Here is a 72,089-nt window from a genome sequence, read left to right as displayed (position 1 = left end):
TCAAAAATTATTTTACCAGGAACCATCAGGATTTTGGGATTTCTCAATGAATTTTATTGCCCTCTTTACAGAAGCTTCTATGTCCCTTTGCCGATACGTTGGAAATGAATACTTGAAAAGCACAAGAGCTTGAACAATAGATGAAGTGCACTCGACATACCTGAAAGTGAAAACCATCACAAAGAGTTGTAGATTATGTGAGCAGTAGACATCATAAGAACCACTCAGAAAAAGAGTCATGTAATAAATAAGTTAGATGGTCCTTACTCGTATTCAACCATAGCATTCTCAAATAACTGTGTTGGATTGAAAAACTAAGCCAAACATCAAGGACGAAGCATTAGAAAAGAATTAGATAAATGCTACGTAAGTATGCATAACTGTTGTGCATGTTGGAAATTAATGAGAAAAATTGTTATGCTTTATCCACTTAGGCGTTACCTTCTTTGAAGGTTTTAGCAGTGGCGGAGCCACGTTCACCCAAAATTGCACCCCCTCAATTTTTTAGAAACTTTAAAATAGTCTATACAAGTTTTAAAAATTTTAGTATTGCCCTATTCTTGTCCCCCGTACATTTTGATAGTATTTTATCTAACCCCGTAATTGCCCCTCAAAAGTATTAAAATTTTTTATAATTGTCCTCACCATTTCCACACAATGCGGAACCTCGAACTTAAACACATTATATGAAGCTATATTTTTCCCCTTCCTATTACATGTTATTTACTTTTTTTTTATTAAAGCAAATGTTATTTACTTAACATTGAACATTTCTTACATGTCCATTTTATATGAATTAAAAGCCAACCAAACATATTATTAGAGTTTATATCTTGTATTCCTAGGCATAATTTTAATTACTATGCAATTAGATAGCTTGGAAAATAATAATAAATCTCATGCTGTGGACAATTTTTAAATTTTTTTATAATTTTGAATAAATTGATTTACTATAACAAATATCTAGTTAGTCCAGAATCTATAAACTAACACCTTGTAAATCTAGACTACTATTATTACACTTTCTAACTAAAAGTCCTGGCTTTGCCACTGTATTTCAGGTGATCATAGGCTCTTGTCACTTTGTAGCACGGCACATTGTTTTGCGCAATCAAGTAAAAAAATAGAAAATTGTTAATCCTATGCCACATTCTCTCTATTTTCTTTTCAATAAAGTAGTTAAATAAACAGATTTTATTTACTAAGAAAAACTTTTCTACTTAAATATGAAATGGCTAGTTGTATGTGTGTGTGCACATTAAGTGGCTGATAAAATGACATCAAACATCTCAGGCGGAGTTCATTTACTTTTCAAGCTGGTATAGTATATCTAAAAGGATTCTCATTAGAATAACAACTTGTGAGCATAGTTCCTTTTCGTATTACGTACTTTTTATGGAGGATTGATTGTGATCGAACGTCCACCCGATTGAAGTGTTCAATAGAGTAAATTATTTACCTCAAACCATTTTGGCAAAGTTGATGGTTCCCAAATGGCAAAACCTCCATTTTTGCTCTGTAAGAAGGCCATACATAAAGGCAAAGAAGACCACACAAAACTAAAATTAGCCACAAAATTTCAGTCTAAATATGAGTATTTCTTTTTAATTAATGTCAGTACGAGAAACATTTTAAATGTTAAGCTTCAAAACCTGCAAATTTAGAATAAAATCAACCGCTTCATATAGCCGTTTGACGTCAATCTTTTCTCCTACAACATCTGTTGGCATTTCTGAAAGCAGGAGCAATGCCTGAATTACGAAAGAAAGCATTGAATTATTTGCAACAGGGAGATCCATATAATTACAGGACAAACAAACATTTTTCTATCGGGATTTTTGTGTACAACAATAAAGAACCTTTAGTGCCTCGGCAGTACAGTCAGAAACTTGCCAACCGTGATCTCTATCTGCTAGCATCCAAGCTCCTTTACATGGGTGACGGTACATGCTACGGAAGTCCCCCGATGGATTTTCTTGTATCTTTAGGTAAGACATACAATTCAAATAAATTTATTAATTCATTAAGAAAGCAAAAAATAGAAAATATATATAGATATAATAAACAGAAGAAACAGAAGTTTATACCTAAAACATGTTCATTTTTGTGGTTTTCCAAGTTAAGGAAGTGAAATTTATCTCCTATTAATTGTATACTGATAACAAAAAAACACAGCATTTTGTTTACATGAGTATTTTTCACAATCATACAGAAAGTTATGTGGTAAATGTGTCAACAACGGTCATGTAAATAGTACATTAAAACAATTTGAAATTAAGGTTTGAGGAGTAAAAACTAACACTACCTGGGTTTCTTTGATGAAATAATGCGCTCTTTTCAAAGTTGTCCCAAATTCGTCTTCAAGATCACTTGCAATAATTGCTTGAGTGGTGAAAACAGTATCCCATAGTTGACTTCCCATACTCTGCAACCAAGTAAGGTATTATTCATTTTAAACATCTTTTAACTTTAAAGAATGATCTCACAAACCAACATCAGTTGGATGAACTGCTTGAACATTTTTTGTTTTTACTCTTTTTCTCATTTTGTTGTTTGAAGATTAAAGAGAAACTACAAATCTTATAAAAGATAAGAGCAAAGATGACTTAATAATCGAATCAAAAATCTCATGATCACTTAATTTTTGTACCAACCGAACTTTGTCCTCAAACAAATAATAGGGTAAAGTTTAACCAAAGTCTAATTTTCCCTTGAAAGGAAAGCAACTAAACCTGCATTTTCATGCCATCTTCAGCAATCCACAAGTAATCGGGAACTCGGGCAAGATGACACTTGAAAGAAATTGAGTTTGGGTTGGGATCTTCTGCCCAGCAGGCCATCATGTGGAATACCTATATTATAAATGAATTAGATAATTTGTCTTATATTGTTTATTTACGCTTCTCCATCATTTGTGGTTATCAAGATATTCAATTCGCCTCTTTAGACATTTCAAAATGCTATACTGTGAAAATAAATGTCTAAATGTGCAATAAAGATAACCAATATGTTATAAGTTCTTTTTTTCACTTAAGTTTTTTTTTTTTCAGACGCACAGGAGTAGATATCTAAAACAATCTACAGCATCTCACAACATTGGAAAGAGGGGATGATACTTGGGGTAGAAAATTATGTGCAAAAGGCTTTTGAATCCTAGAAGTCATTGAAGGTGTTGTGATATTGATCAATGTCTTTGACGACTTTTTCAGATTTGCAACTTTTCAGTATCTAAACTTGAAAGAGCAAGACACTACAGCAAACTTATCTGTTTTACAAAAACGCAAAGAGCTTGAAAAGTGGCAATTGAGAAATCCGAGTGATTCAAAACATATTTTTTTTAAAGAAAATGAAGGGTTACATTAATAAGTTACGTTAATAAGGCGATTTTTAATTAGTTTTTGCCCAGAATATAATTCATTAAACACGAAAATCATTGTTCAGATAGTGTAGTTGTTGTTTTTGGTATTTACATTTTATAGAATGACAAAGTCACGGATAAAACAATAGAAAAGCCTACAGTCCCATTAGATCATTAGATCACCAACTGTTGATTTAATTACCTGTTATGCTTTCATGCCTCTTTACTATCTATAACATTTAAAACGGAACTAAAAATTTACCACAACAGAAGAGTAAACTAAGCACATACATGTGAAGGTAAAAAACCAAAAAAAAAAAAAAAATAGAAGTAAAAAATAAAGAGACAAAGTTTCTCGAATTTACCTTCTGAACACATGCTATATTCACATATCTGCTGTTTTCACCTTCATAATGGATGTGCGTGATTATTTTTTGCAAGGCATTTTCTCTGAACTTGGAGAAGGGCCAGAGCTTTAGAAGTGGCTCCACAATGTGATGGAGGATATCCCAGATTGCATCTTGCATAAAAGGATGAGGGCTGGTGAGATCATCCTGTATCCTTTGAATTGTTACATTGGTTTGATTGTTGCTCAAGTACGTGTAAAAGATGGAAGAACCACTTTGTAACTTTAGTATTATCAAAGCATGAAGATACAGCGCTGGGATACTGGCATTGCAATATTTTTTCTGATGGAATTGACTAGTTTGCTGGGCCGAAAAATAAAAAAACGAATGGTAAAAACATATATAACAAAGGAAAAATCGTTCAAAACATCATTCACATTTTTGCCAAATGAATTTTTTTATTTTTAACTTTTAAAATGTTAACTTTGCATTCCTTACAAATTCAAGTTAATAAATTCTGGTTCCAACCTAAACTTTTTACCATTTTTTAACTTGAAATTAGCAAGTAACCCACATACAGTCATTTTTTATGTGCACAAAGTCAAATTTACTTTTTAGTGTCAAAAATGAATATGAATTGGATCTGATCCCACTTTTTTAGAAAAATAAATATAGTTCATGTCATATCCTACTTTTTAGCGACAAAAATAGATACAGATCAGCTCATTTATTTATAATGGGATCTAACCTTTTTTGCCTTTAAAACAATGACTATATGTAGATCACATGATGACTTTATGGTAAAAAGTAGTAAAAAAAACCTAGGTTGGGACCAAATTGTACTGATTTAATTTTATAAGAAACATAAAGTTATCATTTTAAAATTAAAAGATGAAAAAATTCATTTGATCAAATGCGAACAACGTTTTGAACAATTTTCTCTAGCAAATGATGGAATTTGAGGGAGTCAATGTTAGAAAACACAATGATAAAGTTTCGGTGATGAAAGTTCAAGGGAGGGTCAATCCTTAAAAACACAAATATATATATATATATATAATGCTTCCAAAAATTGCTGGCCCTTATCAAGAGAACAGAAAATGGCCACTAACCTTTAGGCAAAAATGTCGCGTTGCATTCCAGTTGATTGTATCATAAGGATCATTGTAAAGTTCCTTTCTCAATAACAAAATCAGATCGGATATTGGCCCAACATATTTCCTCCCATACAAATATGCAAGGGGCATATACGTTTCCCGTAAATAGCACCATAATTTTCCTATTTCGAAAGAAGAAACAAGATTTTGAAATGTTAGACAGGATACAATTTGTAGTTTATCATATGTACGAGAGAATTGGAGGGAGATGGGTGGAATAGTTCGGGAAAGGGAGTATAAGTGACAAGTTTCGAATTCGAATCCTCCCACCTACACTAAAAAAAATATACAAGTGAATTACCAGGAAAATAAGAATTTGAGTACTTTAAAGCATCACTCAGTCACTTAATAATAATTAAAAAAAAAAAGCTGTTAATTGAGCGTCTATGTAAGGTAATAAATCTTCACTTTCTCAATAGATAGATTTTAAGTTAAATTCCCTTAATCCAAATCTAGATCCACACATGGGATCTAACTTTGAATCTGAATTTGAACCTAGATCATAGAAAATCAAAATCTACTGAAATTTATGATTTTTTAAAAGGATTTGAGTTTGAATAGGATCTGAGTTAGATCTATGTAATATCTGATCCATTGATATGCCTACAGATGAGGAGTATAATGTTACATACCTCCTCTGAATAATATGACAAATATAGCTAGACGACATGTGGTTTCATTAATTACAGTAGCCTCCTTATTTCTACTATTTGTGTACAAATTAAACCCAAAATATAAGATCAGCCAAAAGATCGATCAATCATCCTAAAATACCGTTTTGCATTTTCCAAATTGATTTCTTCCCAAGGATTCCCTTTTCTGTCTCTTACAGGTTACCACCAACCCATTTAAACTTCAAAGCTAAACTTATACACGCTGTTATGTTCTTTCACAATCAATACCATCCCACGCCCACGCTGCAACAAGCCTGCAAGCGCTTGCTTTTAGGGATGGCAACGGATCAGGTAAACCGTGGGTAATCCGTTAAGGTTTAAAAAACCTGACACCCCAATATATATATATATATATATATAATATACTATATAATATATTATAATATTATACTATATTACATATATGCCCCTTCCCAAATTTAAAATTCAACGCGGGGTGTTGATTTAATATGATGTGTATTGATTTAGTTTGACAAAAACTAATTCTCGTTTTTTGAATTATTCAAGTTAACGGGTAAAGGGTACTCGATAAATAATTTGAACTCGAAACTAGAGGGTTTGATAATGAGAATTAAAACCTGCAGCGTTACCTGATAGGATTTAGTAAAAGATTTAGATATGCGGATTAGGGTTTGATAAGAGAGATTTTTGAGGATACCCGATCCTCGCTACCATCTCTACTTGTTTTCTCATTTATTGTGCTTTTATATATGGAGATGGTGATTGAAGACTGAATACAATTTTGTAAATTCCCATGACAACACTTTCAAAAACAAAATAAAGGCTGCTAGCCTTAAATGTAAATATAATGAATGGCTTAAGGGATAAAGTCATTAAACAAGAAATAGTATGGATAATCAAATAGTTAGAATTGGACTGAGGTCATTTAAAAATCTAAGAAACGATTGGGAAGGGGAGAAGATTTACCAAGAGGTTCTTTTCTTCCTTTTTCTCTTTCATTTTTTCCCCAATGAAAGTTTTGCTTTTGCTTATACAGAGGCTACTCTAGTCATTTCCTTTGGTGAAGGTAGCTACGTGTAATTACTCAAACTACAAGGGAATCTGGCCAAAATTGTCAGACGAGGTAAGTGGAATTATCCCTAAAATGCATTACCAAATAATGTTTCTTTGGAAATTGATGCTGGCTATATATATATATGTGTGTGTGTATTGTGTAAGATTCGGTCCAAACAAATGAAATTCATTGAAGTGTGTCTTTAATAAATTAATGATAAGTAAAACTAGAACATATTGCACCAGTTACAAGCATCAATTAATTAGTACCTGCATGCATAGGTAGATATGAAGGTAGAAGAAATAACTCTGGAGGAACAGGATTGCAGCCCGACCATTCATACAGCCCGATCAGCTAAGTAAGAAAATAAAATTCAGTTTAAAAAAATTACCTAATAAAAGAGAATGAGGAAAATGACATAGCCAAGAAAAATTCATTGGATATTTTGTGTACGGATATTTTGTCTCACCCATTTAAGACAATCAAGAAGTGATAACAGTTGTAACTATTTTTACTAACAAATGTGGAAAACTGGCCAAACTCTTTTACTTTAAAAATTTTTTTTTAAAAATGTCCATACTTAACTAAGAAGTTTTTCCCGTTTTACCATCAAAATAAAATTTTACCAATAAGTGTTCGGCAGGCTTAATACTTCATTATCATCATCATCTAATGTCTTCAAGACCTAACTTAACTGATAAGAACCATTAATCTAATGCCAGTAACATTCTTGGTTCAATTTTTGGGTCATAATGATTTTTTGGAGTTACAGAACAGGGGGTGCTAAGCTTATTTCCAAATTTACCCTTTGACCAACAGACCAATGGTGCCGAAATAAAGTTTTTGGAGGACAACCAATCAAAAGACTATATTGACACAGAAATTAAAGTTTTAGGACCAAATAGATGAAAAAAAAAATGTTATGGACTAAATCTGTTTTAATGAGAAAGTTGAAGGATTAATTTCGGCATTTGGCTTCGGAGCAACCAACAAAGTGAATTTACCGAAAAGCTCATCTTTCCCCAGGACGGTATCATCACTAGGCCGCCGTGATCTAATATCCAATTCCGGGCTTTTGAAAGAGCTTCACCATTGGGGCCATCAGCATTTTCCCCAAGCAAACGCAAAGCAACGTAGTTATTTGCTGTCCCAAACATGGTGCTATGATCTTCTATATGGAATCCCCATCCGCCATCTTTGTTCTACACAATTGACAGCAAGGATCCACGGATCATGGTGAATATCATACAAAGATGGCAAACATTTTACTAGGCATATGAGAATATCCATGGTGGTGTGGTGTGAAATTACGCATGTTGGCTAGCTATAATTAAAGTTAACAATTCTTACTGGTCAACAAGGTTTTGGTCTAATAATTAAGGTTGAAATTCCTAAATGTAAATCTTCTGAATTCTAATCCCTATGTCTATTCGCCATTTCGTAAATTCCACCATTTCCCTGCTAGGAAAAAAAAAAATTTAAAGTCCATAATTCTTACTGATTCATAGCATTTATCAATTGTAATAAAAGGATTTGATATTGGCATCTAGCCTTCACTAAATTTTTTTGCTCTCTAAGGTCATTTTTTTAACCCTTTTTTTTCCATTTTGAGATACGATCACCAGAAACAACACTGGTGGCAGTAAAGTAATACAAACAAATTACAGATTAATAATATATATATATATATATATACATGCTAACCCACAAATTAATTGTGAGATGAATACTAAAGTACACGTAAAAGAAATTCATATATAGTGAGATTTGACTTCAAGACTTGTAATTCCTGTGACATGAAAATTGACCACATACAAAAGAAATTAATGGCTTAACTTAAGCTAATCCCCAAGGTATCGATCATTTTAGTCATAATGCGAAGACGATTGCTGGTTTAGTTGCGTCTGAATTGAGGGTGCTATCTAGAAATTAATTTCCATCCAAAAAAATTACAGAACTAGATCGGTTCTTCCACGAATCAATTCTTAATGTTTGGTTCAATAAAAACTGTCATGCTGTTTTTTCCATTAGTAGATAAAACAATAAAATTACAGAAGTAAAAGAATCAGTTCTTGCTAAAATTTATGGAACCTAATTTATCCATTTCGAAACAAATATCTGAGGTCAAATATGGTACTTTACAATAGTTGCATAATACCTGGTGATTGTAGATATAGCGCATTATCTCCTTCTTATGTTCTGATGACAAAACCACATTTGTAGTTCCACTCATGTACAAAAGCATGATCTGCATGGACAATAAATATCAACGTCCTAAGAGGTAAACTAAGAACTGCACAGAGTTTGACGTAGGGAATCCTGTTTGGATTTTTTCCCTCAAAATTAGTATAAAAGTGTACACTTACCAGGTGAGGAACATAGAACAATGGTCCAGACATCTCAGATGGCCAATGGCCATCATGAGCTTGGACAGCAGAGGTGAATCTCAAGGCTTTCCTTAGGGCAGTTGTTACTGTTTGACGATTCAGTTCTTCCATTCTTCCAATCCGTACATTTGGCAAGCTTAGATCTGCCTGGTTTTCTTTGATAAGCTGGTCACATAAATAGCAAAAACATAAGTTTAGGGCTCAGCACTGAAATAGTGCAAGTTGCTTTCACCACTAAAGTGGAGCAATTAAGAGCCTATTTATATTGCGGTGCTTTTGCTATAAAAAAAGTACTTTTTGATGATAAAAATACTTTAAAATTGTTTGGTAAACAATGTTCCATAAATTTAGGAGTAGAATTTATGGTGTCAAAAACACTTTAAATGAAAGTTCAAATTTATTGCTTTTAGAATGATTTTAGCGTTTTAAAAAATAAAAAATCAAATTTGATCATTAATTATGAACTAAATAAAAGCTAAATATATTTTAAAAAATTTAAAATCACACATTATGCAACACAATAAGCACTAATTCAAGTATGTATCCGAACAACACAGTTAAGTACTTAATAAGTGTTTTAATTGGAAGTTTTACTATGTGAAGTACCTTTTAATAAATCATTGCAACTCCAAATAGACTAAATGATTTAAGAAAGAGTTAGATCTTGTCGAAAAACACCCTAATTCGCAGGGATGTCAATGAAGTGATTATAAAATTCTTAATTCGACTTTCAAACTCTCATCTTTTTCTATCCCAAGGTTTAAAGTTTCCGTTATATAAAAAGAGAAAGAGAGCCAAATATTTCCACTTAAGTTTGATGAGAATTCTTTTTCCCCCCGAAACTAAGGACCTCAAAAATGAGGGGAGAGCAGTAATTAGATTAACCTCAAAACCTAGGCCTGTAACAATTTTCCAACTCATGACCTAGACGTAAAACTCATTGATCCTGTAAAAAAACAAAAGGAAATTAGAGAAGCAAGCTACGTCAATAATTTTCACCTGCATTTGCTTCAGAACATCGCCGGAGGGTTTTGCTCGAAACTGATTTTTCGTGTAATCCCTTCGAGCTTCTTCAACTTGTTCTCTTTCTTGTGGAGTGCCGTAGTCGGGATCAAACTCCCATGTTCGTCTACCCAGAAAGTTGTTGGTACTAAACAACCACGGTCCATGGCCTTCAGCAACCTTTAGCTTCCACATTACTGAGCTCTTTATCTTGTTTATCTTAAGCCGAAACCTTCAAGACAATGTAGGCCAGTCTTGACTGGTGTCGGGTTTTTGTGTGTGTGTGTGTGTATGAATTGTAAGGTCAACCAAATCTGTATTAGAGGAGATTTTGTCCAGCATAAACGGAAAAAAGAATTGAAAAAACAAGAGACGGATAGAGAGGGGGAGACGGAATGAAAAGATTAGAAACGAAAGACGCGCCACGAGAGCTGTGGAGAGATTATAGATTCTGATATTAATGGACATTGCTGTAACCATGATCGAGATTCGAATTTATTATAGTTCAAAGTGTCCACAAAGTAAAATAAATGTTGGAGATAGTCAATGATGTTCCATTTTTTGAAATCATATAATATAAAGATACCAGTTAGTATATCATTCCGGTTACCCGTTGGACGCCTGTTAAGATGTATTTTTAAGTGTTACATTTTTGTGTTAGATTCTTTAAGAGATAAAATTAATTAGGGAATGTGTATAAATGCAAGAGAGCAAATATAGTAATGGTTAGTATGTATATACATGATAAGTTGAATGATATTTAGGCGTCGACACCCAAATTTAAGTCAAAATTTAAGTTTGGGTTAGCTAACGTAACATCTATATTTAAGATTCTAGATGCAAAAGATATTTTTATTTGTAAAGTATATTCAGGATGTACTATATTTATTGATAAGGTACTAAGTAGATTTGAAATATTTTCCATAAAATTTTTCAAGAGAATAGAGTGCAAATCATATCAAGACTAACAATTTTTTATTAACAAAAGAAATGGGTCCAACACGCTTCCATACACTAAATCTGATTTTTAACCGATAAAACTCCTGATAGTAAGAAATCCTCAAGTAAGATACTTGGGTGTTGCAGCCTCCAACTATCAGGGTGACTTCCTTTAAGGACCATTTCAGAGTCTTGCAGCAAAATTTAGTTTCGTTTCCTACCTCTAAGTGTACTCAGATGTAAATATGAAAGTTGTGAAGAAACTTGTTTCTTTTATTAATAAAGCAAGTTTAGTACAAGATATAGGCTTAGCACATAAAAGAAATGGGTCCAACACGCTTCTATACCTTAAATCTGATTTTTGACCGACAAAACTCCGGCTACCTCGCTGAGGATTTCTTACTTGGGTGTTGCGGCCTCCAACTACTAGGGTGACTTCCTTTAAGGGCCATTTCAGAGTCTTGCAGCACAATTTAGTTTCGTTACCTACCTCTAAGTGTACTCAAATGTAAATATGAAAAGTTGTGAAGAAACTTGTTTCTTTTATTAATGAAGAAAGTTTAGTACAAGATATAGACTTAGCACACTACTCTCTCTCTCTCTCTCTCTCTCTCTCTCTCTCTCCTTATTTACTAAACATGAGAGAAAATTTTCAAGACAATCGGTAAGATTGAGTTGCCAAAGTTGAACTCTTGATTCCTCCCAATTGCCCTCTTCAAATGGCGTCTACCTATTTATATAGGTGTTTGGCGCACTTCAATGCAGGATTTGCACTCAGATGTAAATATGGAAAGTTGTAAAGAAACTTGCTTTTTTTATTAATGAAGAAAGTTTAGTACAAGATATAGGCTTAGCACACCACACACACACACACACACACTCTCTCTCTCCTTATTTACTAAACATGAGAGAAAATTTTCAAGACAATCGGTAAGATTGAGTTGACAAAGTTGAACTCTTGATTCCTCTCAATTGCCTTCTTCATATGGCGCCCACCTATTTATATAAGTGTTTGGCAAACTTCAATGCTGGATTTGCACTCAGATGTAAATATGGAAAGTTGTGAAGAAACTTGCTTCTTTTATTAATGAAGAAAGTTTAGTACAAGATATAGGCTTAGCACACCACACACACACACACACACACTCTCTCTCTCTCTCCTTATTTACTAAACATGAGAGAAAATTTTCAAGACAGTCGGTAAGATTGAGTTGCCAAAGTTGAACTCTTGATTCCTCCCAATTGCCCTCTTCAAATGGCGTCTACCTATTTATATAGGTGTTTGGCGCACTTCAATGCTGGATTTGCACTCAGATGTAAATATGGAAAAGTTGTAAAGAAACTTGCTTCTTTTATTAATGAAGAAAGTTTAGTACAAGATATAGGCTTAGCACACCACACACACACACACACACACTCTCTCTCTCCTTATTTACTAAACATGAGAGAAAATTTTCAAGACAGTCGGTAAGATTGAGTTGCCAAAGTTGAACTCTTGATTCCTCCCAATTGCCCTCTTCAAATGGCGTCTACCTATTTATATAGGTGTTTGGCGCACTTCAATGCTGGATTTGCACTCAGATGTAAATATGGAAAGTTGTGAAGAAACTTGCTTCTTTTATTAATGAAGAAAGTTTAGTACAAGATATAGGCTTAGCACACCACACACACACACACACACACTCTCTCTCTCTCCTTATTTACTAAACATGAGAGAAAATTTTCAAGACAGTCGGTAAGATTGAGTTGCCAAAGTTGAACTCTTGATTCCTCCCAATTGCCCTCTTCAAATGGCGTCTACCTATTTATATAGGTGTTTGGCGCACTTCAATGCTGGATTTGCACTCAGATGTAAATATGGAAAGTTGTGAAGAAACTTGCTTCTTTTATTAATGAAGAAAGTTTAGTACAAGATATAGGCTTAGCACACCACACACACACACACACACACACTCTCTCTCTCTCCTTATTTACTAAACATGAGAGAAAATTTTCAAGACAGTCGGTAAGATTGAATTGCCAAAGTTGAACTCTTGATTCCTCCCAATTGCCCTCTTCATATGGCGTCTACCTATTTATATAGGTGTTTGGCGGACTTCAATGCTAGATCTTGGCGGACTTCAATAAAAATTTTTAAGAAAGGATAGAATTGAAAATTATAATCCTTGCTCTAAAGGGCTCGTTTTGAGCTGGCGACAACAAATTATGATTGCCATATATGTGATACTTAAACCCCCTGCGGATTGATTAATCATACGTACGTCCACCTAGTAATTAGTAATGGGTGCATGGAGAAAGACTGTCGGTCACAATTTTCACCTCCATTTGGGCAGTATAGAATGACCAGTAAGAAAAAATATGAACTACTAGAAGAAATTGATAGAGGGAAGAAAATTAAGAAGAAAAAAAGGGTAGGAAAAAGAATAAAAAAGTTGTAAAGCCTATTCCTAAATTTTAGTTACCAAACATAAAAGTTTGAACAAAAAACTACTACCATTAACTAGTTAATGCTAGTGATAATAACAATAGTGACGGATGAACTTTTAGCCGAGGGCTCTTAAAGTAGTTTGTTTACTAGTTTCATTGTAAACCTCACGTAACATGAAACAAATTATTTACCGCATGTAACATATCACCACCCGGGGACCAATAAAAAAAACCCAATAGAAAGCCATAATATAAGCAATATAAATTTCAAATTTCATGAACTTGAAGAATAAGGATATGCTCAACGTACAACTTTTTAAATTAATTTTCTTCCTTTCTTCCTCGTTTGGGGTCAAGGGGTCATTAATAAGGATTCACTTTTAGTTTGTTTACTGGTTTCATTGCATCCCTAATTTCTCCATTAATTGCTGCTAAAAAGGAGAAAAAAAAAAGAACTAAATAAGCAATATGTTCAAATTGAGATAAATTTTATTGGAAACAACTTTGAACATTCAAAAAATAAAATCAACTCCAACGCTTTTGGGAAACAAACAGATTTCCAGCCATAGGCAGAAAGTCACTCGCCTCAGCTTAACTGGATCAAGTAATTTGGTTTCACTGTTGTGAGTAAATAAATTTAAAGTTCAAAGTTTAACTTTTATTCTTCTTCTTCTTTTTTTTTTAAATTTAAGTGCTTATAGTAGCATCATAAAAATTATCAAAACATTTCAGATATTCAATTATTCATGGGGTAAAGTCATTTCCATATTCCTATTCCTTCCAATGCTTAAATTTGTCCCCTCGAACCTCCAAAAAAAAAAAAAATTTGTCCCCTCAAAGTGCAAGTTCCGGTGCATGGTGTTGAGGAACCCTTTTTTTTTTTTTTTTTTTTTTTTTTTTTTTTTTGAAAAGCTTCAGGAACCCTAATTCTACATTGTCAAATTATTATTGCCTTCTGATCTAAAGTAAATTTATACAGGCAACTTTGGTAGAAAGCAAACCCATATTCTACAACATTGAATTAATTTTTTTTTCTTATTTAAAGTAAATTTATATACACTGACAACTTCACATAAGGGAGATTTAAAAATTATACAATGTGTGAGGAGCTATTTCTTAAAAGGAAAGAATCTCCTGTTTGGATTGCTATTTTATGTGTTATAGCAATTTAATATATATGAAATAAAAAAATAATTAAAATATATTTATAAAATACCTAAAAAAAATTTTCATAAACTTCCAAACAAGTCCACTATAATAATAAGTACAGCATAACGATGGGCAAATGCGTAAATTTAATTACCAAGGGAGAAAACGCTCATGCGAATTATGATTCCCTAATCCCTAAAACCCTAACCATAAACCCCATTTGTCTTTCATCTCCAGGCTCAGATAAATCCGATTCGTCGCTCCTTCAATCCTGCCGCTGATTTGAGAAAATCTCGTATTGGGGATGGCTCGTTTACGGAATGTAAGTTTTTCGATTTTCTAGGCTCTGATTCTTTTCACGAAACGTAGCTTCAATTGTAGCTTACAAACCTTATTGATTCTAATGGAGTTTAATTTGTCCTGGAAAAATGGATTCAGAAGTAAGGGAAAACGTTATTGATTTACTGTAATTTGATTTTTTCATGGACCCTAGCTTATTGTGTATGCGAACCAGCTTTACTGACTGTAATTTGGTTCAATTTCTTTTTTTTTTTTTTTGTAAAATTTTTTTTTACGGAAAATTGGATTCAGAAAAAGAGGAAGGTGTTTGTGAAGCCGGTTGCGAAGAAGCAGCCAAGTGTGGATCATGTAACTGGAGAAAAGATTCCCAAAAGCTTCGTGTTTTCAAGGGGAAAATTGCCTGGTCCTCTCAGACAGCTGCAAATGGACTTGAGAAAGTTGATGCTTCCTTTCACTGCTCTCAAGCTCAAAGTAAGTTAGATGCTTAATTTGCTCAAACCAATTTATTGCTGCTAGTTTTTTCATTGTTTTGCACTTCTGACAGTGTCTTTCAATTATTTCATTTGCATCTCACATGTTTTAACAACGTAGAAAGTTATTTGCAAGTTATTTGGAGAATCTCTATCAGAGAGCAATTTTGTCCGCTTCATGTTTAGTGTACATTGTGATCTTGTTAGTTAGTTAGTTCTCTGATTTGTTCTTGCTATTACAGGAGAAGAAGCGAAATAATCTCAAAGACTTTTTGAATGTTGCCGGGCCTATGGGTGTCACTCATTTCCTTATCCTATCAAAAACGGAGTCTGCACCATACATGAGGGTTGCTAGAACACCCCAGGGCCCTACTATCACGTTCAAGATACAGGAATACTCATTGGCATCTGATATTGCGCAATCTCAGCTGCGCCCAAGATGCCCTCAAGATCTTTTCAAGAATTCACCCTTGGTATATTTTCTCTTAACACTGCTGTCATAAGAATGACATTGCTCACTGGTTTGTCCGCTTTTGTGTCTTGTGCATTGTACGAATCATTATTATATCAGGGATTGCTGCACGTAGCTTTTGTTCAACATTTTGTTGGTCATGGCACTTTTTTATTTGCTAAGCTTGTGAATGAATGATGCAGATTGTGCTTTCTGGTTTTGGCACTGGAGAGCAGCATCTAAAGCTTACAACTATCATGTTCCAGAATATCTTTCCTGCTATTGACATAAACACTGTGAGTAAAGATGTATGATCAAAAAAGTTCTGGCATTGGGGCTATTTCCCTTTTTCTCATGCTCTGCCTACTGCAGGTCAAACTTTCCTCTTGCCAAAGAATTGTGTTGCTTAATTACAATAAAGACACGAAGCTTATTGATTTCCGCCATTACTCAATCAGATTACAACCTGTTGGCATCTCGCGCAGAATTAGAAAATTTGTACAAAATCATCAAGTGCCTGATTTAAGAACTCTTCAAGATGTGAGCGATTTTGTGACGAAGTATCTTTCCTCTCTCTCTCCCTCTCTCTCTCTCTCTCTCTCTCTCTCTCTCTCACACACACACACGTACACTCAACTGTAGGCGTGCGTGTTTACGCTTCTGCATATTGTTTAAAACTGAGGATATTTTGTGAAAGATTTTAACATATTTAATAATCTATGAGTGAGCTTCATCTGAGACTCGGGGAAATTAAGCTCCTGTTCAATTGGGTGAAAAGTGATGGGCTGTTGCTAATGTAGTTGATTTTAGACCAACAGAAGTGACTGAATATGTTATAAGTAACCTAGAAGGTTTGCCTCCCGAAACTTAAACAGTAACAGACTTTGCTAATGGCATGAAACAAGAGGAAGAAAGATAAGATCAACAAGTTGTCGCCTTTAGAAGCGCTTTGGTTCTTAGTACTTATTCTGCTTTCCCTTTTCATACGCGAAGGGCTGGTTATGGGTCAGAAAGTGAAGCAGATGATGAAGCTGCAACTGTTAGCCTGGCAGCAGATCTTGGTAGAGCAAATCGGGTGTCTACAAAAAGTGCTGTGAAGCTCCAAGAGATTGGGCCTCGTTTGACACTTCAGCTCATGAAAATTGAGGAAGGATTATGTTCTGGTGTAGTCATATTCAGTGAATATGGTATTTTTCAACATCTTTTTTCTTCTTAGAAAATATAGTTCCACATTTACTTGACATCTTATATCTTTAAACTCTTCATCTGCTGCTTAATTGCTTAAAGTTTGCTGTTTTCCTCTGAGTTCTGTGTTAACAAAATGGAATTATATTCATACAGTAGTTTGTCAAATCATGCCCTGCCTTTGGACTGAAAAGAGTTTGAAAAAATAAGAGCAATGGAGTATACTACTACTATGAAATCATCTGCCAGTCCGTTGGTGGTGGACTGATAAATAATAATAATTTGTTTTTCCTGAGAAGTCCTTGTTTCTTATCTGCATTGACAGTCCTATAAGTGGTACTTGTGGCTTTCTGCATTGTTTAACCGGTTATGCCTGTCTTGTGGATTGTTGTTCATAAGGTTTGCATCTCACTGATTATAATTTGTTAGCATGATATCCCTTACCTTGAAGATAATTTTTATCCTTTCAATTTCTCACTTCTATGGTCATCTTAATCAGATTCATTTTGAACGAATTCTTCACCATGTGGTTCTCTGTTGTATTCAGAAAATAGTAATGCAAAAGAGAAGCAGGATAAGAAAGAAAGAAAAGAAGGAGAAGATGGTGACGATGAAGACAATGATGAAGACAGCAAAGAAGAAGAAGACGATGATGATGAGACCGAAGACTTCAATAAAGAAGAAGAATAGGAGCTAGAAAATAAGGAAAAATTAATTTGAGGCAGTCTTCATTCTTGGAGATATTATAGTTCTTTGTTAGATTCCCTTTTAGACCACTATTGAAAACCAAAATTTTACTTCAATATCTTAATATATAATCTTAATTTTGGATTTCAGACTACTTAATAATCATTGCAAATTTTACTACATTGTAAAGTTTTGTTTCCCTGAACTGGTATCCTTGTCTCGGAAAAGAGACTTGCCCAGCCAGCAAAGGGCATCTATCTTGAGGATTTTCGTGACTCCTGATGTTTTTTGTCAGTAGTTCTCTCATATGAACAGGTTTAATTGTCCTTATCCTCACATTTAGTTTTATGGACTTAAAATTGGTGTGACGTATCATGCTCTTTTCCTTTGCCATCCTTTTTTTTTTTTTGGGGACAATGTTTGTTGTTTACATGTTCTCAGCCAAGGTAGAAGCTTCTATGGTAAATGCCAGAAAGTGAATAAGTGTTCGAGCAACCAAAGCTTAGGTGGGTTGTAAAGGTGCTGCAACAGTCTCCAAGTTTGATCACGAAAATCTTGGTACAGGGCCTCAAATGCTCAGCTGTAATTGCTGAGGGTCGCCATTGTTTCTCTTCAATGTGTCCAAATTTCGAGAACCTTTATATCATTGTTCTTGTTGTTGGGTTTGATAGCGGAATGACAAGGAAGCTGTATTCTCAGATGTTGAGACTATTACAGAACATGGAAAGGTTGTTATACCAACATGGTGCTACTGAATGCTGTTGAAGCTGCAGCTGTTGATACTTGGACTTGTTCCACAATCTGGTAATAGCGTCGAACCTTCCTAGTTTATCTATCTCATGTGCTAGCAATGTAAACTTGGAGAAAGTTCCAAGGACACGGTAGGGGACTGCAGTGAACGATCATTCCAAAGTGATTTTCTGAGTCTGAGAAGGATACGTGTATTAATGCAGAAGGGTGTGCTAAACTACTGCGCCAGCAGTAACTCATGGTAGGTGATGCTAGGGATGGGTGGGAAATAATTAGAGGCTGCCGATGTAGCACCAAACCTACTGAATATAGATGCTAGAGAACCGGTAATATTTTCGTGCTCTTTGAAGCCTGAATCGCCCCAGGAGATGAGCACTGTTTCATTTGGAACAAGCAGTGATAGAATTTTTACACGGATATGGACTAGGTGCCCGTGCAGTTGCGATTTCGCGTGGTTCGGTCCGAATATTGTTCTTGTTACATTATTTGATGCATATTCACATTGAGTTTTATATTCGTGAAAAAAAAGTATTGTATATGAATAAAATATTTTATATATATTCAGTACAACGGTGTAATGTAGTTGCATTTCAAATTTAAGTGTATAACTAAACCACGGAAAATACTATCACATAGAATCCCATCCCCTTTTACATCATGGATTCAATCACCGAGGCATCCAAGGTCGCGGCTCATTGCGATGCATTATTGTTGAAGAAATATGCTTTGGAACGTCAAATGCATCAATACCGGGCTTGGCCTTTGTTCTTTAGTCTTCTTCGAAAGTAACCAAGGTTTAAACAGGTTTGATAGTCTTATATTCGTTGCTGTCAGCATAGGAATGTATACGAGACTTATTCGGCAAAGCAGTCAAGAGGGTGATTCCAATGGAGTATGTCAAAATACATTGATAATCATTTTTTTCAAGTTAAAGGTTGTTTTTGAAATGATTTAAGTTGATTTCGACAGTTTTGTTCTTAAATTAACTAGGAAAGCTTTTAACTGTTGAAAATTTTTTTCTTAAGGATTTTGTGTTTGCTCAAAAGAAGGTAGGCTTTTTGTTTTTTGTTTTTTTTTTTTCAAATCAACTTCCTGATTTTTGCGAGCACCCTTCCTATTGGGTTCCCCCATGCTCATGGAATTGACATACCTTTTGATCCCTTCATTTTGTACCAATTTTTAAAAACATCCTAGCATACTAGAGTTAGTTTGAGACAGTTTGGAAGTCCACGTCAATATGTCTTTAATCAGAGAAAATTTTTACTCGGTTTTGAGCAACTTCTTGGTAAGTTAGTTTTTTATACCAATTTACTATGCATTTGATAAAATTGAAACCTGAAAATTGAAGTTTGAAATCTAAAATCTGAAATTTGAATCTATTAAGTTGTTGAATTGTTTAATACTAAGGTTTCGTTTGATAAAACTGAATATGAATTCTGAAATTTGAATACTGAAACAATTAATTTGTTGAATTTTAACACTGAAAAGAAATATATAAATATCTAAATTTTAATATTAAACCTATTTATACTATTTAATAAATATTTCATAGTTGAATGCTTAATAAGTTAAATTTAACAATTTTCCTCTTATATCTTTTCATCCAAAAAAAAAATAGAACCTATGATTTAATTAGCTTAAAAGTGTTAGATATGAAAATGACAATATTTATTTTTAAATCAAATTAATAAAAAAGATGAAATATATTATATGAGAGGTATGGAGAAGATGTAAAAGTCATTAAAAAGGGGAAAATGAGAAATAGAAAAACATTAGATAGAGAATATCAGGCTATTTATGTGAGGACTCGCAAAATTTACTTATTTAATCTCCTATTTCTAACTTATTTAATTATTTATTTGGCCTTTTACTCCAAATATTATTTTCTAAGCTCTTGAGGCCTAATTACATGTAAATATAGTTTCATTATATTTTTAAAGTGACTTGTTTCAAAAATTAATTTCCGGAAGCTCTTTTAGTGAAAATAGTGAACACGTCTTTGGAAATCTTGACCGATTGAGAGTACAATAAGTTTGGAATATTGGAGGCATGTACAATGGACCTAAATTAGGTATTTTAATGTTTAAATACTCAAGTGATAGTTATTAGTACTGTCGTTATAAGAATTTCTCGGAAGTTTCGCGTTATCGCGCTTAAATTGGAGATACGCGTTTTCACACGCGCGATTTAAATTTAGGAACTTTAGACCCTTATTTTAGGACAATTGAGAGTGAATAATATTTATATGAATATAAGTGCATTAGAGATTTAGTGTACTAGTGAAACAAACTCGAGAGGAATCGAGCACGAAACGCGGGAAAAAGAGTTGACCTTTGAATCAATGAGAGCCACACATTTTAGTTTCACATGGGAGCATCACACTAGATTAAAACCCTCCATATACTTACCTCAATTGCTGCCTCTTTTGCTTCCATTCCAGCCGTGCAACATCAAGATAGAAAAGGACCAAGTTTACTTCACCAAATTCCTTCATCAAATCTTCATCATACCTCTTCCAATTGACTCCAAATTCGAACTACACTTAACTAAACATTTAGAGATCCCATTGAGCTAAGAAAAGGAGCTGTTATTCACGGTTTTTTCTTGTGCTAAGGAAGGCCAAAAATTCTGACTTTGTTCCCCACACAAGTAGGTAACGATCAACTACCGAAATCTTGTTTTATGGAGGTTGATTAACACCTTTAAGCTCTTGTATTCATATGGGTGGTTGTTATTGTTGGAAAATTTGGAAGGTGGGCTCTATGAACTCCCACCCTTGTCTTGATGGCTGATGTGATGATTGATGATGAATTTAATGTTGGTTTATTGCTCAAAATGGTAGATTAACGGTGTATTATTAGTATGAACTTCAAGGAGTGCATGGAGTAAAAAGTTCCGATTTTGCCCCTGCTTTGATCGTACCCTTTTCTGCAGAATTTTGAGGGTTTAATGGTTGGTATATGATGTTTATATGTTGTATAGTTGGTGTATAAAATTTCATTGAAAAATATTGAGGTTTGGTTGGTCAAATGAGCTGATTTCCAAAGTTAGCAAAATTGGAAAATGAATCCCGTATTGCCCAGGCAGTCATTTTGTATCGGCCATAACTCTTTGCTCCGATGTCAAAATCAAGTGCCGTTTGCGGCATTGGAAACTAGACATTCCCAAATTTCCATTGGTACTAATTTCACATTCTGGTTCCACTTGAGTGAGCCGCACCATTCGATTGAAAATCACTGTCCTGTTTCGTTGCTCTCCAGGAGACAGGACAGAAATTACTCTTGATGCTCAAAAACGAGCTGTTTGTGGATAGAATTTGAAAATGGTTTCTTCTGAGAAAATTCAGCTTTATGAGAGAGCTTTCCAACACCATCAACCACGCCCAATTCCAAGTTTAATTGAGTGAGTTGTGGCCAAAGTTTGAAACTGCTACAGTGATAGAATTTTCCACTTGGACAGATTTGTGACTAACAATGATTTGGGACTTGTTTTCCGAAGCTTCTTGGTATAAATCACCTATCAAATGCACCTTGGACATATTTTAGACATTTCTTACTGGAATGGACCATGTTTGAAATGTGCCCTGGCCAAACGTTTGAAAAACGGCAAAACAGAAGTTCAAAGGCAACTTAGCCTTAGAATTTCTTGTGGTTTCATTAACCGACTTCCCGTGCATAGTTTTCTATGAAATTTGGTAGAGGAATAACCCTTATATGGTCGTATGTACATACCAAATTTGGTGCTATTCCGAGCTCGTTTTGATGTTCAATCAAATTTCCAAAGTTCATGATTTAAGTTTGAAAACCCTTGTTTAACAAGGAAATTTTGGTAACTTTGGATCACCATATCTTGGTGCTCAAAACTCCGTTTATCGTTCCGCTTGTTTTTTTATACTCTTGGATTGCAACACTAATTGATTTACAAATTTCAAAGGTTAGTTCAAAACAAATGAATTTTTCCGAATTTCCAAAGTTGGCCAAAAACCAACTTAAATCTGTCTTGGTAATTCAAGTTACCAACCTTGAGCCAAAATTTGAGTGCCTTTCACTTACATTCGTGGAAAAGTGTCTTCTAAGAACTTTTAGTACTTTCAAAGAAGTTTCCAATGGTACCAATTTTTCTAATTTTTGACATGTATAATGTGAGATACAATTTTTCAAAATATCGTATCAAACTTGAAAATTTTTCGAATTTCCAAGGGGAGGGAGTTTTCCAATATTCCTTATTCCTTCGATATTACTCGAACATTTTATACTTGATTTTCAAAATGAAAACTCGATTGCTCATGTACTTTAAGAAACTCCTCTTGAACCTCGATTTACGAGTAATTGAGATTCATTTTCATAAGATTTCCTTAGATTGCTCTAGCGTACAATCTTCCTCGATAATTAGAGATTCGTAGTGATATTGAGTGGTACTCGATTATTGTTTGCTCAGGCACTCGAGGGAATCTTCAAGAGGATCTCGGAACGGACACCTAAAACGCTTGTTTGAGAACTACTCACTTGTTTTGACTAGGTGAGTGTTCCATATAGGGATACGTAATTGAATAAGTCTAGGACATGCTTATTTCATGATTATTAAGTGTTAAGTATTTACCATACTCATGCTTATTTAAGGAATGTATACTTACATTGCATATCTACATGAATTGATTAAATGATTAACCATATCAAATGACCATATGAACTCGATACATGCTTAACTTGCTAGATTGCTTGTTTAGCCTACTCGATTTTGAAAAATGGAGTCGAGTGTGTACTTTATCGCACTCGTTCTCTTTTGAGATGAATAACTCATGCTTGAAAATGCTCAAATAACATGACTTGGTATGCTATGGTTGCATACGTCGTTGGAGTGAATCTCCTCGACTCTCACATGGTAAAAATGGGATAACGGCCAATGATGACCTATTAATATGACAAATGCCTGTCAATTAACCGTCACTACTCAACCGTTACCCGTCAACCGTGAACCGTTTATCAAATCACATGACTACCTGATTACTTGATTATCTGTTTACTCGATTTCCAATTTACATGAATATGTGATTTCCGTGAATTACATGCTCCCATGAAATCAACTTGTATCGCTTACGTGCTACGTGCTAAGTATCTATTTGATTACTTGATGATCATGAATCACATGTTATATGAAGCTGTCCATCATTGTTAGGCGAGTGTGTACTTTACCTCACTCGACCTACTCAAATGATGAATTTTACCTTTTGCCGAATTACTTGATTACTTGTGCATGTTGTAAGCTCTAAGCTGAACTGGGCCCTGCTCATGGTTACTAACCTACTCGAGCCAGGACTGGGCTCGGTCGGGTAGGTTGGAACCTTGGGACACCGTTTCGGTATACTCGAGTATTACCACTGGAGGGATAAGGTAATGGCCAATCAAACCGAGGGGATCCGAAAGTCATAAGGTGCAGATGACCGACAGAGTTTCACCGGAACACCGTATCCTACAATATATGTTTACCTTGTATCATGATAATTGTTTCATGCTAAAATGTCAACATGAAATCCTGAGCTATGCCTGTGATATGCTCTATACCTGTTACCTGTCCAATGTACTCATATCATGATACCTGTTTCATGTTAATGCTCCATACCTGTAACATGCTTAATTACTCGCACCTGTAATAAGCTCCAGTCACTCGTGAACTATACATGCCAATGTCTTGAACCATGATGACTGTCTCATAATAAATGTCTCATACCATGATAAATGTCTCAAATTACCCGTACAATGATTATCACCTCATGATAACATGCCATTGTGTAACCTTGAACCATGCATACGATATGCCCAACTTACTTGATTCATTTGAACTGTTAGAGTGTCTTGGAACCTCACTGGACTGTGTAGCTCATTCCACGTTGTGGTCTTCTTTTACAGGGTTCGAGACCAAGGGTGCTCGTGAGTAGTACTAGATTGTTTTCTTTTGAAGACTTTAAGTTATATTATAACGGATGGCTATTGTACCTTTTTCCGTTGGATTGTATTTAAGCTTGAAAGCTACATAATTGTAAGTGTGAGATATTTGAAGTACTTTAATTATGTATTGAAATTACTTAAAGTATTTCGAGCTTTTGAATGATAGATTGTAGTGAGTCCTGACGAGAGTTGGGCAGGCATCCCGCGGATACCCTTTGGTTCGCCTTAGGGAGAAGTGGGGGCGTCACAATTTAATTAGATAAGAATTTTGAACATAATTAACAAACAATGATAGATTTGGTAGATAAGATAAGGTAGTTGAAGTAATTCTATTAATTCTTATCAGAATTAAACATTCAATTAGGATTCTTGTGCTAAAAAAAATACACACAACTTCGGCACTGTTTAACAAGTTCTGCAAATGAATTTTCATTTATCAAACATTCAAAACATCTGAATGTCTGAAAAAGTTCAGTTTCAGTACTTTTTCATGTTATCAAACAGACCCAAATTTGATACATTTGATTGTATATCGCATTAAGTGATAAGTGAATATCTTATTACTTATTTTTTTAGAGCAAATTTTGTCTAGAAAATTCAATGTCATTTAATTAATTCAGATGGTTAATTTTTAGTTTTTTAGTTTTCAAATGCATCTGAACATATTAAGATTTAAATCTATTAAATTTAAGTGTTTACTTGAATTATCAAATAGAGCTACCTTAGACAAACAAGACCTCATGGTCTTATTTAGAATGTATTGGGTATGTATTTAGAATTAATATTTCTTGGATGAATAACAACTATGCAAAATTTAAATTTGAAATTCAACTTTTGCATATATGTTATGAATCCAACAGTAATAGTGTATATACTGTCAATGTATATAAAATTGACTCATGTATTTAATGGGTTCAATGATCTTATTAGTTTTTTATGATTTTTTAGGAGTAATTAGGCGATTAGGTAATTACCATAATGCGCCGACAGTAGCATATGACCTTTTCTGACTAAAAAAAGTGGCAATGCGATGTATCTTGGATCATAATGGTACATTTTATATTATTTTATGTTCAAGGCTGTTAAAGGATAAATTTGCATCATTTTGAAAGTGAAGAACAAATATATATATACATACATACATACATACATACATACATATATACATACATATATATACATATACACATACAAAGGAAAAATAATTCAAAACATTCGTTACATTTTATCAAATGAATTTTTCGTCCTTCACTTTTAAATAGTAACTTTTTGTCATTTATAAAATCAAATCCATAAAATTCAGTTCCAACATAGGTTTTTGACCACTTTTTACCTTGAATCACTTAGTCATTTTTTTTAGGGACAAAAAGGTTAGATCTAATTTATAGTTATATAAATGAATCAATTCATATTCATTTTTGCTCAAAAAAGTAGGATTTGATCTGAAATATATTCATTTTTCTATAAGAACGTGAAACATGACCGAATTTATATTCATTTTTGCTACTAAAAAAGTGAGGTCTAACATTTTTTTTGTACACAAAAAATGACTGTATATGGATCATGCGATAATTTTAGGTTAAAAGTGATCGAAAATTAGATTGAAACTAAATTTTGCTAACTTGAATTTATAAGTGACTAAAATTTAATATTTTAAACGTGAAGGCTAGAAAAATTCATTTGTATCATTTTCTCCAATGTTTTGGAAATCGGACCGGACCGGGCGATTCGACTGATTGAACCGTGAATCAACCATGACACCGGTCCCGTTCTATACTAAAGCTGACATTGTCAAAAAATCGGTCAAACTCGTCAAAACCAGTAAACCCTCTCGAACTAGTGATTCCCGATTTTTCAATTTTTCCTCAATATTTTTTTAAGTTTTGCAAAATGCAACTGCCAAGGATCAAATTCAAGACCTTTGCAATAGAAGGTCAACGTAGTAACCATTGCATCATTACATCCTATTAGTCTCTTTTGATTCGATCGATTGGATCGCAAACTGGCAATGACATCGATCTAGTTCCATAATAAAGTTGACATTATCAAAAAACTAGTCAAGACCCGTTAAACTCGTCAAAATCAATAAATCCGGTCGAACTAGTGATTTCCGATTTTTCAATTTGCTAAGGATCAAACTCAAGACTTTTGCGATAGAAGGCCAATGAAGTAACCATTGTACCATCACATCCTATTAGTATTTTTTGATAATACATTTATATAAAACAAATATCCATCTTTCTTTTCTCCGTTTTCCTTACAAAATTTTATTCTTTCTAATCTTCAACACTCTCTCTCTACTATATTCTTTTGTCGCCCCCTTTTTAAACAAATCTCTTTAGTTTTAATTTATTGATATTTTCTTCCATCTTTTAATTCTGTTTTTGTCTATTAAATTGAAAAAAATTTAAAAAATTGTTTTTCTTTAACCCTAAAGACTAATTATTAAATGCTACAACCACTCACTTTCATCTCATTTTTTGTTTCTTATCAAGTTTACATCTCTATTTTTAATTTTCTTAACTTTCTCCAAACTCCAAACTTCGTTCTTTAAAGTTGCAATCTCTAAATCCAGAAACGTGAATTAAAATTTAAACTCACAATGTCTAATTCCCATAGACTTGAATTTTGTATAATTTCAAAATATTGTAGTATTTTTGGGCTGGATTTAAGATTTTTTTGGTAGATATAATTGAGATTGAGATAAAATTTATTTGTTTTAACTTATAATTTAAAAAATTTATTTTTGAAATTCCAAGTTTTTCAAAAATATTAAACTTTTCATCATGTAAAGTTTTAAATTAGTTTACTGTGTGATGACCTCACCTCCCCCTAAGGCGTACCAAAGGATTCGGCGGACCGTCTGCCTAACTCTCGCCAGGACTCACTTACTCGTATCTCACGCATACATCCATAGACAAGAATTAACATCTCAATTCAAATTTATAATATATATCGATACACAAATCCAGATACAAAGCCTCTATACATCCAAAGTACTTCAAAGTGTATATAATCCAAGTACAAAATATCCTAAGCGAATGATAGCGTGAGTACAAATCAAAAGTCAAACAACTAGTCTATGCTAGTCTGTACATGTCTCACGCCCCGCTCGTACCCCTATAAGGAAAACAAAACTAAAGGAGTGAGCTAAATCTCAGTGAAGTTCCAAATATCCAATTGTCCATCAAATAAGCAAAAGTAGCATAATAGTGCAATAGCGAGCAAAACAAGTCAAGAAATGCACAACAACACTTCATATAGCCAAACACTAAATTTTTCCGCATTTCACATATAAGGATACAGTTGCTCATATATCGGCGCCACCATAGTTTGATCGATTGGTAGTTAACACTCCGTCAACTTTCAAGTCAGAAACTAGTCCCGTAGAACACCACGTAACTCCAATCTCCGTTCACCGATCAAACCCCTTACCGGGCCCGAACTCCACAATAAACACTGGTGGTAATACTCCAGTATATCGATTAGTCAAGGAGATAACACTCCATTCTACATCACTAACTACTCAAGGTTCATTAGCTAATCGACCAGGTTCTTGCCGGCTCGACTCGACTAACTAGCCACAGGTTTCTGGAATTCCAGGCAAGATACAATTCATAAGCATGTATAGCAATTCAATTGCAATTGATGAACGAGAACAAATCATATTAGGGCAAGTGCGATAAAGTACACTCTTACCCCATCAATTCACTTATATCTATATCATATAATCACATTGGTCAAATATAGGACACAAATATCAAGTCCAATTAGATATTTGGAAGCACTCACCAAAAGGTAGTGTCTCAGTAATCCCGTCTGGGTTGTACTCTGGGTTTGGAGTCCAAATCTGCAATAAAACTTTGTTTAAGAACTTTGAAAAGCAACTAAGGTTCGAAACTTAAACGTTTCGTTCAATAAGAATCCAATAATTGAAATTAGTTTGGAGATTATTCGTGAAACACTTGCTCACTTTTCAAACTGGGACATTTTGTAGTATTTATACTTGGAAATACCATTTGAGTTGAAAGAACAAGGAAAACGTATTTCTAGTAGTCGTTATTTCATTTTCCCAAGGGTACAAGTTCGGCCAAATTCTAACTTATATATCTCGATAAAAGAAGACGCGAATATCTTAGATGGTTCAAGTGGTATTTGCTCTCAAGCCTTACTCAAGTCGCAAGTGTTTCTACTTAGTTCTCAAGCGTAAATTTGGGCAGCACGCCCTTTATATTTACCTATTTCCAGCCATTTATGGCTTCATTCATTTCCTCAATCAGTCCCAAAGTCACACACAAAATAATCTCATTTCAATAGCCATTCAATAGGCTCAAAGTCATACAAGTACAAAATCAAGCTAGGAACATGTGCGGAAATGAAGTTTGATTCAAGAAACAAAAGACAGATTTAACGTTATTTTGCGAAACGGACACAATTGAAGCTACGCTTATCAGATTGGTATGCAATTCATACCATTTCGAAACTAAGACAAAGGCCTACAATTTTGATGAAGACCACTCAGTCCAGTTCGTAGTGTAGCTAGGTCAAAATTTCCATGTACAAAACCAGAATCTCACAAACAGGTTAGCGAACCGCACTATGGTTAAATGACAATAACTCAGGTTACCGAAGTCCGATTGAGGTGTTTTCAGGGGCGTTGGAAAGTTAAGACATAGCACTACAACTTCTGTGTTTTGACCAAATGCTAAGTCAGTACGCATCAGGGTGAACAAATGCGATCAGATTGGTGAAATGTCAAAATTGTCCCTAAAGTGCTACCTATGGCAGTCAGGGGTATTTTTATCTTTTCATATGTTACAGTACTCGGATTGAGCTGAAATTTTACAAGCAACTATAAAATATCATTCTCTACAACTTTCATGTTTTATACTAAGATTAATTCGATCTCCAACCTAGTTAAACAAAATCGGTCAGAACAGGGGAGGTGAAAAACTGAAATCTGGAATTTGGGGTTTCAAAGGGAAATCTCTTCATTTCTTGCTGAAATCACTACCACAACCTCTTATACAAGCTTACATATACCATATACCATCCAAATAATAGAAATTTCAAGTGAACCATTCAATCCCTGACTCAAAATTCATCACTACAATCATCCAAAATCACATGAATTAAGCATCACAAGCAAGATTACAAGTTATTACTCAATTTAGACAAGACTAAGGGAAATAAATGTAATGGTCAGCCCATATACCTCTCAAAGATGCTTATAAGAGTTATCCACCACCTCCTCTTGTAAACCTCTTGCACACCAAGCTTCCCAAGTGCTCAAAGAAGGATTTAATCGGTTTAGAATCTTGTTTTTTCCACTCAAATGGCTCAAACTCAAGATGAATTGAAGTTGTTTTGTCTTGCTCTCTCTCTCTCTCTCTCACGGCTGGTAGGAGGAAAATGAGGAGAAATTGTGTGTTTTGTGATGATAAATATGGAGAAAAATTAGTTAGGCAAGAATCCATGGATGGCCGCCACTTGTCGCCACCAAAATCCATCTCAATTTTTTTTCTTTTCCTTGTATTTTTGGGTCAACATTTTCGGCCAAGAGAGCTGAGGATAAGGGAGATATTTTGCAACAATATCAAGGTTATGTGATGGTAGAGAAGTGGTAGTCAAGTGGGGTGTTCAATCGGTAGTGAGCGATACCCGTCGGTTCGGGCCGATTTTTTCTTAAATCGCGTATATTAGGGTTTTAACTTATATTTCACTAACTTATTATTATCACTTCTAATCACACACTTAATATCATCTAAAACTCACTCTTAATCACCAAATTTGATCCACACTCCGTACCGGGTTGTCACACTACGGATAGGCGTAAAAACCCTAATTCGTACTATCTTGAAAACAAAAGGGAAAACCCTTAATTCTATGTTCATTTATACTTATTGTGGGGTGATTGAGTAGTAAGGCTATTATAAAGTAATATTTTTCAAATAAAAAGAGATTTTTAAGAAAAATATAAAAAATTTGCACGTCCTCACACACTGCATATCTTATTTTGTGCGCATATATATATATATTTATATACATTATTTTTAAAAAAAATTCATTGAACTAGGATTCAACTGGTTAGTTTGAACGATTAAATCTTGACCCTAACATTCCATCGGTTCAATTAACGGCACGAGTTTTAAAACATTGGTTTTCTCTGCTGCCAAAGTATTTCTGGGAAACAAGGGGGGAAAATAAGAGTCTGAGCAGGCTAAGGAGGATGAGAAAAACTGAAAAAGTTCAAAGTTGTGAAATTCTCAATAAAAAAAGATTGAACTGAAAAAGAGAAAGCGGAAACCTCAAAATGCCACCCAATGCTCCACCTTCGACTGCCATAGCCAAACCCCATAAACCGTACTTCTTCTACGGCCACCGGAAACCCACCCAAAACCGCCCCACCGTCCGCGGCGGCCTCTTCTCCAACCGCCAAATTATCAACCCCAATCGCAAAAACCATCCCCGACCTTCTTCTCAACCCGCATTTGACCTCTCAAAATGGGACCCGGACAGCCTTCCAACCCGACCCAATTACCCAGAAAAGGACCCATCTGAGAAATTCTTCTCCGTGGCCAAGACTCTGTCCCCAATTGCTAGGTACATAGTTGACTCCTTTCGAAAACACCGCCACTGGGGCCCACCTGTCATGGCGGACCTCAATAAGCTCCGCCGTGTAACGCCGAAGCTGGTGGCGGAGGTTCTTAAAGTGCCTGATATTGATTCCCGACTCTCGTCTAAGTTCTTCCACTGGGCTGGTAAACCGTTCATTTCTTACAATCACTTTTGGTTTTCTGGGCACTCGCTTTCACAACTAATATTTTTAGTTCTATTTGTTTTGTTGGGTATGGAAATGCTTAACAATTCCATATGTTTTTATCAGCAAAATCATGAGAAATGTGAAATCATAATCTCTTACCTTTTCATTTATTTGTTTTTTTTTTTTAGATATGGGCCGATTTTAGATTGTCTTTCTACTATCACGTGATGTTAATTTTTGTACATTTAATTGCTCTTTTGAGAAAATATGGTATGGCCCTTCAATTTTGTCTGTCTGCATATTAACGGTTAGTGAAGTAGTAAAAACATTTATTCCTTTGTTTCTACCCCTGCGTGGGACGTAAATTTGATAATCCTAGCTTAGCTAGTTTAGAAAAAAAAATGATATTGTTTGATTCTCTCTGTGTGTGCGTGGGTTTTTTTCTTTTGCCTTTTGTTCTTGGCTTTTTCAGTAAATATGTTTTTAAGAAGTATCAGGTGAGACAAGTAGGTTTATTAGATAAACTCTACTGTTTGGTTATGTTTCTTATGCATGGAGTGTTTTTTCTACTTAAATAATTTAACAGTGTTTTCTCATGATCACTCATCTTTTTGAGTTCCTGGGGATTGGATTCATATGGAAATTGAGGAAAACATATGTGCACTTATTTGCATGCAACATCTACCAATTGATGAGTATTTATGTTTTCAATATAAGTGCAGTACGTTATGGAATTTTTTCTAATATATGCTATCTGGTTCGAATGAAATGAACAGGTAAGCAAAAGGGTTATAGGCATGATTTTTCTTGTTACAATGCGTTTGCCTATAGCTTGAATAGGACAAACCAATTTCGAAGTGCTGATCAGGTGCCTGAATTAATGTGTATGCAAGGGAAGCCTCCTAGTGAGAAACAGTTTGAAATCCTGATAAGAATGCATTCTGATGCAGGTAGGGGACTTAGGGTATATTATGTGTACGAGAAGATGAAAAAGTTTGGCATTAAACCAAGAGTTTTTTTGTACAATAGAATAATGGATGCACTTGTTAAAACTGATCATTTGGATTTGGCTATGTCCGTGTACAAAGATTTCAAAGAAGATGGATTAGCAGAGGAGAGTATCACTTTCATGATTTTGATCAAGGGCTTGTGCAAGTCTGGTCGGATGCATGAAGTGATTGAGCTTTTGGGTCATATGAGAGAGTTGTGCAAACCAGATGTATTTGCATACACGGCAATGGTGAAGGTATTAATTGGAGAGGGAAATTTAGATGGATGTTTGAGGATTTGGGAGGAAATGCGGAGGGATGAAGTTGAGCCAGATGTTATGGCATACGGAACTTTAGTGACAGGATTGTGCAAAAGAAGACAGATTGAGAAAGCTTATAAGTTCTTTAAGGAGATGAAAGAGAAGGGGTATCTGATAGATAGAGCTATATATGGGTCATTGATTGAAGCATATGTGGCAAAGGGTAAGGTTGGTTCAGCTTGTGATTTGCTGAAGGATTTAGTCGAATCCGGATATAGGGCTGATTTGGCAATATATAACTCTCTTATTGAGGGATTGTGTGGTGCACAACGGGTTGATAGAGCTTATAAGCTTTTCCAAGTTATGATTGTAGAGGATGTGCAGCCAGACTTTTCCACTGTGAGACCACTATTGGTATCTCTTGCGGAGTTGGAAAGAATGGATGACTTTTGCAAAATGCTTGAGGAAATGAAGAATTTGGGTTTTTCTGTTATTGATGATTTATCGAAGCTGTTTGAATTTATGGTTGTCAAGGATGAAAAAATAAAACTGGCTTTAGAATTGTTTGAATATTTGAAAATGAAGGACTATTGCAGCGTTTCAATATATAATATTGTTATGGAGACTTTGAACAGGATTGGGGAGGTAAGAAAGGCGTTAGTAGTCTTGGATGAATTAAAAAGCTCAAATTTTGAACCTGATTCAGTAACTTACAGCATTGCTATCCAATGTTTTGCTGAAGTTGGAGATGTACATGAAGCATATACATGCTATAACAAGATAAAAGAGATATCCAAGTTGCCTTCTCTCGCTGCATATCGATCTCTTGTAAAAGGGCTCTGTGCAACTGCAGAGATTGATGCAGCCATGATGCTAATTCGTGACTGCTTAGGCAGTGTTGCAAGTGGACCCTTGGAATTCAAGTATACATTAACAATTATTCATCTTTGCAAGTCAAAAGATGCCAAAAAGGTAGTTGAAGTAATAGATGAAATGGTGGAACAGGGTTGTCTTCCGGATAATGTCATATATTCTGCAGTTATATGCGGCATGTGCAAGTATGGGACAATTGAAGAGGCAAGGAAAGTCTTTGTTGGTTTAAGAGAACGTCAACTTCTAAGTGAAGCTGATGTGATTGTTTATGATGAGTTGCTTATTGACCACATGAAAAAGAAGACAGCAGACTTGGTGTTATCTGGCTTGAAGTTTTTTGGTCTGGAAAAGAAGTTAAAAGCAAGAGGCTCAACACTTCTGCCTGGCTGAGAATGTGAATTCAGGTATTAGATCATCAACATCTTTACTTTTAGACATTTTAATACACGTTACTGTGTGCGTGTTGTAAGTTTGCTATTACCTGATAATTTATGTGGACTATTCTTAATGTGTGCCTGATCTCCTGAACTTTTGATCATTACTAGATACTTACTTTATGGAAGAATACAGCAAATTTTGACACATTCTGTGTGGAGAAAAGCTACAATCAAGAGAGTTGACCGTTGGGCTATGTTGAGAATTTTAAATCAGGTACTTACACTAGAACCTGCTTCAACTTGCTAGTTTGTATAGCCTATTCTCAGTTTAGATAGTTTATTTCTGTTCTTAGTTTAACATATTAGCCTTGATGTCAGGGAAAGATGAATGCTAAAACATAAGGTGTGATAAGTACACACAAGTTTGTTTATGTTCAGGGAACAACTACAATCCCTGCATGATTCCCAAGGTTATTCAAAATTTCAGCTACTAACATTCGCAACTTAGGATTCTGCCTGCAGAAAAAATCTTGACCATCTTGTTTTCTTGTGCTCTGAAATGTCTCATCCCAGGAATGGCAGATTATAAAACATGGAAGGCTTAGAGGCATTTTTGTATTGGCTAATTTCATTTTGATCGTTGGTTTTTAAGGTTACGAGTGGGCAATGGCTAAATCCTCTCCTGTGTATGATTCAGGGGCTACGAACAAGCTTATTGCGCTGTGCATTTAGACACTATTTTAACTTGATATTTGTCCAAATTAGTGAATGTGGGAGTGCATTTGGTCTTTCGTTGTAATTTCAAATTTGAATTTTGTCTTGATTTCGCTTCTTTCCACTTCTGTGATTAGTGGCACTTGTTATAACTTTTGTCTATTGGAATAAAATGTAGTAGTGTTTCTGTTTTTACTTTTTTTTTTTTGTAACTTTTCCTTTTGTTTTTTGGTTTTAATATGCTGTAACGATTTTCTAAAATTTCCAGTGCCGTATTAGTTAGTATTGCAGTTAGATCACCCAATAGCTTCTTGCACCAGTCATCTGACATACTTGTTTGATGCTATTCCTGGTACACCCTTACTGAGAAAATTCTCAACAATTTGTATTTAGTACTGGAACTAATCTAAGAAAGAGAGTGGGGAAGCAAATGTAAGTTGTACAGCTATTTGTTTCTTTGGGACTGGGGGTTCTTGGGGCAAAGTTTTGTAGCCTTGTTTGCTGCTCTTAGTTGTTACAACCTATCTCTTGGTTCTTGCTGAAGCTTACTGTTTTGTTGCTGGAATTAAACTTGCCTTCCACTTTTTCTTTGCAGGTTGATACTTCAACATCTTACTAGAAACAGTATAGACATTAACTTGTGTCTCAGAGTACTTTAGATTGTTATTAAGCTGCTAAAATTTGGTAAGGTTAAGCAGTTAAAAAGCTGTCCTGTTTGGATGGTTCAGGTCTGATACGGCTTGTGAATCCTGTGGCAGAAAGAGACCTAAATTTCCCCTGAACAATTGAGACTGGTCTGCAGTATGTGAAACATGTCCTTGTGAGTGAAGTTGGGTCAAGTGGACAAGGTAATGACCTGCTATTGATCATTTACCATCTTCATTGTTGTTACAACCTATCTCTTGGTTCTGGCTGAAGCTTACTGTTTTGTTGCTGAAATTAAACTTGCCTACCACTTTTTCTTCACAGGTTGATAATTCAACATCTTACTTTAGTTTGTTATCAAGCTGCGAAAATTTGGTGAAGTTTAGCAGTTAAAATGCTGTCCTGTTGGGATGGTTCAGGTCTGATATGGCTTGTGAATCCTGTGGTAGAAAGAGACCTAAAATTTCTCTGAACAATTGAGACTGGTCTGCAGTATGTGAAACATGTCCTTATGAGTGAAGTTGGTTAAGCGAACAAGGTAATTACCTGATATCGATCATTTACCATCTTCGTTGTCTTTAAGGTAGTTCCGAGGCTGAGTTCTATGAATTGCAGTGTTTCACCTTTGAAGAAAATAATTGTCTAGCGTGAGTTTGGAGCTCGTCTAGAGCTGGCTTAATGGTCAATGACTTCCCCTTGCGATGCAATACCAGTAAAAGTCCTGACTCTATACCAAGCAAGCTCCAGTGTTGGATAAGTTAAAGTGGCATCCTGTCTTTGGTTTTGTGCTATGGAGTAAAGCATGTTCGGGAACCTTAATCTACTGCCCTTCTGTCTGAGTGTAAAATTTGGATTAAGTATAAAAAAGTAAGCCAATATCTGTGGATGTTGCAAATTTGGATATCGATTCAGGTGGCAAAATATTTGAAGTTGGTAGCAATTGCGTGATCTGAGAAGGGTCTTGTTAGACACGAATGTTCTTCCTGGCTTTGGTAGTTACACACATTTCTGAATTTGTAAGCTGTACTGATGTTTTCAATTTCTATGGCCCCTTGACTTATATTTCATTTTTATTTTATGTGGGATTGGCTTGGGGCGATCGGGTTTTTTGGGGGAAAGAAAATGGAATAGTCAATCTACATGCGTTCTTTAAATGGATCATGTCTTGGGGCAAGTACTGGTGTACTGCAATTATTTCCTCTTCGTAAATTTGTTAGAGCTTTGTATGCTGAGCTGTTTGTCTCTTAGGTTGGTGGCAAGAAATTGGACATCCCTATTTGGCATTCATTGTTCTTTTGTCGAACTTTTCTTCCCTTCAGATATGTTATATTGCATTCGCTTTTGTGGATTATAAATTAGATATCACCCTAGGTTTCTTTCATTTTGCTGAAAGTTTATTTTCTCCAGTCTTAACTATGGCAGAAGTCTGAAATCCCACATCGATCATTGTGGTTTTGCTCTTGGGATGTGATGATATTCCCTTAAAAATAAAAATATCAAAAGGTAAGGAGTCTGTATGTCTGGATTGGTTTTGTCTTTTGACCCTAATCAAATTGGTTGACTTATTTAGGGAAGAAAAACTTGGAGCAAAATTCCTAGAACTCATGTAGAATACTAGTACGATGTAAAACAATTTATCGTGGGATCGACAAAATTCAAAACATCTTATAAGCATGTATCGATCATGCAAGTCATTCCATTCCAACGGTCCAAAGTAGCAACGACGTGAACCTCAGGCCAAACATAACTCTTCTAATTTTCCTGATTTTTCTTGTCTTATGCACTTTTTATTTCAATAAAACCAACATATACATTACAAATGAATAATTTTCATCTTGCCAATTGTTGCATTCATTTATAGATGCGATGTGGGAGCCTCAAACAACAAACCAACAAGCCTGATTAAGCTCCATCAGAGAGAATAGTTTCTTCATATTGTGTTGTTTTTTCAAAGCAGTTACCTATTGCAGCCTTTTAAAAATTATTGAAGGTAAGCACCCAATGGATGGTTCATAAATAGTGTCTCAATAAGTAAATGCATTTTCTTGCAACCAATAAACCACCACCGCTTCAATAGCTTCATCATTTATCAAACAGTTAGATGACTAGTTAATTGCATACCAGCAAACAGACCAAACTGCAACTCCATCAATAATTCACCAAGGCCAATAGCTAAACTTTTCTGAAATGCCTTTCTGGCACAAGGATCAATATTTTTTTACTAAAACATTCTGATTTGAATACAATTTTTTTTTTTTATCAATTTCAGTAGTTGTAGCCTTTTCTATTATACTTTTTTTTGTAATTTTCAATAATTTATTTTGGATTTTTCTTAATCAATATGGCATAATATAGTGAATTTAATCATCAATTTAACCTTTTATTTTCTCATTAACTGTTTATAACCTTTTGTCTTCTTATTAATCGTAATTTTCTTCTAAACCAATATGTATATAAAATATACTTAACTTTAATTATCACTAGTAACAATATAATAATTGGAGATAATTTTAACAAATACAATAATTCGAGATGAGAAAAATGATTAGTGAATATAGTTGTAAATGGATAGTTTTTAATTTTAATTACTAACATTTTTAAGATGTAATTTATTGAAACTTTTTGTTTTTTTATTACTGTCATGATTGAAATGCAATAACTCTAATTAAAAGACATGAAAGTAATTTAGGCTTAACAAAATCTAAGATCAAAATACACTTACACTCTTACACTTCCTAATGTCAAGACTCATCATACTTATTATATAGTAATGATAAGAAATGAAAAAGAAGGATGAGGAAATTAGATGAAAGAAAGCAACAAAGTGGCCGGCAGCTTTTTTTTTTGGCTTTTCATCCACATAAAATGCCAGCGGTCAGCTCAACATTTGTCAGTGAAATGGGTAAAGAATCTGAATAAAGGGCATGGGCTTTTAAGAAACGAGTAGCATGTAGAAGTTTGACTCATAATACTAATTACACTAATTACAGATTATATATCTACATCCAAATACCATTCCTTTTAAAAGGTGATCGATCTCAAAACTTTTTGGACCCCTGAAACTTACACATGCAAGTCAGTATCTTTCAGTTTGGATTAGCAACTAAACTTGCTGGAATGATTCAAAAGGCTCGTATTAAAGAGATGAGTGATCTTTTTGGCTGAAAAAAAAGGTGTTGGATGAACAAACGGTGCAATTTTAAATAGTTTGGTGACTTTTTTGACCATTTACTCTATTCTTAATATTCAAAATCAGGGTCCCTCAACAAAATTAATACCATTCTACCATCGTCTACAGCAGAGGAGCAATTAAAACATTTTCAAGCTAGTATTTAAACCTTTGACTACCCTTTTTTTATTTCTTTTGTTTCCTTTCTGCACATTACTCACCTTTATGTTATGAAATTGAAAACACATGTATAGAATGTAAAAAATGCTGGCTGCTCATAACGATAACAGAATCTGAATGTTAACTAACAATCTTATTACATAATGCTAACATATTCTAAAAGAAATAGATCAACTTAAAATCTTCTTATAAACTGGTGGCATATTTTAGAAGGAATATGTGTAGGAGCTCAAGCTTTGCTACACCTCCAGAAGTAGCTTTCAGAAGTCACAGATGTAAATCTCTGCAATAGTTTCTGTTTCCTGTACGAGTATGACCATCTAGTAAATTCGGCAGATCTTTTTCCTTGAATTTGTTTCTCACATCAGTATTCCTCTACAAGTTCAAAAGAACGCTACTTGGAAGATGCTTCAACTTCTCTTTTTGGCCTGTTACGTTTACGTGGAACTGCTGGTTTTTCCTCAGAGGAAATGCGGTCGCCATCCTCCTCTCCTGCCTCCAATATTTCCTGATTAACAGCAAGCTGGTTCGTGGAACAACATCAATTGATTACATACTTTCAGTTGGCAATAGTAAAAAGATATTCTTCATATGATTGTGCCCTTTATTTGATGAAAACTGGAAGAACGATGGGTGTGTTTGGATAGAAGATTATATACATACATATATATAATCTTAGTAAATATATGTCATAAAGATACAAGAACATTTGGACACATAAATAGTGCCAGAAGCTCAAGAAAAAAGAGGTGGAAGAAATATATTTTCCCAGCATATGATGTTAACACAGATTATGTTAATTTTGGTTAATTCCTCTTAATTAAAACATTCCCTAAATTTCTTGAAAATGGACAATAACACATGAATTCAAGCTAGAACAATCACCATTGATGTTCTCATTCCATGCTTCATGTCAAATACATAGAAAAAAGACAACCTAAATTCTAACAGACACATACACATACTTTTGGTGACAAAACATTGAGCGAATGTGGTACGTTTTAGATTAGAACACCTTAGTTCTATACATACTAAAAATCATTCCTTCAACAGACAAGTTACTCCACGTAAAAACCATTGTAAAGACTTGGATCCATCACGCTGCAGAAACCAAATAGCACTTTTCAGATTAATGAATCATCTCATACTAACTTGATTGTTTCTGAACATTACTGTTTTCAAGTAGTGTTTCAGGTTATCACCACTTAAGTAGATAACTTGGTCTACATTTCAGATTGGAGACCCAAAAGTTGGTGGAACTTATATTGCGGTTTCGTATTATGGAAGTAACTAAAGTGCCTTCAGGAAGCCACATGCTTCTGGATATGTTCACCACTGAACACCATTGTCAATATTTTGTTATTCTTATGGGGAAAAATAGAAACAGTGTGCCTTCAGGCAGCAGCAGTAAGCAGCTGACAGGGTTTAGCCAATTCTCAAAGATTACGTTCTTCTAAATATGTGATACTACTATACCTGACAGAGCGGTAAGTAAGATCCCATTCTTTAACCTAGCTAAGCTTAGACTGGATTAACAATACCACTACAAACTATGAAGATGAAGAAGAAACATGATTCTCATACAAGTACAACACACGCATATGGAAAAGACAACGACATATCTGGGATGAGATGGACAAATTTTTTTCTTTTTTTGGTACTTGTTTTTCCCCTTCTCTATCAATATCTTACTATGCACCAAGACCAAGAAACACCTTATCACCTTTGAAGGACATAGGCATTGGACAATTTGCAAGGACACTAGTTACCAACTTATTTTTTGTTTGTTAATAATTTCTGACACAAGATCCTTGTTACAGCAAAGAAGTTATTAATTTATAGCAAATTTTCTGTTCAAGTTTTCCTTGCTACAGATATTTCTCTAATATCCATTTAGGCAGAATTGCTTTGTTCATTAGTAGATTGTAGCAGTGTTAGAAATCTGTTTTACCTTTTACTTATGATTTTGTTCTTTTTTTTTATTAATATTTCTTCTTTGCCAGTATACTCCTAATTATCAAGCCCCAAACTTTTGTTCTCCTCCATACTTCTATTATAGTAAGAGGACACAGCTTTTACAAACTAAGGTAGCTAAAAAATTGTGTCATTTAAGTTTTAACTGTTTACGCATTTGCATAATTATATAGAAATATTCAACATTGCTACAGGCAGAAATTCCAACAATTCTGCGAATAACTCTACCTTTTAAGAAGGTAAAATAAACTCAGAAAAATTACCACTTATCAAACTCAACCAAACCAACAAAAAATGAAAATGAAAATCCAAATTAGAAAACAAAGATTCAAATAAACCCACAACTTTAATTTTAATATCAATTCAAATATTGAATACAATCAGACAAAAACATCAGCAAAACTTAGCAAAAAAGCCCCATCAATGGATGAAGGAATGAGCCAATGAAGCTTTACCTCTTCAAGGAATTTCTGGTCAAGCTCATCAGTAATTCTCATAGCAGTGAAGATGGTGACAGCAACAAGAGAAATTGGGAAAATAAAGGCAAAAATGTAGCTGGTGCTGCTGGGACCTCCCGCCTTTGTTACCACTGATAAGCCTCTGCTGCTTTTCTTATTCCCATGGATAAAGGATAAGGTTGATGGGGACGAGAATGGTTTGTATGCCTGAGTGAGGTGCAGAGTGGAAGAACAAGACGTAGAAGAAGAAGAAGAGGAAGAAAGGTAGCTGGAGATAAATGTTAGACTGGCCATGGGTGGCTTTTCTTGTTTCGGTTTGTGTGGTTGTTATTATCGTTAAAAGGAAAGTTACATTTGATGGTCTTTGCTACTTCTACTCGGTTTTTCGGATTTTTTCTAAGTTGGATTCAATAGATACCTATTGGTATCTTATAATCATACATAATTACTATATTTGTTGTCCTCTTTATAAGATATAAACTATAAACTGTAAATGACTCTAATCAAGTGAAAAATTTTAGTGTTTAAATTTGTCAATTTATTTAACAAAAGTTTTGTTCAAACTTTACTTGTTTTTTTATTAAGTCAAACTCCTATAAATTTTTTATCGAATTGAATTCGATTAGCTTTGAATTTTTTACATGTAAATTTCAAATTTTATGCTAATCGAACTGAGATTGAAAGTGTAACAAAAATGCATTCTCTTTGGTTAATTGGCTAATCAAATTCGAACGAATCCTAACTGAACCAAACTCAAGTAAAGAATCTTCCAAAAACTTAACCCTTGAAATCCACAATTTATTTTGAAGGGTTCATCCTCGTAACTGTTTCTGTAACTGGTTCCACTGGATCCATGGAGTGGTTCTAGCGCAAATAATCGTGAAAGGCTCGATCTCATTGCTACCCTACCCATTCCCCCCACTATCTTCTCCATTGCAAAAGTGGCCGTCCTTATTGAGAAAAAGCCTATATTAGAACTCGAGGCATAGGCACCTACGGGTTTAGCCACATGGTAGCAGCATTTTCTTGGGACATTCAGATTTCGGGTTCAAAACTGCGCTATGGGGACGTTTGTGCACTTATCGTGCCTTGATCGGGTTGAGACGCCGGACTCGGGTCGCAGGAGATTAGTCGAGCCCCGTAAGGATTGATCCGAACACCCCTGTGTCGACAAAAAAAAAAAAAAAAAAAAAAAAAGAGCTCGAGGCATAGCTTATTATATAGCATAAGTTTGCGAAAGAGGATAAATCCACAAGCTTCTCTTCTAAACTCACACCTTGTCCATGACATTAATAAATGAATATTGTAAACTAACGGGTTTAAAATTTAAGATTAATCCTAATAAAGTAAATTTTATATATTGCAAACTAACATGAACAAATTAAATGCACACGTGTTATATATTTAACGATGATAGTGTATATATTAACAGTGTATCTAAAATTAATCCTATTGTTATATGAACTTTTAGAGTAAAGACTTCATATTAACAGATACAAATATATGATACATGGATTAAATCCCTCCCAAAAATTTTCATGCGCATTACAAACACATTTGGTGCAGACTTTTTCCTTTGCATCTTCTCGACCCTATTGAGTTTGGAAATTCAATAAATACCTCCTTCCATCACCTAAAAGCTTAGAAACAAACATTTTGACTTCGGAAAAAGCCTGAGGAGAAGTAGTTGACACGTTTTTTAACACAAAATTGGTCATTTTCCATTCATGAAAGGCACTAGAATATTTGCTTATTGCATAATCAACAAACACCAGCAAATATATACTGTACGCATCTCTGGATAACCTCTTGTGCCATGCTGTCCCATGATTGAAATGCAACAGAGCCAACTGAAAGAATAAACTCCAATGGCACTATACAAATCAAATTCTCTAATAGTACACCAAGTTAAAATGATACTGCCAGTCAATCCCTATAATTCTTCTGTACATATATGACCAGTCAATCTTAACATCGTAAACCCCAAAAAGGGCCAGTAAGACAACCCCCCTCGTACATTTCCCCTCCCCCAAAAAACAAAAAAAAAAATAAAATTGCCCCTCTCAGTAAAAAGTTATACACCTCCGCTTGGGTAATGATCGGGAAAAAGCCAAACAACCGAACCAAGAACTAGTACCAACTGCAAATATGCTTGCTGAGATCTTTCCTTCTTTAACAAATAGAGAGGGCAACCTCCAGCCAAATTTGTTTACGGGAAGAAAGAAGCAGCAATCCTGCAGGAAGTAATATCATGCTTCGTTCATTAGGTCATTATCCATAACTGGAGGAGATAGTGGCGGTATAGCTGCTTCATGGTATGCTGCAGCTGCAGTGTCAAAGATTCTTCTGGCTGTTGCCTGAGAATCATGATTTTTACCAATCTTTCTGGAAGGAAGTGATTGGGATGAAACAGCCCTTGTCGAATTGCTCTTCTCAATGGATGCTAAGAATTTGTCCTTTGAGAGAGATGCTTGGGCAGATGTTATGACAGTGCTAAATACACCTGCCTCCCGCAATCCTTGGATAATGACCTGAAAGAAAAGCACGTATAGAACAATAAATTTGGAACAACAAAATAGATAAGGTTACAAGTCAAATGCTCACTTCAAATCACCATCTTGAAATCACAAATTCTTCAGCACTTAAATTTTCTCCATCAAAAGCATCTCCAGAATTAAAACGCCATTACAAATCAGGCAATCTACTTTCGTTAGCTTAAAGTTGTGCGATAAAGACAACTGTTGGGCTATAAGCATCAAGAATCCAAAGCTGAGTCTATTAGCTGGGCAGAACCAAAATCCTCTCAACTTGAGTTTGTCGGAGAACATAGATGCTAAAACTTGATAACTCTAGATACAGTAAACTCAAATTCTCCTTCCTACATCAAAAAGTCTTTCAAGTGAGCTACACGTTTCACCCATTCAGCTTTCTATTAAAGCAAAAGTATCAAGAGCTAGTAACTTTATATCTAAAGTTGTATTTTATGTTTAGGACTCTCACTCCAATAGTCTCTGCATATATGATCCTTCTTCCTTTATATAGGAGATAAATGTATGCGACGACATTCTCTTACATTTCTCCATCAGTGGTTTACATGGATTTTCCATATGAAAGAAATTAAAAATATGGCCATGGACAGTTAAGTAATGGCAAGACTACCATATACCCCAAACTCCTAGTCTCCAAATAAAGGCTAGCTGACAAAAGTAAAGCTAGAGGACCCTTCAATCCTTTTCATTCAACTGAGTCTTGGAAATTGTTAAGATTTACTAGAAACCACAATATCCAAGGCTCCAAGCTTACCATTGGTGCATATATGCGTGCCAAAATGCCTTTCCTCAATAGCTTCAGATTCAGGGTTCTGTCACCCCACACAACATGTTCACGGTACCTGACAAAGTGAGAGCATTCAATCTCAAAAGGTATTACTTCCATTTGGAACCCAAGTACTTTTCAAGAATGTTTTAGACATAATACACATTTAAAATCTCCTGCTCATCAGAAAATACAATATTATCTTAACAAGTTACACAGGCAATTGAAATTTAAATATTACCAAGTTAGCATCTCCTCTTCTGTGGCCGTAGAGGCAATTATAAATGCCTGCATGGTAACAACATATATCTTAAATCACCGAGTGTAAGGATAAATATGCGAGTACACATCAATGAATTTCTACTATTAATACAAAACCAAGTTTGTCACCTAAATCAAACTAGTCCACAAAACAGGTCCCTGACAACATATGAGGTTTTGAACAATCTTTACAAAGGAATTGTACTTAAAATTTGGGTATCAACTATCTGCATTCCTTCAAATATAACATTCTCTCTCCACAAAATAGACAAAAATAACAATAGCTCAATGAGTTTAACAGTCACAAGAAATTGAGGCAAAATGTACGAAAATATTGAAGGTGGAAAGTGACACGAATACCATATTGATATAATACAGACTAGCACTGACTGTCAGCATTATACTTGAACAAATAACCCCCCTCCACCCCCACCCCCAAAAAAAAAGGCACATACGTCGCTGTTTTACATCTGATGAGCACAAGCATATGGGAATCAAAATTGCTACTGTTTCCAGAAGTCACAGTAAAGTAAATTGATGGCACAGCCAAAATAGCTACAGGAAAGTAAATTGATGGCAATGTCACAAGCTGGTTGGATAACTATTGCCATTATGGAACGCTAAGAATAAATCTAAAAGATCAGCTCCACCCAAGAAGTTATATCTAAAATGATCTAACCATGGTGATTCATAGGGTCTAAAGATGGTTCAAATATCGTGGGAACTGTACTTCTTTATGTTTTAGCAGTTTCTAGAATTTTAGGTCTTAAGCAGTACTTTTGGTCTTTCACTTGCAGGAAATCTCCAGCAATTCTGTGGTTAAGTCTTTTGTAGTTACTTTCGTGCTAGGTAACTAATTGGAGTCATAGCTGTTAAGAAAAGCTCTACATGTAGTTTGTTTTCCTATTAAGAATAGGAAATAGGAGTTTTACATCTTTTAGGAAAGTTTATATAAATACTTATATTCCTATGTCATTCGAGGAAGCTACAGATGAATAAAGAACAGTAAACTACTAGTCACTGAACATAAAAACATAGGCTAGAGTAATACATTTTTCCCAAGATAGACAAGACAAAGAAAGGTGCCAGTGTCAAAACTCTATGGATCTTATAAGATGACAGTACAGACTTTGCAAAGTTTAACATCCAGAATGCTATTAGCCTGGAGAACAATGTATCCTGACTTCTCTTTCTTGGCCATCACAATTAGTTGTTTAACACAGTATTACTACCCATTTTATAATTAACCATGTTGAACTAAGCTCACTTAAATACATTCTCATGGAAGTGTGAAAAAGGAAGAAAATAATGATTAAAATGAAACACAGCAAGATAATTGAGATCGCAATATCTACAAAAAAGGACAAAAGGGAATAGAAAAAATCTGAGGACTCTTAAACCAAACTTGAGCAACAAAAATTGCACAACTAAGAAAATGGTTTGGTTTAGACAAGAAACTAATGCAGAACATCATCTAAATGACAAAGTCCATCCGAAACCATAAATGTATCACAAGAAACAACTCCAGGAAACCAAATACAGACATTTTGTCTAGCAGTAAATAACAACTTGTCCTACAAAGCATGACAAAGTATTGATAATGCAAAAGGACAAAAAATCTAGTTGAGAACTGAATTCAACAAGTCCCTATAAAAAGTCATTTTACCGCACTCTTCATTCCAGAATATTGTGAAAAGTTTTTATCGAGAAGTTTCTACAGGTTTTCCCATCTTGAAGAGTGGTAAATTATCATTATTTTTACACAAATCAAATCAAAAAAGATGGCAAATGACACAGCACATGAAAAAAGTAAACCTGATGTAACCATGTAACCTCAAAAAAATGCAATGAATTGACTTTCTTAAGATACTAAAATTTTCCTCAAGGATCTCATAATTTCAGTTATGTTTGCTCTTCTTATTTCCTTATTAGACAAAATTGTAATACCTCAATTCACCATCCTACCAACATGGTTTATTCAAGAAATAAAGGCACAGAGCATCTTAAGATGACAAATGAACAGATCAAAAGTGAAGTAAACTAAAATGAAGTGATCTTACAGATCTATCAAATTCTAACATAAAGCATCGCTTGACATCCTCCTTCGTTGGTTTACAACCACATCGATCTCGCCTAGAAGTTAAGTCTGAGAACTTGGCATATGTGTAGTGCAAAACAGCAGCTTCTTCCAATTTGATCTCACTATCAAATGTCACACAATTGGACATGTTTAGAAAGACCAAATACAGTGCACCTAACTACATTAGAACATCTTGGGAGGAAATGGAAGTTCTGAACCAAGATAACCAAATGTGCAGTTGGAGCAGTAGCATACTTGGGAGTTTTCATATAATTGTGCCATCTATGAGCACCGTTGGGACGAAGATGATCTTGGATTCGAGCAGCAGATTTCCCATTGCCATACGTCAAAAAGTAATTTGGATTTCCACGGGTCGCCTCTTTATACATGCCAAAATATGTATCTTTTGTCAGGTGATCATAGTTCTTCTTGAACATAGATACCTATTTCAAAGAGTATTCAAGGTATCAAAGTAAAAAACAAATATGGCAGATACATCTTTGAATCAAATAGGTGAAGTTGCATAAAAAAGACATTATTCAACCACTAGATCTCAATCTCCTCCCATGTTAAATTTCCATCCAAACTACAAATTTCATATTGAGATGAGACCTAATAAATTTGTAAAAGACCTAAGCAGCTACTGTGGTCAGCAGAAATTTAAAATGCAGAATATTGTCTCGATACATATACATCTATAAATGAGATTTAAAATAAAAATTGTATTGTTTCTTGACCTTTTCTGGAGCAGTTATCTCTTGTCTAAACATAATAACTTTATAAACTAATAATAAAGTAATTTATTGGAAAGTAATTTATAATAACTTTATAAACTAACAATAAAAGATATGCCAAGAGCATATTTCCAAAGAAACTTAGAGCACCTTGAGTTAGTTTATAGCTAAGAAAAGTCAGAATCACGTGATTTTAAGCAAATGAGAACAGGCAATTCTAGCAGAAGCATTTTTCCTGATCAGGTAAAATATACAACTGACTGAAAATGTGAGTTACCAGGTAAAAAATAATGGCCATCAGCTCACAAAGTATATATAAAATACAACTGCAATCATTACCTCAGTAAACGGTTCCTTGATGTCATCCCTTTCAACACTGCTTTCCTGAAAAATAAATAAAACAGCTCATTTTCATGCTCAATCAAATCAATGGCTAATGCCGCCATCATGATACCAAGTAACAAACTAATTCTATGATCACTTGTGGTGGATAAAATGAAATAATAACTCAGAATTAAAAAACCATAGGTTCATATAATGAATAACTTACATAGTTTGGAAATATCACCATGTCAACATTCCCAGGTACATCAAGTAGCAACCGCCTCAAAGAATACTCCCGACCACCAGCTGGATGCAACAATTCATCAGTGTCTAGATGAATTATCCAATCTATGCCAGCATCCTAGAAATTTATGACAGAATCCTTTGTTAGTAATCAGAAGAATTAAATGCACCCAATGGGCTATGCGATTTTAAACCTGACACATTAATCCTCCTAAATTAGAATATTGGACAGCCAGTGTTACCTAGGGTGGCTGGTAAACCAGATAAAATAAGTGTACCAGACTGACCTTGTACTTAATTAATAGGTATAGAACAAATTCATGTACTCTATAAACATCTTTCTGATATGCATGTAAAATCAGCAATACATTTTAGTTAATTCAAATTCTACATTCATCTATAGCATGCAAAAGTGGCAGAAGCATTGTGCAATTTCAAATCCTAAAATGAAGTCCAAGTGATTTAGCAGAATATCTGATTTCATCCCTTCTTAGTCTGCCTCATTAAATTCAAAAGGAGATTTAAAAACCTAATGAACAGGGATTGCCAAGCAAACTATTAGCTGACTGAAAGATGTGCTAATTCAATTGAAACACTTGACCTGATGGAGTAATTTCTTGAATCTTGAGAAATGCAGCAATATATGCAATCTATAGTTATTTAAGCATTATCTTTCCTTTAAACATAATAGGAAGCTACATTCATGTATAAGAAAGCATACCCTGGCCATGACAATTGCCATCTCCATGTTAAGAGATTGTTTAACAAACAGCTCGTAATTGCATGGCTTGTAAAAGAAACTGGAGAGCCACGTTTCATTCCAGATCCGGCTGAAGCATCAGATGACAAAGGAATGAGACCAGGGGAACTAAAGTAGCTCATGTATATATGCATACACCATCCGATGCAATCTGACAAGATTAGATGTCTATGTTCTGTAATGTCTACATTTCCTTGTTTTTCTATTTACTTAAAGACAATTATCTGATTGCAGAAACAAAACTTGAAAATCAGCAGCACGAAATGATACTAAAAGATGAATGGAAGCTGAACAAAAAATCATGTCATACTTGCTCTCCATATTATTTTTAGCATCCCTTTGTGTTAGCAAAGAAAAAATCACCACTAGTCCAAAAAAATTCCAATGAAGCCTCAAATTCAACATCTTAGGTCTTTGAAATAGATGAAAGACGCGACTAACCTCCTAGCTTGTTGCTCTTCAAGCTCTTTAGTTCTGTATATTACTTTTACTCCCTGTATAAGATGCAAGGCACGTCATAACATAGAACAATATCCTAGTACTGAACAATAAGGTTATCCTACTGAAGCACAAAGTCTACAAATATGACATTTTAGACAGATTCAGAGGGTCCTTATCCTGACATCCAAGGATTGTAGAAATAGAGAAACTGATACAAGAATTTTGTTAGGATACATCAGTTTGGAAGGCCAGAATTGAATTGACAAAACACTGCCAGAATAACAGTTTAAAGCACCTATGAAAACCGAAGAGTGAAGCTGAGAAGCTGTCTTGAACAGAAGCTCGCACAGCATTTCTATTACAATTTTCAATGCATTTATTTTTCAGTATTTGGCATTCTAGAATCAAACACAGATGATTTTGCATTGGCTACTAGAAGAACAAGCGAGCTAGAATTCCCTTTATGAGGACAGTCCCAAGTTTCTATATGTCAAGAATGTAAATTTCAAAGAACAAGGTGACTGAAATGTCCAAACACAGTTTAATATCCCTGGGGCCATGGCCACCCCTTGAAGTATCACGTCTTCAACCAAGCAAGCAAGCATAAAAACGCCAATACTTGTTCACAATTCATCAAATTTAATGTTAGTCATCTTGTCCAGTCACTTCTTCCTCTCTTTAGTTTATTTTATTTTTCTCTAATGCGCGTATTTCATGGTCAGTTTTTCCCCCTTTTTGGGAGGGTGGGGAGGGGGAAGGGGAAAAGGGGGTGATAACTAGTGGAGAGTGTGACCACGGCTGAACAAAAACATTGAGGGTTAAGAAAACAACCTGTTGCCACCTAAAAGCAAAAATGCAACCACACATTAGAGGTAGCACAAACTCACAGGAATTGATTCAAGGACTTTTGATACATCAGGAGAAGCTGCCTTCCCCTCCACAAATAGAAAAAAAGTAGTAACACCAATAACTTTATGGTAGAACATCCATGGCAGAATCTGCTCCAAGCCAGCAGACGTGCTAGTTGTAATGCATATCTGCACATAGCAATGCAAAACAACTTAAGAACTCAAACAACGCTTTGCATCATTCAACATTGATTAAGTTCCAAAAATCCACATTAGATCTTAAGATTTAAGAATGTATAGAAGACTTCAGAACAAGAAATGCACAAATATAAAATGCAATTTAACAACACATAGATCCAACTAATGAAATACATTGATCCAGAAAGGCAAAGCACTAATATTGCATGAAGACAGCCAAAAGGCTTCTTATATTTTCCATTATAATGAGTGAACAAACTTATCTCCACTGATTATCTCCCACCTCTAATCACACCTCAAATTGTTTAAATAATTTGTCTCATCATTTACTCTAAGCTTGCAAGATTATGTGGGAAAAGAAATAGATACAAGGAAAGAAGAAAAAGGATAAACTAAAGAGAAAAAGAAAAATCTTTCCGAACTTAACTAATCATTTATTACTCCTAGCTCTAACACTCTAAACACCAAGGTCAACCAAGAACACCAACCTCAGTGCTTTCTAAGAGTTTTGCCAGCTGTTGGATTATGGAGTTTTAGAGGAAGTTAAAATATTAGATAAATAGTACTATGCTAGAAATTTGACTGCATATAAAGAAAAGTTCACATGGATCTTGGTCTTGATGTTGCCCTACTGCATAGCTTTTCCTCTCCTCCTTACATGCCTTTTCTCCTAAGGTGTTGCAGAGAGGCCAGGACCAAAGTCCGCGATCTCCAATTTCATCAAAAAAGTACCAGCTTTACATATATCAGCTATTTAATGAGCAAGAAATAAAAATGATCGTTCAAGAAAACAAGAAATGGCATCAATAATCACACTAAACTATCCAAAAATACCTTTGGATTAACAAAAAAAAAAAAGAAAAAAGGTAGTGAATTCTAACATATTATTTTACTTCTATAATAACAAACAGGATTCTTAAACAGTAGTACATTACTATCATTCAACATCAAAATCACCTGAAATTGAAAAAATAAACAAAACCCATTTGAAATCAGCCAAGATCATAAAACCCCACTAACAGATCGAAAAAAAAAATTAGAAAAGGAGTCCACCTTGGGTTTAAGATCTGCTTGAAAATTGAACTTCCAGTCTCTGTAATAAGGAAAGGACGCCGTGTTAGCATGTCCCAGAAGCGAGGAACAATCTGATGACTGAGAAGAGTGGGCCCCCACAGTGGCCAACGGCGAGCTGTCCATGCCGGGGAACTTGTGGGACTCTTCCGGCGACCACCTCGAGATGGGATCGTCTACTCCTCCACCGCGCCATTGGAGGATGAAGGCAAAAAAAGCGAGCGTGAGGGGTAGAACGGTCAAAAGGAGGAGGAGCTTGGAGGTGAAGGAGTGGAGGGAGGTGGCAGAAGAGGCCGAGGACGGTACCTGGGGTCTGAGAGAGGTGTAAAGACCCGCCATTGGAGAGAAGAAATGGGAGACTTCGGTTTTGGAGCATTGTGGTGAAATACATATATACAAATACGTTACATGGATTGGATTCATTTAGTAAAAGATGTCACTTTTCTTTTTTGTCTTATTGCAATTTGAGAGAAATTAGACTAAACCCTGTGCCATCAATGATATCGGACCGTTCCAAATATTTAGTGCCATCAATGATTAATGGAGATAATACCTTGTAACTAATCATTTAAGGCAACAAATTTATATCGTGTTTAAAGTTTCAATTGACTTTTTTTCCCCTAAAATCTGGAGAAAAATGTGATTTTAGCCCCCAATATTTAGCAATTGTACGCTTTCAGTTTTTAAAGTTTTAGTAGAAGCAAATATGATAAGTATGTTTAGTATATGTGCTATATATTTTAGTCCATGAAATTTTGGTAAGAGTAAATACGGTCCCCCATGTACCCAATTTAAAGCAAATTTTAGGACATTTAAAGAATTTGTTTTTCAATAATTGATAGAATTTAGTCACATCTGATAAAATTTACTAATAGAATTTTTTTCAATAACTCGCTTGCTAACTAATTAACTAATAAATAAAAGGAAATATTTTAAATAACAAAATTGAAACTAGTTGGAGCACTTAGATAAACTGTAGAACTAAGGATTAATAATTACTTCAAATCTATCCTACCCACCTAAAGCAACAAAAAAAAAAACATATACTTAATTTTTTTGTATAGTTTAACATATATAGCTTCTTTTTTTCTTAGTTCCTAGTTAATTAGTCATTAGTGTGCCATCAAATGAATTATTCTTATTTCTCAATGTTGTCCACTATTTTGATTATTTTTCAATAAATTTACTTTAACAAACATGTGACCGCACATGACTAATTCCATCAATGATTAGGAAAATCCATCAATTGTCATAAATCAGCTTCAAATTGGTAACACTAGGGACAAATTTTACCTTTACTAGAATTTTAGCGACTAAAATCGCACCCAATACCAAACATTGGAGACCTACTTTTACCAAACTTTTAGGGACTAAAATCACAAGTGACCAACATTAAAGACTAAAAGTGTAATTTTCTCTAAATCTATGACACACAAAATAATGTCACAATCTACATTGTTTCTAAAATGATTTAGAATGGTATGTGTCCAGACGTTATGGTCTTTTGTTAGCCATGATTTTGAGAGATAGTTGCTACTATGATATTATTAGTTAGAGTGATTGATGTGCTGGCAAACAATAAACTTTTTTTTCTTGGTTTCAGGGAGATCAAAGTTGAAACTCATTACACTGGTACTATTCTAGTCATGGTAACACCAACTATATGTGCACCAATATTTTTAAAAGGTGAAAGCGTTGAATGGAGTGCTCTATGTCCACTCAAGCGGGACAAAAGCCTTACGCTCCACAAAGTTTGATTTTTTAAATATTTTTTAAAAATAAAATATATAATAATACTATAAAATTAAAATATTCATATATATATATATATATATATATATGTTGTGTGTGCGTGTTTGTATACACACACATAACTTACTAATAAATACAAAGAATTGATAAAATTGAGAAATATTATAAAAATATTATTGTTGGTCTACCTAGTAAATTCATAACATAATTCTAACCTATACATTAACTATCTAGGATCATATTAGCAAAAAATAGTTATATTTTAGAATCAAAGAAAAGGAATATATCTATATAACAAAGTCATGGATGCTTTTATTTTGTATTTTTTCTAAGCTATTTCCAAGAATTATTCTTCAAAATTATTAAATAATAATAAGAATAGGAAACAAAGATAAAATGGTAAAATCAAAGTTTAAGATTAGAAAAAAGGAAAAAAAATGCCTCGAATGCCCTATGTCTAAATGCCCGGGTGTTTGTCCAACACTACTGGGCAAACACCCAATAATATTTGCACCCTATTCTAACCTGTGTTTTCAGACTTGGACTGGACCGGCCGGGCAAACCGGGAATCGGCCAGGCATTCGGTCCGAGTTATTTAAGAAACTCGAGTATTAAAAACTATGACCGGGTTTGACCGGTGAACTGAATAATTTGATCAATCCCAATTATATTTTTTTTTTACCTTTTTCGGCCTTTTTTTCAGTCAAAAGTTTGACTGACCGACTAAAAAAATCAGACGAAATTAATGCTTCTCTTTCCGTCGTTTTCTTTCATTCTTCTTCAGCTCCAATAACCCTAAATCTAAAAGCCTCCACCGTTGTCACTTGAGATTCACCATGTAATGGACATGTTTGTCTGTTAACTGGAAAGTGCCTATGAAGGACTTGAGTTTCAACGCAGATTCTTGAAGACCTGAAATTTATGTATTTTACTTCAGTCGCTACTCAGGAGCAAATTCCTGCGGAATGAAAGGCTTGTTGAGGAAGAGAAACCACCTTCAGTGGTAGCTTGTGAATTAGTTCAGTTGAGGCAAAGACACACAGTTTCTGGTTTGAGGTGGGTAGTCCTTGTTCATCGGCTGCACGGTGCACGACCCAGATTCCAATTTTTTTCTTTTTCATTTTTCATAAATCTATTTCCTTTTTTTTGGTGTAAAACTTTGTTATTAAGCTTTTTATCCTCTGCATGTATTACTTCGTTACTTGATTGTGGTTATTTTGTGAAAATTGTTGAGCTTAATTTAATGTTTATTTGACAACTAAATTCAATGTTTGATTATTTACCCAGTATTCTGGCCGTTCATGGTATTTAGCTAAAACCTTTGTTTGAAGTAGCTTCTTTGATTAGTATTGTTTTTTGGGTTATACTGGTGAATCTAAATAATTATTTTTTTTTATGTCTGGTGTATATGTGGTTACTCAGTCAATGGTTTTGTATTCCTATTAAATCAAAACTTTTCAAACACCTTAATAAACTTCTTGCTGCTATCAGGTATCGCTATTTATGGGGCCACTTACATGAATTTGTCTGAATTGCAGAACAATCTTTTATATAGGACATTTTATGTTGTCCTGCTCGTTGCCATATTTCTCCTCCTCCCTCCCTCGCCGGGTTAATTTTTTTTTGAAAACTTGATATTCCATTGTGTTTAGACTCTATTGGGGAAGGTTTTATATAACTTATCATTTTAATTGGAAAATTGAATCGAAGTTGAATTGTGACAATGTTGAAGACCCTGTACTGTATTATCTTTTGGAGCTATAAAATTGTTATTCAGGCTTTTGAATCTGTTATTATAGGTGCTTTTATCTGCCATTTTTGTGTAGCATTGTCCTTTATTTGTTTTTATTTGTTAGTAGGTGATCAGTGGTCTTGGTATATAATGCTACTTGTTTACTAAGAAACCTCTTCTTCTTGAGTAGTGATTGGTTCACGATTTATGTGATGAATATATGCTTGTTCATTCTTCGGTGTACTTTGGCCCTCATTTCAAGGGACATTTTGTCTTTGAATGCTTTATAATGCATTGTTATACATTCAAGGTGATCAGCACCTTGTGAGTATTTATTTTACAGAAGAAGCCCTTTCTACTCCACCAACAAACTACCAATTGTGGCGCACGGCTTCAAGATCTCATTTGGAGTTGCGGTGCATTTATTAAAAAAAAATTTAAAAAGTGTTTTAAAAATATCTGATAATTAATTTTTCATAACTTAAATAGTTTAATTTTTTGTAATTTAAAAGTGTTTTTTTATAAACTCTTGCAATTCCAATTGGGTCTGTGCACTTCAGATTATAGGTTCAAATGTTTTTTTGAAGATTCATTTTTGTAACTTGTATAGTGAAATGTGGAAGTACCTTTTTTCAAATGCTTAAAATGTACATAACTATATATCAAAGTGCAACTGCCATTGGTAGGTAGGTAAATATATGTATTTTTTTCACTAATTGTTTTTTAGGCCTTTTTCACTATGTGTTAGTAGTATTTATAGTATTATATGTGGTTATTGTTCCCACAAATTGTGTGAGTCGATTATAAAAGGACAGTTTGTCTTTGAATGCTTTATAATGTTCAAGGGCAGTTTGAGCATGCTTGCTACTAACTCTTAGGATTCTTTTAATTGAAGTGAGATTTTTGTAGCTAGCTTAAATAACTAATATAGGTCAACAAAAATGTAGAATGTCACAAGATGGCTGTGCATATATGGATTCTTTTTTTTTTTTTTTGTACAGATCATGATAGTTATGTTAATTTTAACTTTACAATGTATTTTCATGTGTAATAATTGCTGTAGATTTTCATTTATAGGATATTTTTTAAATTATTTAATATTTTCAATGTTCTTTCTAATGTAGGACAATGGAAGGTACCGATTCACAATCCACACTAACAAATGAATGATCGGCATCAAAGTCAAGTTCTGAAAATCATAGGCAAAAAACTGATATAGTTTGAAGACATGCTACAGAAGGACAAGATTCACAAGGTAGAAAAATTTTGGTATGTCAATGGTGCAATAGTACTTTTAGAGGGGGAGGTATTAATCGAATGAAGCATCATCTTGTAAAAGTGAAGGGTAATGTTGCTCCATGCAAAAATATGCTAAATGATGTTCAGCAGATAATGGAAAATTCATTGAATGAAATGTTAGGGTAGTTATCTAAATTTAACTATTGGTGAAAACCATCACCTATTAAACCCAAAATCTATATAGTGATTATTAAGAAATATATTAACAATAAAATAGCGGAAGCGTACCTGGATTCATATCGACAAATTGATATATGAATCTCCAAGGATATTGGGGTGGCCTTCCAAGTCAACACGTATTTACCAATCCTTTGAGAGAGCCCTTAGTATCTCTCTGATATATTTCCTAACGATGGGATATCAGGGAAGAGTTATATTTTGTGGTACTAAAAAATACGACAGAAACAATACGTGTGACCTGGGGACCATGACCCTATTTATAGGTAACATTCCTGTTACCCTTTGAAACCCTATTTCAACCCATTATAGAAATAGGAACCCTTAAATCTCTACACATTAAAGGCCCACACCTTATTAGATACATTAAATCCAAACTATATTTGATTATTTTAATTGGATTGAACCTTAATTGACAGTTTGCTATACATAATTATTTATATATAAGTTCAATGTTGGATTAAGGATCCAACAATCTCCCATTTAGACTATATGTGTAACCTTATAATTATGTTTTGCAATTAACCGTATGAGTTCAACTGTACTGTCATTACTAAAATGTATCTGGAGCCAATTCGGTCCATCAATCATACCAACATAGGATCAAAGTGGCATTTGTTACAATTTTGTAACTCGACCCATCAACGATCACATACATTGATATAATTGAATGACATGAATCATGATATGGATGTGTAACATGAAAATTTCATGTAATGTGATCAAAACATGCTTATTTTCAACTGATCCACCTTAAATTTTCATAAGATCAAATCATACCAAAGTTAGAGTGTAAATAAATTCAAAATTTATTTATGCATAAAATATCCTTAAATCCTTGATAATCGAAAAAAATCATAAGAACATTTACAATAACAAACTCCCACTAAAACTATACGTCATTTAATAACACGATACCCATATGAGCAGTATGCTCATGAAACATTTTGGGTGGCAATCCCTTAGTAAGTGGATCCGTAATCATGGAGTTTGTCCTGATATGCTCTATCGATAACTGTTCACTCTGTACTTTTTCTTTAACAGCTAGGAATTTGATATCTATATGTTTAGATTTCGTCGAGTTCCTGTTATTATTGAAATATAGAACTGTTGATTTATTGTCACAAAATAATTTGAGTGGTTGTTCAATACTATCTACTACACGTATTCTTGTGACGAAATTTCGCAACCAAATTCCTTGATTGGATGCCTTATAGCAAGCTATAAACTCTGCAGCCATAGTAGAAGATGCTATAGTGGACTGTTTAGCACTCTTCTAGGATATGACATCTCCAACCAACAAGTAGACATAGTCTGACGCTGATTTCATAGTATCTTGGCATCCAGCATAATCGAAATCAGTATACCCAATGATTTCTAACTTATCTGACTTCCGATACATGAGCATGTAATACTTTATTTTCTGTAGATATCGTAACACCCGTTTGGTTGCTTTTCAATGATCTAACTCAAGATTACTCAAATATCTACCCAACATTCTAGTAATGTACGCAATATCCGGACGCGTACATACTTGAGCATACATTAGACTCCCTACTGCTGACGCATAAGGAATCTTTTGCATCTTTTTTTCCTCAAAAATATTTTTGGGACACTGTTCAAGACTAAATTTGTCTCCTTTAACCACAGGAGTGTTACCCGCTTTATAATTTTGCATGCCATATTTTTTAAAAAACTTTTCGATATAGCCCTTTTGTGATAGTTTTAAAATACCCCGAAATCGATCCCGATGTATTTGTATACCTAATATAAAAGATGCATCACCAAGATCTTTTATCTCAAAATTCTTAGTTAGAAATTTCTTGGTTTCATGCAATAAACCCATATCGTTACTAGCAAGTAAAATATCATCAATATATAATACCAGAAAAATATATTTGTTCCTACAAAACTTATGGTATATACAATCATCCACTAAGTTCATCTCGAAACCAAATGAGATGATCATTTGATGAAATTTGAAATACCATTGTCGAGATGCTTGTTTGAACTCATAGATAGATTTTTTAAGTTTATAAACCATATTCTTTGGATCTCCTGATACAAAATTTTCCGGTTGCATCATATAAATTGTCTCATCAATGTTATCATTGAGAAACGTTGTCTTTACATCCATATGATGTAACTCAAGATCGAAATGCACCACTAATGCCATGATAATTCTAAAAGATTCCTTTGAAGAGACTGGAGAGAAGGTTTCGTTATAGTCGATACCTTCTTTTTGTGTAAATCTCTTGGCGACAAGACGAGTTTTGTATCTTTCCACATTGTCTTTCGAATCCTTTTTGATTTTAAATATCCATTTACAACCAATGAATTTCGCTTCTTCTGGCAATGGGACGAGATTTCAAATATCATTGTCCTTCATGAATTTAATCTTCTCATTCATGGCATCGATCCACTTTTAAAAATTTAAACTTTTCATGGCTTAACGGAAGTTGATTGGATCATCTTCCTTCAATCCAGAGTCATCCTCATGTTCTTGGAGAAAAATAATGTAATCATCTGGCATTGCACTTCTTCTTTCTCTAGTGGATCTTCTTAATAGCACTGATTCTTGGAGAAGAAGAGTTTCTTCTTCTATAACAGTTTGTTCTTCGACATTGTCTTAATTTGTAATATCATGATCTTGCTCAGGAATAGAATCCTGAACAAGATCAATGACACATATGGAAATATTAATATATTTTTCTTTTAAGACAATGTCCTTACTATATTTTCTCCCCTAAACTCGACATCCTTAAAGAACCGAGTATTTTCTGTCTCAAAAATTGATTTACTTGTAGGATCATAAAACTTGTAACCTCTGGATCTTTCAGAGTATCCAATAAAATAACAACTAACTATTTTTTAGTCCAGTTTCTTTGCATTTGACCTATAAGACCTTGTCTCAACTGAACACCCCCAAACATGCAGATACTTTAAACTGGGCTTTTTTCCTGTCCAAAACTTATAAGGGATTTTGATAGTTGTTTTAGTTGAAACTCTATTAAGGATATATGCTGCAGTCTTAAGTGCTTCACCTCAGAGTGATTCTGGTAAGGTAGAATGACATATCATACTCCTTACCATGTCTTTAAACGTTCTATTTTTTCTTTCAGCTACACCATTCATAGTGGGTGAACCCGACATAGTATACTGTGGGACGATACTGCATTCCTCTAGGTATTTAACAAATGGTTATAGATGTTATTCACCTAAATCGTCATATCTATCATAGGACTCACCATCACGGTCAGATCTGACGCTTTTAATTCTTTTATTGAGTTGATTCTCAACTTCAGCCTTAAAATTTTTGAACACATTCAGTGACTGTGACTTTTTAAAAATGAGATATATATAGCCAAATCTTAAAAAATCGTCTATGAATGTTATAAAATATTACTGACCATTTTAAGCAGATGTAGAAAATGACCCACAAATATCGGTATGTATAAGTTCTAAGACTTCTGAGGACCTATTGGTTTCAAATCTCCTTTTATTGGTTTGTTTCCCCTTTATACAGCTAATACAATCATCAAAATCTGTGAAATTCAAAGGGTCGGAAATTTCATTTGACACAAGTCTTTCTATTCTCTGTTTGGAGATATGTCCCAATATCTTGTGTCATAATGTGGCTGAATTCTCATTAGTTAATTTTCTCTTTACTCCTCTAGTATTCAAATGCAGATATTCAATAAATGAGGTAGTTGTATCAATTAAATATAGATTATCGTAGAACATTAAAGAACCAGAACCAACCAATTTTGAATCATGAAATAATTCAAAATTTTCATTTTCATGAACAAAAATAATCAAATTTGTCCAAAGCAGAAATAGAAATTAAATTTTATCTAAAAGACGGTACAACAAATGTCTCATAGAGATCCAAATAAAATCCGGTCTTTAACAATAATCTAAAAACTCCAATTGCTTCAATTTGAACTATTTTGCCATCGTCCATGTAGATATTTTTTTCAATATTATTAGACTTTCGGCAATTCAGGCAACCCTGCATAGACATACTGATGTGAGTTGTTGCATCAGAATCTAACCACCATGTGTGTCTAAGTACCGAAATTAAATTAATCTCAGAACAAACTAAATTAAGAAGCATATCTTTCTTAACACGTCAAACGTGATAGTTGGTGCAATATTTCTTTTTATGTCCTTCAGCTCCACAGAAGAAACAACTATTCTTTCCCTAATCATTTGATTTCTTTTGTTATTTCTTTTGTGGCGCTGTACCTGCAGCTCCTTTTTTTTTCTCTTAAATCCCTTGTTTCTATTATTAGTGGTTGATACCAGATGGGCACTTTCTGTCTGATCTTATTTCAATCTTTCCTCTTCCTCTACACAGTGTGAGATGAGTTCATTTAAAAACCAAGTCTCCTTTTGACAGTTGTAACTCAGTTTAAACTGGTTAAGTTGTGTAGGAAGAGATATTAAAATCAAATGCACTAGTAACTCTTCAGTGAGTGTCAATTTAAGTGCATTTAATTTTGAAACAAGATGAGACATTTCCATAATGTACTCTCTGATATTGCCTTTATCACTATATTTCATTGAAACTAGGCGTGTCAAGAGCGTACTAATTTCAGTTTTTTCATTCTTGACAAACTTTTTTTCAATGTCCTGAAGGAATTCTTTAGCGGTTACTTTTGTTTCTGACATTGTTTCTCTGAATACTTCTGGAATGACCTTCTTAATGATCATCAGACACAAGCGATTTGATCTCTCTCACCTTTTCCTATCCCTCTTTTCATCAGAAGTACTCTGATATGTAAGAGATGGGGGAGAATCATCTTTTAACGCAAGGTCAAGATCCATTACTCCAACTACTATCAAGAGATTTTCTTTTCAGGATTTGAAGTTTGTGTCATTCAACATAGAAATATTATTGATGTTAGTAGTAATATTTGTAAGATCATTTGCAATTGAACAGAAAACATAAAATAATTAAAACTATACTCACATAAATCAAAATAATAATAAATTTAAATAAAAGCAACCCCATCTCAGGATACCGATATTCCATTAATATTTTGTTTTTGGACAAAAATATTAACTTCTAAGTGATATCTTGGTGCAATAATAAATATTCATAATAATAACATGTCAAAAATAAATTTTTCTTTGAGTCAATTTATAAATCACATGTAAAATATCCAAATAATTATCACGTATTTATTACCACAAGTGCACATGTAATTTTATTAAATATTCATATTTCTTTGGACTGATCAATATTTATAAAATTACAAATATCCAACTTGTTATATTTTAAAATAAATTAATTTTCATAATAGAGGTCACTTTGGTAGCATATTATTTCAATTAATTTATTCTAAAATACATATAATCATACCAATATTCAAATTTAAAATTATATAAATTAAACAAAAATTTTGATCAAAGTCAACTTTTGTCAACTCTGGTCAAAACATTGTCAAACCAATCAAATTGGACTAAGACTTATTCGACCAAATGTCCATATCCATAATTCGACCCAAATTTGTCATTCAAGCCTGAAGTTTTCTTGAAATCCATAATGTCTTATAAAACTATATATTCAGTGGACCAAACATATTAACTTTATAAGGTTTGAATGTCTTATTTAACTTTAATAGGGTTTATTCAAATTAAAGAAACCCTAATTTCCTTAACATAAATATATATGTATCGGCTCTTAAACAGAAGATGCAAGCCAAAAGAAAATAGAAACAATTGACCGGTCACACATAGAAAATTAGCCAACTAAGTATCTTAGTAAAATATAGTGGCTAAAGTTTGACTACTGTAGGGTCCATTAGAATGTCATAACAAAGCAATAGATTCGTGTGAAATTGAAAACAATGGATTGGCTAATACATGTGAAAGACACTGGGACCACGGAAACAATGACCTGCTACCATAACTTTCAAAAAAAAAATCCAAAAGTCAAAGTACGGGACAACCACAATCCGAATCGCGGAAGCAAATAAAACCATGAACTAAAAATTGTTAACATGAAACAAAATTAACTTGTCCATAATGGTGGGATCCACAGATTCCCATGTAATAGAAAAACAGTAAATCATGAAATTCAAAACATGAAGCCACACCGATAAACAATCATGACATGAATAAGAATCCAATTAGTGAACAATTGGCCATTACCAAGAATTTTCTTGTTCAGCCGACAACCATATAACTGAAACCCAATTCGTGAGAAATAAAAAAAAAAAATATATATATATATATAAATTGCTGAATACAAATTATTTCTCAATAATCAAACATATTTAACTCTGATACCACTTGTTAGGGTGGTTATCTAAACTTAAGTATTGGTGAAAACTATCACCTATTAAACCTAAAATCTATATAGTGATTATTAAGAAATATATTAACAGTAAAATAGCGGAAGGGTACCTGGATTAATATTGACAAACTGATATATGAATCTCCAAAAATATTGGAGTGGCCTTCTAGGTCAACACGTATTTGCTAATCCTTTGAAAGAGCCCTTAGTATCTCTCTGGCATCTTTCCTGATGATGGGATATCAGAGAAGAGCTATATTTTGTGGTACTAGAAAATGCGACAGAAACAATACGTGTGACTTGGGAACCATGACCCTATTTATAAGTAACATTCCTGTTATCCTTTGGAACCCTATTTCAGCTCATCATAGAAATAGGAACCCTTAAGTCTCTATATATTAAAGACCCACACCCTATAAGATACATTAAGTCCAAACTATATTTGATCATTTTAATTGGATTTAACCTTAATTGACAGTTACATATAAGTCCAATGTTGGATTAAGGATCCAACACGAAAATGTTCAAAAAGCAAAAGAGAAAAAAGGGATATTTGAAATTGGAAATCCATTGGGGCGAAGTGTAGCGGGATTTGAAGGTGATGATGTTCAAGAAATTGCTCATCCAAAAATAAAGGCAACTCAAACTAACGTGAGTAGGAATAAGGGAAAAAAAAAGGCACATGGCATTGAATCTTATATGACAGGTAAATCTCTTGATCGTTCTCAACCAAGTATCAAGTCTTGTATGCAAAGTAAAGAGAGATGGCATGATACTGGCATGGCTATAGCTTTGTGGTCTTATAATGCTTGTATTCCAATGAATGCTTGTAATTCTCCCTATTACCAATATGCAATTGAAAAAATAACAAGTATGGGTCATGGTTATCAAGGACCTAACTATCATGCTTTAAGGGTAAATTTGTTGAAAGATGCAAAGAAGTAAGTTGAATTAATTGTTGACAATTTACGTAGTAAATGGGCTAAAACTGGTTGCACAATTATGGATGATGGCTGGAAGGATAATAGGCAAAGAAGTTTGATCAATTTTTTGATCTATTGTCCTAGTGGGATCTCATTTATCAAATCTGTTGATGTTTCAGATTTTGAGTCTAATGCTGAATATTTGTGTAATCTGTTTTCAGAAATTGTTGAGATTATTGGATCTAGTAATGTTGTTTTCATGGTCACAGATAATGCAAGTAATTATAAAGTTGCTGGCCAATTACTTTATGAAAAATATCCTACAATTAGTTGGTCTCCTTGTGCAGCACATTGTTTGAATTTAATAATGAAAGATATTGAAGAAATGACTCATATGAAAGATGTAATTACTCTTGTCTCAAGAGTCACTGTGTATGTTCATAATCGAAAGTGGATTCTTAGTTGGTTAAGAAAAATGCCTGGTTGGAGAGAGATTCTTCATCCTGCGAAAACACGATTTGGTACTAATTTTATTGTTTTGAAGAATCTTCATGATTTGAAACAGCATTTGGAGGCTTTAGTGACTTCTAGTGCATACAAGAGAGAGTTGAAAAATGAAAAAGGTAAAGAAGTCAAGCAAATTGTTGTTGATGGGAAGTCTTAGAATAATTGTTTGATTATTGTGAGAATTATGGGTCCAATTATGCGCTTGTTGCACATTTGTGATTCTGATGAAAAACCATCATTGGGTTATGTATATGAAGGCATGTGGAGAGTTGTTAATTGCATTAAAGAATTGTTTAAGAACAAGAAAAAGTTCTATGGCCCATACATTGATATAATTGATAGGAGGTGGGATAATATGTTGAAAAAGATCTTTATGCAGCTGCCTTTTGGTTGAATCCGGCCTTCCAATATGATAAGGATAGCCCTTGTCACATGCCTGGAATTATGAAAAATGTTTTAGAAGTCATGTAAAAGTTAAAAATGGATGGACTTCAATATATGATGGATGAAATATCAATGTTTAGGTCAAATGACTAAAGTTTTGGATTTGAATTTGCTCAAAATACTCACAAAATTGTCCGTCCAGGTATGCCTACTTTAATTTCATATTGATTATGTTAAGAATTACTTTTGTTGGTTTTCTTTAAAAAAGAGTCCTAATTATGTCTTACTAATATAGATGAGTGGTGGAAATTATTTGGTAATGATGCTCCACATTTACAAAAGTTGGCAATTAAACTCTTGAGTCAAACATCTTTTTCTTCGGAATGTGAACGCAATTGGAGTGTATTTGAACGCATCCATACCAAAAAGAGAAATAGACTTGAGCATCAAAGGTTGAATGATCTTGTTTATATTCATTATAATATACGTTTGAAGAATAGGTATGGAATTACTATTATACATGCTTACTTTCTTTTGTAAATTTATTAATTTTTTAAAATTACTTACTTCTTTTATTTTTTTTGCTCTTTTTTTCATTGTAGGCTTTCATATAAAAAGAGGTCTTATGATCCGGTGGATTATGAAACTATTAATAAAGTTGAATTTTGGGTAGTTGATGAGGAACAAGAAGGAGAGTTTGATTATGATGAGTTAGAAGAAATGATTGAAGAAGAATTTCCCAAAACTAGCGAGAATGAAGCCTCTCAATCACGTAAGTTTATATTTGCTAACTTTATTTAAGTTTCTTTTTAATTTGTGTCTATTTTTGAATATTTTTATTTATGAGTATTTAAATGATTTTTAGATAAGAATGACACAAATATTGTGCAAATTGATGATGAGGATGATCTTGATGATATCACTTCGAAAGTTATGAAATTGGAGATAAGGATGATGAAGATGAAGAATGGCTTAGATAGTTCTTTGGAACATGTTTTATTTAGATTGATATTTATCTAGCATTTAAACATGAACTTGTTACCTTATTTGGATTGCTATTTGTTAAGGATTAAACATGTATGAGATTTCTATTTTATAAATTTTGTGAGTTTGAATAAATTTGGTGAATTGTTTGATGAATTGGATATAAATTTAGATGATTGGGTTCTTTGATTATATTTTGTAAATTTGATTTGCAGGTGTATATATATATATATATATATATATATATATGACGTCATCCAGATTGACCCCTTATCGACCCCGGTCGAACTCATTGACCCCTGACCTCGATCGAGTCGAGTTCCGGTCCGAGTCTGAAAACATAGATTCTAACACCCCTAGGTATTTGCGAACTGTCTCGCCCTAGAACTCGCCCAAAAATACCTTTAAAACAATGATTTGCACGAAAGAAAGTTGTAGTGTGAATTTTGAGGGCTATTGTAATACTTATTCATTACTTCTGGTAAGTTGAAGCCACTCTTTGCCAAATGGTCCACACACATACTGCCTTCTCCCTATTGATGTTGCATCTTGCATTCCTATTGTTTGTCACCTCATTTTGTAATACGAGCAATAGCATTATAATACTAGCTTTCTTTAGGACATTTCTATATCAACGTCATGCTTAATAATGAATCTGTTTCTACCATCACTCTCTTACATCATTCCTTTCAAGTTAGTTTAAACCCTATAATAATTGCCCACAGCTCTGCTACCACATTATTCACCATTCCTAGATCATCACAAAAGTCCCCTCTCTAGCACTCCATTTCATCTCTGAGGAGTGAGGACTCCAACTCCACCAGCTACTCTTGGATTCATGCTAGATGCGTCATCCATATTTAGTTTTATCCTCACTTCTTCTGCCACCTTTCTCCACCGCTAGAGAAACCAAATGATAACTACTTTCTCTAAAGTTAGGCCAATGATACCTGTTGCAATTAATCATTGAGTAGAATAGTCAAATTTTAGTTTTCTCGATTCCTCTCTATCTCTTTGTGGTTTTTCCCCCTTTATTCTTCTTTCTTGCTTCTCTAAACCTGACCTAACCTACTAAGGAGATTCATTTCTCCTGGTCAATTGAGATATATACAAAAGTGGTATCAGAGCAGTCATTCCTAAGGCTGCTTGATTTACAAATGCAGATGAATCTAATTGCACGATGTTGGAGGACCAATTCAAGAAACAAGAATCTCATGTGCAAGATTTCAGAGCAGTCATTCCCAAGACTGCTTGATTTACAAATGCAGATGAATCTAATTTCAAGATATTGAAAGACCAATTCAAGAAATAGGAATCTCATGTGCAAGATTTGGTGACTAGAGTGCAGGAGTTTGAGCATTAGATAGAGAACAATCTTGAGGAAAATCACCAAGAAGATGGATTTTGAATTAGAATAATCTGTAAAGAGAGGAATGAAGTTGAAGATTAAGTGGAAAGTGCCCTCTGCTTTCTAATTTATCCATAGCCAAGATTAGAGAGAATGGAGAACTTCCATAGTAGCACAAGAAGTAACATTGGAGAAGTGTGCATCTTCACCCCAAATTGAGTTATCGACGTTCTTATGTGATAAATCAAGGGAGTGGTTGAGGAAATATTTTGAACTTCTTGGATTTACCAGATTCTTAAGCATTATTGGAAAATGATAGGCGAAAGCGATATATAAAGGACTAAAATTGGTGAAAAGCAAGCCAAGATGCGAGGAATTCTCTAAGTCCCTATGTAAGGATTTGGTGAAAAATGGATATAGGATTAATAGAGAAATCCAACAAAAGTAAACATGAATGCTTACAAAATATTAAGAGAGTTTTGAGGAACTTTGGTTTCTTTTATTTCTCTAGCTTTGTGGGTCATATGTTGTTGTTCCATAAGAAAAAAGAATTCAAATGTTATATAGAAAAAATCAATAATAAAATAATAATATAATAATAATGCACAAATGTTGTGGGTTGAGACATAGATATCTTGCTCTCTTGAAGGTGATTCAAGTCTTTGTGAAAGAATCAATTCCGATGCAGTAGAATCTCTAACTTATTACCTTCAAGATACAATAGTTCAGCCACATTTGTTATCGCTCTCTCTGATTTGCATGACTAAGAGAGTGGAACTGCACTAATACTGTTTTTACTTGCCAAAATATGAGATAGAAAAATAGAGAAGAAAAATTGTTTTTATCTTCTAACTCTCAAAACATTACAGGAAGTAGGAGCACTAGTATTGGTGATGATTTCTAGTTATCAGCTATTCACATTATATTTAAATTAGAATTGTAAGTTACACAAATTATTGTAATTGAAAACCTTTAATTTCTAATAAAAGGTTAATTAATCAAATGTAGTCAAATGCCACTAACTCCCAAAATGCTAATACAAACTTTTTCTCTTGTAACATGTGCATTAATTAAAAATTGAGTATTTTGTTAAAATACTACAACATATATTATTTCAGTTTCATCATTAGGGTCAAAGAAGACATCAAACTAGTCAAAAGAATGATGAAACTTACTACTCTATTGCAAGTTTCTAAAACTGCATTACAAGAGCAATCTTTAGAGTTGATAGCCAGGAAAAGCAGAGTTTTAGAGCATTTAGGGGTGCAAATGAGTTGAGTCCAGTCGAGTTTTGGCTTAATCGAGTCAAGCCTCTCGTTAATTTTATGAAACTCGAATTCGAGCTCGAACTCGACGAGTTTAAAGTGTCAAACTCGAGCTCGACCTTAAAAAATAAAAAAATAATTATTTTTTTAAAAAATAAAAAATAATTATTTTATTTTTAAAAATAAATAAAATAATAATTTTTAACAAATAATAAAATATTAGAGATATATATGTAATTTTACTATTAAAATAAAAAATAAAAAAATTATATAATCGAGCTCGGGAGTCGTTTGATAGCCAACGAGTTTAATGATTTTGAGTTCGAGTCGAGCTCGTATTCGAGCCGCTCACGAGCCGTGAACAGTCGTAAGCATCATTCAATCTGTGAGGATCTGAATTTTTATTTTACTTATTTTTATTTATTTTATTGGCTTATTTAATTATTTATTTATTCGTTTGCTCAAATTAAGTTATTTTATCCATTTTAACTGCATTTACATTGCACATTGCCTCAATTTATATTTTAACACATTTGTTTTTAAAGTTAATTTTTTTTTCTGGTGCTTGTTTAGTGAGAAATAGTGAATACATGTTTTTCGAGGTAAAATTCAGTTCGAGAGTGCAGTGGTCTTGGAGAATTAAGGGTGATCAATTGTAAAGTAAAAAAAGTTAATTGAGAAATTAGAGATGAGTGAGTTGAATTAAACTCAATTAGGAGCACCAATGGCCCACTATACAATTGTTGACTTTTTGTACCAAAGATAACTTTATGTCATTGCACCTTCCTCATCAAGTCACATCAACCAAAAGCTACCAAACCCTTTCCTTCCCTCCCCTCTTGGCCGGCCATCCCTTCACCAGTTCCTACCAAATTTCAGCTTCATCTTCTTCCATTTTTGCTCCAAAAACTCACACCAATCTTGCTCACCTTCTTGGATCATCACTCAAGCTTGAAAAGAGACTTGAAGGAGGAAAGAATCTTGGTGGTTTAGAGCTTAAACTCTTATGGTTTGGTCTTTTACTCTTGGAGGAAAGGTAACTCTCCAAAACTCTCATTTTTTCCTTCCAACTTATGGTTAGTTTAGTTGGTCTTAACTAGTTAAGCTTGGATTGTTGATGGGTTCAATGAACCTTGACTTTAGGTAAATGTCTTGAAGTAGCTTCTTAGGTAGTGGCCTTGAGGAATTATTGTTTGTTTAGTTATGGTTTTGGTGATTTATGGCTTGGTTTTGGTTGTGAAAGTTGAAAAGAAAAGTTGAAGAGAAAAGGGAGCAAGCTGTCGAAAATTTTGCTGGTTATTTCTCTCATTTTAATTTCGAATTTTGTGGTTATTTTGATGCCAAAAGTTGCGGTATATGTGTGTAAATTATCTCCCAAAAAGCATTTCATTTGATTGAGTTAAAGTTGGGTTAAAGTGAGGAAGCAAACCTGAAAAATTTCTGATCAGGATACCAGACCAGTGTGTACGTATCAGCCCATCATTTTTCGTCCAGGAGTCAAAATCTGTAAGGATCGAAGACAACATAAGAGGGGGTGAATTAGATTTTCTAAAATCAGCTAAAATATAGGTCACTTTATTTCAAGTCTACCCTTCTTTTCTCGAAGACCACTCAATGGATTAGATTACAAGAAAGCACAGGTGTTCGTGAGATGAAGAGATGAACAGTTTATATAGTAAAGCTGTAAACGAAAATAGAGAAACAAACCAGGCTTCAAACTTAACTTGAGTTTGAACAACACTTTATATAATAAGCTACTTCCAGTTGAACAATCTTGCAACCAATTTCTTGTGTATAAGGGAAGGATCACTTCCTTCTTGCCCCAAACCACACTTGGTCAAGCAAAGAAGTTTTACAAAAACTCGGATGACCCTCACAATGCTACACTATTGAAGAATCTGTGTCACACTTGAAAAGTTACAAGAAAATTGCACAATCTGAGAATACAAATGTTCCTTTTGGAGTATTCTAACACTTGAATCACTCACGATTTGATGTAGACTTGATGTGCAAAGTTCATCTGAGATGGTTGACTTTGTTCCTTTTATAGGAGACCAAGAAATCCTTCAATTAATGCTGTCAACGGATAGAAGACATCTGAAAAGTCAACTAGCCGTTGGTGCTGTCGGACGTCCGATAGTCAGTATTTATGCGTCCGAGCGAGGTCAGTGAGTTCGAGAAATTTTCTTGAACCTCTTAGGACGTCCGATCCCCTCTCACCATGCCTCCGAGGGTAAGATGCAGATTTGGAGGTTCCTCTTCAATTTCTTCGGACGGCTGATGCGTCCAATGTGTTGCGTCCGAAATGCAGCAACACTTGTTGGACGTCCGATGCTCAGGTGTTGAACGTCCGATCGTGATCAGTAATCGTAGAAGCCCTGGATTGTCTTCTTCGGACGTCCGAGTCTAAATTCTTCATACGTCCGAAGTTACTCAATGGATGTCGGACGTCCAATACTCTCCTTTTGTGCGTCCGACATCTTCCTCAGCACTTTTCACCCTTTTTGATCTTCTTTTTGCTCTAAGTCCTCAGACCTGTTTTGTGTCATTTCTGAAAAGAGTCTCTACAAAAAGTATTAATAACATCCATTTGTTTTGTAATCATCAAAAGATATGAATTGAGATAAACAATCTCCCCCTTTTTGATGATGATAAAACACTTGGATAGAACAAAAAGAAAAATAGACATACGAGCTGAGATTACAACTCCCCCTAATGAAGTGCATGAGTATAAGAAAAGAAACGCAACTCCCCCTAAAACTGACTCCCCCTAACTAGTTTCTTTACACCATCAGTTTTAATCTAATTCTCTCCCTTTTTGTCATCACAAAAACCGGTATGCCATGTCTGATCAATTTTGATGCCAGCAACATCAGATAACATCAGCACGATCCATCAGAAACACTAGCAACAAAAATTTGACAACAAAGATTTGCAGATAACAAACACATTCATTTATAACTAACACATCCATTTACAGCAGATAACATCAGAAATACTTAGTCATAGCATCCATAAACAGTAGAAAATATTCAGTTGTACAGACCAGAAATACAACTCTTAGTACATAGCATACGAAAAGTTTTACAGTGCAAAAGATGAACTATAGTCCTAAAATAAAGTGCAGTGATTTAGCAGTGCCTAGATAGTGATTTTAGATGATACAGGCCTCCTCCTGACCAGAAGAAACTTTTCAGGGTCCACTTCTTCCTCAGTTTCTTCATCGTCTTCTTCATATGCCTCCTCAGTTGTTGGAGCCTTGCCTTTATCCTTGGGTTGAGAGTTGGAAGCTGGTGTAGCCTCAGTACCAGTAATTGGCCCTGTGGGCTCAGGTCTTGGCTCTTTCTGATGAGTATTTTCATTATTTTCAGGTATTGGAGGCACAAGAAAATTCCTTTTTTCAATGAAAGAAAATTATTGGGCAGGGGTCATGGTCATCATGAGACCATCTTCAATAAGCATAACATGTTGTTTGAGATCTTCAAGTAAGGAGATGACCTCAGAATTGGAAGAGAAGGACTTGCTAGCAGACTTTTTAGGATGAATGGTGAAAGGAGAGACATAGTCTGGCTGATCACGACGAGACTAGAAGTGACAGGGGTTTCATGAAAGTTTTTCCTTCTAGACTCAGCCACAGTCTCCTTATAGCACCAATGGCCATAAAAAAATCTTTAAGTTCTTCCTTTCAAAATAAGCTTTTGAAAAAACTGTTGAAACACTGTCTTTGGGTGATTTTTCAAAAAAATGTATTTTAAAATGGGCAAAGATAGGGGTCAGAAATTTGCCATAAGAGAGCTTCCTACGACTGTCTGTACTAATTTTGAGCAGAAACTTGCACATCACAAATCTAAAGTCAATGCGAATTTTTTCAACAAAACAGTAGAAAAGGTAGAGTTCCATTTTGTTTGCATCTGTTCTGTGGCCATCAGTTGGCACCAACAGATTTGAAATGATGGTGAAGATGATCAGATTCTGAGGACTGAGATCATCTAATTTTGCCTCAACAGGAGTATTGAATTTGGTTTGAAAATAGGTCATGAGTTTAGCATTATAAAAATGATGGTAGGCAGAAGGAAATTTCTCATACGAAAAGAAATTTGTAATTTTTCCTTTGTAACCATCTTCAATTTTTATTTTCAAAATGAAATTTACAATGTCAGGTGTTAATGTGATGTTCACAGAGTTGACTTTAGAGATGAGTTCTGTGTCCGAATTACCCTTTTTAAGATTAGCAAAGAATTGATAAAGCATGTTAGGGTAAAAGGTATTAGGAATGGTCAGAAGATGAACCCATTTTTGGAATTCAAACAGCTTAATAACAGGTTCAAGATCAAACTTATGAAATTCATAGGGAAGGATGAGTTGTTGGGTGATGAACCCCTTTTGAGAGACCAATTCAAATATGTCTCTAGCTTCATCATCAATGAATTTTGGAAGAGGAGTAGGTTTAATTACGGGCTGAGATACTGGATCGTTCCCAGAACGTTTCCTTTG

At 34.2% G+C, this 72,089-nt stretch overlaps 5 protein-coding genes across 10 annotated transcripts in view; 2 read left to right on the top strand and 3 right to left on the bottom strand.

The window, feature by feature from the left end:
• The window catches only part of LOC113759678 (beta-Amyrin Synthase 2-like), a 19,547-nt gene extending 9,412 nt beyond the window's left edge, over positions 1-10,135 (bottom strand). Inside the window, exons 1-14 of the mRNA XM_027302253.1 lie at positions 9,938-10,135; positions 8,918-9,103; positions 8,710-8,799; positions 7,556-7,753; positions 6,821-6,905; positions 4,818-4,984; positions 3,724-3,912; positions 2,733-2,852; positions 2,306-2,425; positions 1,860-1,982; positions 1,653-1,751; positions 1,460-1,516; positions 268-314; positions 17-160 (exon numbers count right to left, since the gene is read on the bottom strand). Coding sequence (XP_027158054.1) covers positions 17-160; positions 268-314; positions 1,460-1,516; positions 1,653-1,751; positions 1,860-1,982; positions 2,306-2,425; positions 2,733-2,852; positions 3,724-3,912; positions 4,818-4,984; positions 6,821-6,905; positions 7,556-7,753; positions 8,710-8,799; positions 8,918-9,103; positions 9,938-10,135 — 1,823 coding nt within the window. The remainder of the gene's footprint in view (positions 1-16; positions 161-267; positions 315-1,459; positions 1,517-1,652; positions 1,752-1,859; positions 1,983-2,305; positions 2,426-2,732; positions 2,853-3,723; positions 3,913-4,817; positions 4,985-6,820; positions 6,906-7,555; positions 7,754-8,709; positions 8,800-8,917; positions 9,104-9,937) is intronic.
• Positions 10,136-14,625: 4,490 nt separating this feature from the next.
• Positions 14,626-17,707, top strand: LOC113762361 (peter Pan-like protein). The gene is made up of 7 exons (XM_027305777.1): positions 14,626-14,777; positions 15,047-15,226; positions 15,468-15,698; positions 15,880-15,972; positions 16,049-16,236; positions 16,670-16,863; positions 17,409-17,707. The coding sequence occupies exons 1-7, from the start codon at positions 14,760-14,762 to the stop codon at positions 17,549-17,551; spliced, it is 1,047 nt and encodes a 348-aa protein (XP_027161578.1). The 5' UTR covers positions 14,626-14,759; the 3' UTR covers positions 17,552-17,707.
• A 12,833-nt stretch (positions 17,708-30,540) lies between these two features.
• LOC113760490 (pentatricopeptide repeat-containing protein At4g20740) lies at positions 30,541-36,151 on the top strand. Of its 6 annotated transcripts, XM_027303090.1 has the most exons (6): positions 30,541-31,004; positions 31,783-33,532; positions 33,674-33,779; positions 34,815-35,067; positions 35,189-35,402; positions 35,480-36,151. In XM_027303090.1, exons 1-2 carry the CDS (start codon positions 30,557-30,559, stop codon positions 33,516-33,518), a joined length of 2,184 nt encoding a protein of 727 aa, XP_027158891.1. In that variant the 5' UTR covers positions 30,541-30,556; the 3' UTR covers positions 33,519-33,532; positions 33,674-33,779; positions 34,815-35,067; positions 35,189-35,402; positions 35,480-36,151. The 6 variants fall into 6 exon arrangements, with proteins under 6 accessions (XP_027158891.1, XP_027158890.1, XP_027158892.1 ...); XM_027303089.1 differs by having other exon boundaries at positions 33,692-33,779; positions 35,189-36,151; XM_027303091.1 differs by having other exon boundaries at positions 34,978-35,067; positions 35,189-36,151.
• A 2,133-nt stretch (positions 36,152-38,284) lies between these two features.
• Positions 38,285-40,986, bottom strand: LOC113761339. Its single transcript, XM_027304288.1, has 2 exons — positions 40,643-40,986; positions 38,285-38,736 (listed from the first exon to the last, which is right to left on the bottom strand). Exons 1-2 carry the CDS (start codon positions 40,937-40,939, stop codon positions 38,608-38,610), a joined length of 426 nt encoding a protein of 141 aa, XP_027160089.1. The 5' UTR covers positions 40,940-40,986; the 3' UTR covers positions 38,285-38,607.
• Positions 40,987-42,481: 1,495 nt separating this feature from the next.
• On the bottom strand, positions 42,482-51,267 carry LOC113763011 (glycosyltransferase-like KOBITO 1). The gene is made up of 11 exons (XM_027306688.1): positions 50,903-51,267; positions 49,691-49,840; positions 48,804-48,856; positions 48,324-48,432; positions 47,586-47,720; positions 47,375-47,419; positions 46,557-46,744; positions 46,282-46,423; positions 44,202-44,248; positions 43,949-44,036; positions 42,482-43,176 (listed from the first exon to the last, which is right to left on the bottom strand). The coding sequence occupies exons 1-11, from the start codon at positions 51,257-51,259 to the stop codon at positions 42,895-42,897; spliced, it is 1,596 nt and encodes a 531-aa protein (XP_027162489.1). The 5' UTR covers positions 51,260-51,267; the 3' UTR covers positions 42,482-42,894.
• Positions 51,268-72,089: the final 20,822 nt, after the last annotated feature.

This window comes from Coffea eugenioides, chromosome 2 (genome assembly GCF_003713205.1).
Source record: "Coffea eugenioides isolate CCC68of chromosome 2, Ceug_1.0, whole genome shotgun sequence".
NCBI lineage: Eukaryota > Viridiplantae > Streptophyta > Magnoliopsida > Gentianales > Rubiaceae > Coffea > Coffea eugenioides.
This window is presented reverse-complemented; position numbering and strand designations above follow the sequence as displayed.

Bases quoted from the DNA above. Each gene is read 5' to 3' on its own strand.
- LOC113762361 (XM_027305777.1), top strand. The intron at 16,237-16,669 runs GTATCTTTCCTC...TCATACGCGAAG, and splicing joins GTGAGCGATTTTGTGACGAA to GGCTGGTTATGGGTCAGAAA. The intron at 16,864-17,408 runs GTATTTTTCAAC...TGTTGTATTCAG, and splicing joins AGTCATATTCAGTGAATATG to AAAATAGTAATGCAAAAGAG.
- LOC113763011 (XM_027306688.1), bottom strand. From the start codon at position 51,259: ATGGCGGGTCTTTACACCTCTCTCAGACCCCAGGTACCGTCCTCGGCC. The intron at 46,745-47,374 runs GTAATGATTGCA...TCTTTGAAATAG, and splicing joins TCAAGGAACCGTTTACTGAG to GTATCTATGTTCAAGAAGAA. The intron at 43,177-43,948 runs GTAAGCTTGGAG...CTTTTCTTTCAG, and splicing joins CACGCATATATGCACCAATG to GTCATTATCCAAGGATTGCG.
- LOC113760490 (XM_027303089.1), top strand. From the start codon at position 30,557: ATGCCACCCAATGCTCCACCTTCGACTGCCATAGCCAAACCCCATAAA. The intron at 31,005-31,782 runs GTAAACCGTTCA...TGAAATGAACAG, and splicing joins TAAGTTCTTCCACTGGGCTG to GTAAGCAAAAGGGTTATAGG.
- LOC113761339 (XM_027304288.1), bottom strand. From the start codon at position 40,939: ATGGCCAGTCTAACATTTATCTCCAGCTACCTTTCTTCCTCTTCTTCT. The intron at 38,737-40,642 runs GTAAAGCTTCAT...TCCACGAACCAG, and splicing joins ACCAGAAATTCCTTGAAGAG to CTTGCTGTTAATCAGGAAAT.